At 42.5% G+C, this 72,089-nt stretch overlaps 1 protein-coding gene across 1 annotated transcript; it reads right to left on the bottom strand.

Moving 5' to 3' along the window:
• Positions 1–43,104: 43,104 nt before the first annotated feature.
• On the bottom strand, positions 43,105–69,843 carry LOC134965637 (nicotinamide N-methyltransferase-like). Its single transcript, XM_063941973.1, has 3 exons — positions 69,693–69,843; positions 64,835–65,042; positions 43,105–43,787 (listed from the first exon to the last, which is right to left on the bottom strand). The coding sequence occupies exons 1-3, from the start codon at positions 69,841–69,843 to the stop codon at positions 43,364–43,366; spliced, it is 783 nt and encodes a 260-aa protein (XP_063798043.1). The 3' UTR covers positions 43,105–43,363.
• Positions 69,844–72,089: the final 2,246 nt, after the last annotated feature.

Raw genomic sequence — 72,089 nt, 5'->3', positions numbered from 1 at the left:
CATTGGGCATCGGCCTTGGCAGACGACGTTGCTGGCATTTCATCGTCTCGGCCATGACTAGTGGCAGCAGCTTCAGCACGAGGTGGAAGTGGATCTTGATCTTTCCCTAATTTTGGAACCTCAACTTTTTTGTTCTCCATATTTTATAGGCAGAACTAAAAGGCACCTCAGGTAAACAATGGAGATGGATGGATTGGATAGTTTACTAGTATACAATTATGGACGGACTGCCACGGTTAGGTGGTATAAAAAAACCACGGTTAGGTGGTATATATTATAATAATAATACAATTATGGATGGACGGACTGCCTGCCGACTGCCGACACAGAGGTAGCCACAGCCGTGAACTACCGCACTGTACACTGGTTGATAAAGAGATAGTAGTATACTCGTAACAACTAGTATGACACTATGACGACGGTATAAAGAATGAAAAAAAAACCACGGTTAGGTGGTATATATTATAATAATAATACAATTATGGATGGACGGACTGCCTGCCAACTGCCGACACAGAGGTAGCCACAGCCGTGAACTACCGCACTGTACACTGGTTGATAAAGAGATAGTAGTATACTCGTAACAACTAGTATGACACTATGACGACGGTATAAAGAATGGAAAAAAAACCACGGTTAGGTGGTATATATTATAATAATAATACAATTATGGATGGACGGACTGCCTGCCGACTGCCGACACAGAGGTAGCCACAGCCGTGAACTACCGCACTGTACACTGGTTGATAAAGAGATAGTAGTATACTCGTAACAACTAGTATGACACTATGACGACGGTATAAAGAATGGAAAAAAAACCACGGTTAGGTGGTATATATTATAATAATAATACAATTATGGATGGACGGACTGCCTGCCGACTGCCGACACAGAGGTAGCCACAGCCGTGAACTACCGCACTGTACACTGGTTGATAAAGAGATAGTAGTATACTCGTAACAACTAGTATGACACTATGACGACGGTATAAAGAATGGAAAAAAAACCACGGTTAGGTGGTATATATTATAATAATAATACAATTATGGATGGACGGACTGCCTGCCGACTGCCGACACAGAGGTAGCCACAGCCGTGAACTACCGCACTGTACACTGGTTGATAAAGAGATAGTAGTATACTCGTAACAACTAGTATGACACTATGACGACGGTATAAAGAATGGGAAAAAAACCACGGTTAGGTGGTATATATTATAATAATAATACAATTATGGATGGACGGACTGCCTGCCGACTGCCGACACAGAGGTAGCCACAGCCGTGAACTACCGCACTGTACACTGGTTGATAAAGAGATAGTAGTATACTCGTAACAACTAGTATGACACTATGACGACGGTATAAAGAATGGAAAAAAAACCACGGTTAGGTGGTATATATTATAATAATAATACAATTATGGATGGACGGACTGCCTGCCGACTGCCGACACAGAGGTAGCCACAGCCGTGAACTACCGCACTGTACACTGGTTGATAAAGAGATAGTAGTATACTCGTAACAACTAGTATGACACTATGACGACGGTATAAAGAATGGAAAAAAAACCACGGTTAGGTGGTATATATTATAATAATAATACAATTATGGATGGACGGACTGCCTGCCGACTGCCGACACAGAGGTAGCCACAGCCGTGAACTACCGCACTGTACACTGGTTGATAAAGAGATAGTAGTATACTCGTAACAACTAGTATGACACTATGACGACGGTATAAAGAATGGAAAAAAAACCACGGTTAGGTGGTATATATTATAATAATAATACAATTATGGATGGACGGACTGCCTGCCGACTGCCGACACAGAGGTAGCCACAGCCGTGAACTACCGCACTGTACACTGGTTGATAAAGAGATAGTAGTATACTCGTAACAACTAGTATGACACTATGACGACGGTATAAAGAATGAAAAAAAAACCACGGTTAGGTGGTATATATTATAATAATAATACAATTATGGATGGACGGACTGCCTGCCGACTGCCGACACAGAGGTAGCCACAGCCGTGAACTACCGCACTGTACACTGGTTGATAAAGAGATAGTAGTATACTCGTAACAACTAGTATGACACTATGACGACGGTATAAAGAATGGAAAAAAAACCACGGTTAGGTGGTATATATTATAATAATAATACAATTATGGATGGACGGACTGCCTGCCGACTGCCGACACAGAGGTAGCCACAGCCGTGAACTACCGCACTGTACACTGGTTGATAAAGAGATAGTAGTATACTCGTAACAACTAGTATGACACTATGACGGTATAAAGAAAGAAAAAAAAATACCACGGTTAGGTGGTATATATTGTAATACAATTATGGATGGACGGACTGCCTGCCGAGTTCCGACTGCCGACACAGAGGTAGCCACAGCCGTGAACTACCGCACTGTACTGTGTCTGCTGCTAATATAGACTGGTTGATAAAGAGATAGTATACAATACATACAACAATATACTACTATACTGGTGGTCAGGCACTGGTCACCACTAGTCACACTGGCAGTGGCACTCCTGCAGCAAAAGTGTGCACTGTTTAATTTTAAATTAATATAATATTATGTACTCCTGGGGGCTCCTGCTATAACAACCTGCAGTGCTCCCCAGTCTCCCCCACAATTATTATAAGCTTTGCCTTTTATACATTGATGTGCAGCACACTGGGCTGAGCTGAGTGCACACAGACTGAGTCACACTGTGTGACTGGCTGCTGCTGTGTATCGTTTTTTTTCAGGCAGAGAACGGATATAGCAGAGAACGGATATATATTAAAATAAATAAAAGTTAACTAACAACAACTGCACTGGTCACTGTGGTAAACTCTGTCTGACTCTGCACAATCTCTCTCTCTCTTCTAATCTAATTTCTAATGGAGAGGACGCCAGCCACGTCCTCTCCCTATCAATCTCAATGCACGTGTGAAAATGGCGGCGACGCGCGGCTCCTTATATAGAATCCGAGTCTCGCGAGAATCCGACAGCGTCATGATGACGTTCGGGCGCGCTCGGGTTAACCGAGCAAGGCGGGAGGATCCGAGTCTGCTCGGACCCGTGAAAAAAACATGAAGTTCGTGCGGGTTCGGTTTCAGAGAAACCGAACCCGCTCATCTCTAATTATAATTACAGCATTTTGGGAATGTTGTGCAAAATGTCTTCAAAGAAGAAGTGTTGTAGCACACAGTGAGTGGGGAGTCCAATATGTATACCTGGGGGCAGTAATAACTCACACCAATCTATTGTTAAAAATGTCACATTAGACAGGAAGGGACAGTTAATTGTTCCAAATTAAAATCCAATTATTAGTGAATTTACGAACGTTATGGGCCACATGTAATAGCCTAAGGGTTGGGGAGTTTGTGATATCTCAGCGGTTTAAACAGTGGTGGGCTGAGCCGGGGGGGGGGGGGCACAGTGCCATTTGCCCACCGGGCTAGTACAGTTATGCAGCACAAGGGTCATTGCTTCATTGTGCCTTCTCATATTCCTGACAACCAGGAAGGATCTATCTCTGCCTTTCAGCTGTCAGTGTCAGGCTGCTGCACACTGCTGACTGCTGTGTCTGGACTTCTCACCGATGGCTCTCCCTAGAATGAAGGTAATTAATGAGGGGGTGGGGATTAGCAGGACTCAAATTGTGGGGGGCTGCCCAGTATGTGTTTTAGCACTGTCTGGCTGTATTGAGTGCAGGCAGCAACTTTGTGCATCTAACGTCCCCCTCCCTCCCACAGACATGACTCATACAAAAATAAGCTCCTTGCCCACCAGACAACGAGGAGCTGATGATAACAATGCTGCTGCTGCCCTTGTGAGAGGGGTGCTTTTAATAACAAGGAGTGCATATACCTGTCCTTTTTTGTAATTTGCTAGACAGCCTTTTTGCATTGGAGGGTTGCATGGGGGGGTGGGGGTGTAACGAGGTCTGAGACATGGGGGTGCCTAGCAAACAGCAGGGAACACTGCCTGTTTCATTTGTAATGGTCCTTACAAAAAGTCCTGGGGGCCATTCTGTCAGCCTTAAAATGGGTACACACTAGACAATACGTATGTCATCCAATCTGGGATTATGTGAACCCGCTACAATGTGTTGATGATGATGATTTGCACTACCATGTGGCATCAGCAACATCCTCCATCACCCCTACATGCAGGGCAAATGGAAGATATTGCTATAGAGAACCATGCTGCCAAATGCAGCATGGTCGACCCATCATTGCTGCCAGCATCAGCAAGTCTCTATGCACTTGCCGGTGCTGGCACCCCTGCCAGCTCACATTGATGCCGATGTCACTGGTTACACACATCGTGTAGTGTGTACCCAGCTTCTTTTCAAAGCTGGACCTGGCAGCTGCTGACACTACATCTGATTGTATAATAGTGGCATGCAAAGGATTCTAATGGCATAGTAGTGGCATGCAGAGGAGTCTGATGGCCTATTAGTAGCACTTGGAGGAGTATCCATGCTGTCCATGGAGGAGTTCAGGCTGCTGTCTTTTATGCCATCTATTTTATCACGGTGTCACTGTTGACATCATTTTTTTTTTGCCCTTTGTAATTTTCCTTTGTTGACCTGTGTTTCTTTTTATTCCTGAATTGTAGTATGTCAATCTATTACACTCCATCCCTATATTAAAGTACTCTTGTACTTAATCACTGCCTCCCTTTCTCCTGCAGTCTCTCCCACTGCCCCCTGCAGTGTCTCTCACTGTCTCCTTTTACCCTGCACAAGCGGTGATCAGATGTGCTGTAACCTGCACTATTTAACAGTGACTAGAGGTTATAGAAATGACTAAGTGTGCAATATCAGCAGCCAGTCAGTGTAAGAAACTCCTAAGAGGTTTCCTTCATCTCTCACCACAAGTGCAAAATATAGAAAATTTGAGCAAACACTTAGCCGGCGCTTGGTCAGGTTCTCTTGGTCTGATGTACTCTTTAGGCCTCTGCCATATATCAGATTACCATAGAAAACAATAAAAATATGTATATATAGTATGATACCGTTTAACACATGGACATAAAATGCCTAAAACTCCAAACAAAATGGATCAACTTCGACACAAATCCAAAGGCAGCATGCTAACCAGGTAATTACTGAAAATTATCAGAACTGTGGCCAAACAGTTCCTAAAAGTGCATGGGTTCAATTTAGGGATTCCAGATAGTCCCAAATAAACCTGGATTGAATCCGCCGATAATCGGTAATCCATTTTGCCCAACACCACTGCCATAGAAACATCGACATGTTTCTACCCCGGGCTGGGGTCTTTTTCAAGGTGTTGGTCAGAATGTTGATCAGTCTAAAATGCAAGATAATTAAATGTTCAAACCACCAATCACAGTCCACTGTGCGCAGCTGGACCCCATAAACAATGATGACTACATGTTCCATGGTCCTCTTCTGCATACGTGTACTCCTCCAATACACCCCTTTGTATATCCGGGATGTCATGGAAACCTGACGCCCAATAGTGACTCGACACGAAGCCACAATGTCACTTCCGGTCTCCAGTCATCATCCTGATGTTCTTTTAAAATATTACCCATGGAAACAGTAACAGCCTCTTGTATTTTCTCTTAGCTCCTATCTCACTTTTGTTATTGGAGCTCCTGGAGTCTTTTCATCAAAACAGGGCTGGAAGTGACGTTACACAAATTTTGATACTAAAGGGCAATGTGATTCAAAAAAGTTTGTGAATCACTGCCCTAGATGTTTCTGCATTACTAAAGTATCTATGTTGGGATTCAAGCAATGATGACAAAACAGATAGATTTCGGATTTTTTTTCAAAGATATGAGATTTGGCTATAAATGAAAGCATAAATCAGAGCCAAGGTAAATACTGAGCGTTTCACTCGCTATTGGCCCCAAAGTTTTTTGTATAGCTTTTAAAGTAACTGACATACAGACCTTGGTCTATGATAAGCATGAGGAAGTCATAGCAAGTGTTGAAAGTGTTTTCTTCAATTGCTTTAAAAGTTATAAGAAAAACTTTGGGGCCATAAGCTAGTGAAACACCCCTATATATTAGAGATGGGCTGTTTGGTTCTTAAGAAATCCGAAGCCACGTACATTTTGCAGATCCAAACCAATTCCTAGTTCGATGCTCCAGACGTTTTGGAATTTGGATTTTATATCCAAATTTCAGGTGTTGGATTGCAAAAAATACATTATTTTAGCTATTTTTAACCATTTTCAAGAAATGAAGAACCTAAGCTTCAGATATTTGGTGGGATATAATGCAGCCATGTAAATTTTGCTAATCCTAACCAATTCCTAGTTCAATGTTCCACAAGTTCAGAATTTGTATTCTATATCCAAATTACAGGTGTTGGATTGCAAAAAATTACTTGATTTTAGCTATTTTTATCCATTTTCAAGAAATTCGAAACCTAAGATTCAGATATTTGGCGGGATGTAATGCAGTCCGAGATCATGTCTGAGCATAACCACGCCCCCGCCCCCACTCTTTTAACATTATGGAAGACAAAAGAAGAGGTCAAACTGGTCATCGAACAGAAATACCTGTAGGGGAAGATGTTATTTGGCAAGAATCATCCAGAAGAATGTTTTAAAAAGTAGGGCAATGCATCAAATTGAAAAGAAAGGTTGGCTGAATCTTGACAATGCGTGACCATGAGAGATAAGATTCACGTAACACTGACTCAGGAAAAGCCCAATAGTCAATGTCCTCCAGTTTGTCTTCTACTCATGCCAAATCAATGTGCAGAGGAGATAGAACAGGACCATACCACAACTTCTGATTTGAGTTCTGTGATTGCTCTGCTGATTTTACACTGGAATGTCATTTTTTATTATATAGAATATTGTTTTTCTTTGTTGTGGGACATGATGGATTCGCTCTGTGTCTGGGCTTGGAAAAGAGATAAGAGTCTCACTTGCTTAAGATCAGTCTTTCTTTCTGAAGCATTTGGAGGAATTAAATAAGGGAATGTGTAGGAAAGTTCATAGGAAAAAAGGTAAGCCGAGTCAGAAAAATGGCAGTACAGATTACAAGACAGTAGAACTATCAGTTAGATATGAAGCATTGGTATCGGGCAGGTATTACAATTGTTTATAATATCTGAAACATTAGAACTAAAGTCAGGTACATTTTATCCTTTATAAAGTTTCTTCCATTAAATGATTTAACTGCTCAAAAGCAGAAAACAGGAAAGGGTATCAGTTGTTAACATAGGCAGTAGAAAACAAAAACTAATTGAAAAATTTCTATATAGTGTAGTTGACAGTTTTGACAAGACTGAGAGATGGCATGCTTCAAGGATGAAGAAGGTTAATATGGTGAGGTCAGAAGATTTGATTCTGGGATGGAATGCTTTTCCAGTACTTTGAAGCCACAAGTTATGTCCGAGACCAATCTCTGTGATGCACTACTGACTCAGGCCATGGGAGGACTCATTATACATGCACAGTGGAATCTCTGGTGGCTCTAAAGGCTTAGAGGCTGAACATAGATTTACTGCACATGAAGAGGCACTTCCGGGATCTTATTGTGCCACAGAGCCAGAGCACCCTTGAGAATACTGTTTTTGTTACTATATGCTTTAGACATACTCTTTAGGGCATCAGACGGAAATATATTATTAAATACAAAAATAAACAGGGAAACAGATATTTAATTTATGTTCTGTGCAGATTATATCCTTTTCTCATATACTGGTCCCACTAATGCAGAATGTTGCATCACACCTGAAAAAGTAGATGTCAGCCCTTTAATTGATCTGATTTAATAATATGCTCATTCATTGACCATAAGAGGTCAATAATGATCAGCCAACAGAATGGGTTCCAATGTTGCAGCCAGACTCACGCCCGGTTGGTTCTGTGCTACACGGCTCCTCTTGAAAAATTAATGGCCGTACTCCACAAGGAGCAAGTTCATGTCCCTCATTAAAGGGTTTTTATTATTTCTACCTATGGCTCTCCTTCATGGATTTAGTTGATGAATGAAATTGAATTTGGACAAGTTGTTAGAATCAAGCAGTAAGGGGTTTAGTAATATTTAGCAAAATCCGCTTTACTACATGTACCAAACCATGGTGTGTACTGTACAACAGAGAAAAAAAATATCCCAGACTAAATGACACCCAGTAATAACTGTATGTTTTAATTTTGGTTTGTAGAACATTTGGAATAGTTTTATTGTGTACTGACACTGGGATTACTCATGATAGATATTTTAGAAGATATATTACCTTTTTCCTTCTAGGCATTTAATATATTCCATTATGTGAGACCAATCAAAAGCTCCGGTACGTGTGTTAATCCATCTGTTCAGCTCCATAATACATTGCTCAGAGCACTTCAGCACAAGGATTTATTTAAAAATCCACTTGCTGTATAGAGATGATGAATGACTGATCCAATACTGATGTCAATCAGAAGATCTCCCTTAATGTGACCTGCAGGGAAAGATTACAGTCATTACAGAGTGTAATATGTTATGTAGCATCTATTCTATTTATCATTCTGTAATGTCCTGTTACAGGTAAGCAACTGCCTAACCACACACCTGGTGCTCCTTCAGTTTATTGTATGAGGAATGTACTGTAAGTACTTATTTGACCAGAATTTCCAGTATCTGGGGCCACCTATCCTGCCCACAGTAAATACACATTTGTAGACATAACAATTGTCCATACATTTTTCATACTGTAAACCCTTAGAAAACATGCACATATCGAGCCTAATTCACTAAGGATTGCAATTTCAAAGCTGTTAGCAGCAAATATGTGATTGCTATCCTTAACAATGCAAAATAAGGAGGAAGTGCATACTATCTCCTTCCTACATTTGCGATGCAATTGCATATGGGATGAATTTATTTATTATTTATTTAACAGTTTCTTATATAGCGCAGCAGATTCTGTTGCACTTGACAATTTGAAATAACAATAACAAGCTGGGTGATAACAAACAGTCATAGAGGTAGAAAGGACCTGCTCGCAAGCTTACAATCTATAGGGAAATAGGCATGTGTACACAAGGAAAGGTGCTATCGATTGCATAGAATGAGAAGATATGTGTGGACTATACAGAGTGGATGCAATTTGATAGGAAGGTTTATGAAAGTTATGTGGGCGGTTCTGGAATTTAATATGCTTGCCTAAAGAGGTGAGTTTTTTTTTTTTTCCAATTTATTTTTATTATAATCTCACACCATACAGAGTAGATATATAGCATTTCGAGACATCGAATGGAATATATAGTGAGCATTGTACAACATAATATGCACTATATATAAGCCTCTAGACAAAAGACAGATAGTTACAGATTATTCAGTCTCATATAAAACCTGGTAGAGATCAAAACATATTTTCAAACTTTTCTCTACATAAAACCTTTGTACCCTTCCAAGGAAGGTAACTTATGTATAACTAAGGATATCAGGGAATTGAGAGCGTGCTTTAGTTTTCCAAGCGTCGCAGACTATAGATGAAAAGAGGTGGTTTAAACATTGGTTCTCCGCCAATATGGACAGAGTATTTCGAATTCCCTAAACATATACATAATATCTAGAACATAAGAAAATAAACTAACATGTAATGCCTACTATGGGACACGGGCCGTTGATCCATCCACAGAGCAATCTTCCCATATCGAGGGTCTATATTTCTAGTCAACCCGGTAGACGATTGAAAATAGAACGGAGCGGAGGAGGGGTCCGGAAAATGGAGAGGAAAGAGGGCAAATCAGATATTCAAGGGGTTAGGTTGGGCTAATGTGTGGAGGAGGTACCATGAGGTAGATTGAAAGCATTTGTCAATGGCTTGTTTAGTGTGTAGGGGTAGTGTCAAAATGTATGTGTCCCAGCATTGGAACAGGGCAGGGGTGAGCCTCTCCTTATGGATAGAGGCCTCCAGCCAGTCCATAGTGAATAGAAAAAATAATCTAGAGGTCACCATCAAAAGATTAGGAGGTATGTTGTGGATCCATTGTTGTAGGATTGCCTTCCTGCCAGCCGCAGATAATATCATAAGTAGTTTTTTGTTAGACCTGGGGATGTCTGGCTGGTCGGTCAAACACCCAAACAATGCCCAAGAAATAGTGCAATTAAAGGATATGTCTAAGGAGGTGGTTCCATAATGATGTACCTCATGCCAAAACCGTGACACCAGAGCACAGTCCCAGAAACAATGGAAGAGGTCGGCCCCCTTCATTGAGCATTTAGTGCATTTGCTGTCTTCTGAGATGCCCATCAAAGATCGGCGTTTAGCTGAGATGTATGCCCTATGGAGCATTTTATAGGCCATCTCTTGATAGGAGCTTGCAGGGATAAGTTTTAGGGTGAGTTGAAAGTGATTTAGGAGGGATTCAGGGGTTACCGTTGAAATGTGGGAGGACCATTGGGACAGCTCTGGAAGGTCCGTGTCAGGGATGAGTTCATGACGAATACGTGTATAAATGGTTGATATAGAGTAGCATGTTGATTGGAGTAATGTATCTAGAGAGTTAAGAAAATCATTCCCTGTCAATTTCGAAAGTACATTTTTAAGATAATGTATTGCCTGGAAGTAGGCAAACTCGTGGTGAGGGGGCAGGCCATATTTTTCTCGTGCCTCCGCGAAAGACAGCGGGACCCGGGAGGGATTAAGCAAGTTGCGTAGGTTGCAGATACCAAGAGAGTGCCAGGCAATGAAGGGTTGTAGAGCCTCTCCTTCCTGAAACTCCAGGTTGCCTATAAGGGGCATCGAGAGTGAGTACAAGTGTTTAAGTTTGAGAGATTTCCTCGCCATTTGCCACGCCTGTATTATGGGGAGTAGTAATGAATTAGTGGTGATATGTAGCGCCAACTTGGAGGGTTTGGCATGAAGAAGATAACTAAGGGATAAGGGGGCGCAGAGTTGAGAGTCTAGGTTGGAGTCCGTGTAGTAATTATTGTCTCCAAGCCAGTCCATAGCAATGCGGAGGAGGCACGCAAGATTGTATTGTTTAACATCAGGTAGATTGATTCCTCCTCTAGGTACCGTCTGGGACAATTTTTTCATGCTAATCCTTGGACGTTTGCCAGCCCAGATGTATCTGGAGATAGAGGTATTCAGAGAAGATATATCCGACTTGGATAATAGAAGGGGGGTCATCTGTAAAACATAGAGGAGTTTTGGGAAGCTGGCCATCTTAAATAGGTTACATCTCCCTAGCATGTTAAGGGGGAGGGATTGCCAGAGACCGAGTTCGGTTCTAATCTTATGGAGGACCGGGGTGATATTAAGCCTATACAGGTGGCAGGGGTGGGTAGGGAGTGCAACGCCTAGATAGGTGATATGTGTATTCGCCCATTTAAAGGGAAAAGTGGTCCCCCAACCTAATCTCGCCTGTCCGTATATGGCTAGTGCCTCCGACTTGTTGTAATTAATGGAAAACCCTGCAAAAGAGGAGAAACGATCAATCACAGCAATCAGCTGTGGGATCGTACGGTGAGGGTCTGACATAAAAAGGAGGAGGTCATCCGCGAATGCCACCACTCGTAATTCCTGTGTACCCACCCCTATGCCCCCATAGTTTGGGTGTAGCAGAATGTGGCGTATAAGAGGTTCTAATGCTAGATCAAAAAGGAGGGGGGATAAGGGGCATCCTTGTCTAGTGCCTCTTTCCAACGTGAAGGGTGGAGATGTCACATTGTTGACTAAGACCTGTGCCACTGGATTATTGTACAAGGTCTGTACCAAGTTGCAAAACGCTGTGCCGAATCCCTGGTGGGCGAGTACTCGGGATAGGTGAGGCCAGGCAATTTTATCAAACGCCTTCTCTGCGTCCAAATTCACAATGATGTTGTTTTTGGCCTGATTGAAGCGAGTATGAGATATCGCAGTCAGGGCCGCCCGTACTCCTCGTGTGGATTGTCTACCCTTGACAAACCCCATCTGCGCGGGTGAGATAAGGCGGGGTAGGTAGGCTTGCAACCTATTAGCTATGATTTTGGTCAATATTTTAAAGTCCTGATTGAGGAGTGAAATGGGACGGTATGACCCTACTTGGGCAGGGTCTTTACCCGGTTTTGCGAGTACTATAAGCTTGGCTTCGTTAAAACGAAGGGGAGTTTCGCCTGTTGTTAGGATGTGGTTATATAATCGTGTTAATGTAGGGAGTATATCGGCATCTAGCATCTTATAAAATTCGGCACTGAAGCCATCAGGACCAGGGCTCTTTCCATTGGGTAAGGACTTAATGGTGGCCCGTACCTCATCATCGGTTATGGGAGCATCCAGCGAGTCCCTTTCCTCCACTTCTAGCCTTGGTAACTGCGCCTCAGCCAGGAATAGCTGACCATCAGTTGCGTTATCAGTGTCGGCAGTATATAAGGATTTATAAAACCTCATAAAGGCCGAGCAAATGTCAGTGGGATCAGAAAGAACACCTCCAGAGCTGTGCAATGAGTTAACCCATGTTTTGTTTCGGGGTCCCCTAACCAAGTTGGCCAATAGTCTGCCAGACTTGTTTCCCCACCTATGGAACCTGTTTCTGCCGTAATCATAGCTGATCTGGGCCTGTTCGGTGAGAAAGGTATCATAGATTTGTTTTGCCATGAGGTACGTTTCTCTATGAGTAGGATTGTCGCATTGTTTGTAAGTGCGATATGCGAGTGTGAGAGCTGCGCTAAGTTCCTGCAATTTGGTGTTGAATTTCTTACGCTTAGAATTAACATAGGAAATAATATGGCCTCGAAGGACTGCCTTAGAGGCCCCCCAAAAGAGTGGAGTGTTAGATACTTGATCTAAGTTGTCAGTCGTATAATTATGCCAGGAATGTTTGAGATGTAATAAGAAATCCTCCGAGTGTATGAGATATGCTGGGAATCTCCAACATTTAGAAATGTTCTGGGGTAGAGATAAATGTAGGGACAGGGTGATGGGAGCGTGGTCTGAAATAATGATGTCCTTGATTGAGGTGTGGGTGACTTTAAAGAAAAGGTGTTTAGACAGAAATAAATAGTCAATGCGAGAGTGGGTGGAGTGCGGGTGTGAATAGAAAGAATAATCCCGTTGGAGGGGATGGTGTGTACGCCAAGGGTCTAGTAAGGTAAGTTGAGAGCAAAGAGAGGAAAGCAGAGTAGAAGAGGATCCGGGTTTTTTGGTACTCACCCCCGACCTGTCCATGGATGGATCAACGACCGTGTTGAAATCTCCCCCTAGGATTAATTTTTTTCCGCCCCAGGACAGAACTCTCTGAAGGATATCTGCAAAGAAGAGATTGTTAGATCCAGTGGGTGCATATAAATTCAAAATGGTATATATCACATTGTCAATGGAGACATCTAGGAGGATAAATCTGCCCTCTGGGTCAATATATTTTTTAAGGATGGAGAATTGGAGATTTCTATGAAAGAGGATGGCAACCCCTCTGGTTTTATTGGTGTAAGGAGCAGATATACATTCCCCAATCCAGGGGGCTTTTAGTGACACAGGGGAAACATGCACCCAGTGTGTTTCTTGTAGGAACACGACTTGGGGGGATAAGCGAGAGAGGTGTGTAGTCACCTTCTTGCGTTTAATGGGGCTGTTGAGACCCTCTACATTCCAAGAAACTATATTAAAATCTAAAAGTGGGGTTGTCACCGGAGTTGAGGTCTGAGTGGTAGCATGGGTAGCTATGCTATCCTACCCCCGTAGATGGAACGTAGAATATCAAAATCGTATAGGTGAAATGGTGCCCCCCCCGTCCCAATGAGCAAGGAGGGGCCAACCTATGGAGGATCGAGACACATTATCCCAGCAGGCAGAACGAGCAAACAAACAAACAGACAAAGACATTAAACTTACAAATATGAAACAATGGGAGGTGGAGCCTCCGGCATGCGCAAATAGCATGCCTATATCATATCCCGAACACTGTGTGACCTGTTAATCAAGACAGGTATAAAGATATGCAAATGTTAAGTAATGGTGGACAGTCAAGTGTCAGGGTGTGCAAAATGGGCCTTTGCCGCCATCGGATCATCAAAAAAGCATGGTTTCCCATTGACAAAGACCCGAAGACGGGCAGGGTATAATAGTGAGAACTTGACGTTGTCTTCAAACAATCGCTTGCATATCGGAGCAAACTCTCTGCGCTTGTTGGCGACATGTGTGGAGAAGTCCTGGAAGATAAGCAGCCTTTCACCCTTATAGAGGAGACTCTCTGACTTGCGGTAATGGTCTAAGAGCTTGGCTTTATCCGCGTAGTTTAGAATCCGTAGGATAACAGGTCTAGGGCGTCCGGCTGAGTCTCTGCGTTCAGGGCCGATCCTATGTGCCCTTTCAATGGCTAATGATGAGCCCTGAAGATCCATACCTAATTTGTCAGGTAGCCAGTTGGCTAAAAGGTCCAGTAGTGCATGGCCCCTTATCGACTCAGGTATGCCCACCACCCTCAGGTTATTCCGACGGCTCCGATTCTCCAAGTCATCTAGTTTATCAGTAAGTCCTTTAATTTCTGTGGACTGGGACTGTATGGTGGATTGTGCGGCTTGTAGGTCGTCCTCCAATGTTGAGACCCTCTGTTCAACTTCATCAAGATGACCACTGTGTTGAGTTAGCTGGGCCAAGGAGGAGTCAATGGCTTCTTTGATGCCCGCCAGTTTTTCATCTAGGAGAGGTCCGAGAACCGCAGCAATGTCAGTGGGTTTCATCTTAGGCTGTTTAGTAGTCGTAGTATTAGTACGTTTTTTATTTGGGAACGGGATCGGGTGGTGGAGCAATCGGAGTCAGAAGAATTTCTGCGGGATGTGTCCTCGCGTGTGCCTGAGATAAGACTAGTTGAGGACATTGGAGTGGACACCAGGAACTTTTCCATATGAGGTTGTCAGAAATAGATATGTAAAATAGAAATAAAGTAGGGCGCAGAGAGTGATTCGATGGGGGTCACATCAGCGTAGGGAAGGCCTTGGAAAGTTACATTGCTATGAAGATAGCCGACATGTCAGGTCGTTACGGGGCAAATTCACAAGAAGTAACGTGTTAGCGGTGTCACCAGGTGACGCTCCGAAATGTCACAGCCGGGTGATGTATATGTCGAAAGGCTTGAGGTGACGCTCAGCAGATTACGACAGGGTTGTTGAGGTATCACATCGGGTATTTCAAGATGATATATAATGATGATTCCCCTCCGGTTATCAGATTGGAGACCTGTGGACAGGCAGGGTTATAGGAATAAATGTGTAGCAGCTGCAATTCCAGAAGCAACCACCAGAGGGAGCTCCTGTTACAGCCTATGTCCAGCTATGAAGCAGGATGGGTGCCATGCCAAACTCAAGATGGCCGCCACCAGTCGATGAGGCCAGGTCCCTCCGGAGCCCTCCTGGCCATTGTCTCCCGTCAGCGGAGTGGGGGAGCTGTAAAACGGGGGCAAGTGAGGCGGGGGGGCGGGTGTCAAGCGTCTGCAGAGGCCGGGGATCGGCGAGGCAGCGCAGGAGATGAGATTTTAGGCGGCGCCAACCACAAGATGGCCGCCGGCCGCCCGTTCTGTGTGTGTCCCGGCCGCTGTCTCCCACAGGCCGCCCGGTCTCCGGTCCTCAGTGGGGTGTCAGGGGCCCGCTGGGCAGGGTGTCCGACCCCCAGAGAGCTGGTTAGGTGGGGGGGAAAGTCCGTACAGCTGCCGCTCCGGGCCCGGCAGCTCCCCGGCCTCACCCCAAAATCGAGGCCCCGGCTTCAGGGACAGAGGTAGGCCGCAATCCGCAGGGGGCAGCGCAGGGCCCCCCCGATTCCGCAGCCTCGACCTCTGAATGCAGGGTGAGTCAGCAGGGCTTGGGGGTCTGTTTATGTGTATAGAAGCCCTCAAATCTGGGCCAGGGGGTCTTTTTTAAAAATTTGCTGGCTGGAGCTCTGCAGGATCCTGACCTCCCTTGATGCCAGCTCAAGAGGTGAGTTTTTAGGGAACCCTTGAAGGTTTGGAGACAAGAGGAGAGTCTTATTGTGCGTGGTAGGGCATTCCACAGAGTGGGTGCAGCCCGATGAAAGTCCAGCAATCATTAGTGGGAGCGAGTAATCAGTGTGGATGAGAGACGCAGGTCTTGTGAATAGCGACGAGGTCGAGTTGGGAGATATTTTGAGATAAGCAAAGTGATGTACATTGGTGTAGTTTGGTTAAAGGCCTTGTGTGTGAGTAAAAGTATTTTATATTGAATGTGGTAGAGTACAGGTAACCAATGAAGGGACTGACAGAGTGGATCTGCAGATGATGAATATCTAGCGAGAAAGATAAGCCTCGCCGCTGCATTCAGAATGGATTGTAGTGGTGAGAGTGTCATTTTGGGAATACCAGTTAGGAGACTATTGCAATAATCAATGCGGGAGATAATGAGAGCGTGGATTAGAGTTTTAGCAGTGTCTTTGTAAGGTATGGTCGTATTTTGGATATGTTTTTTAGATGCATGTAACATGATCTTGAGACAGATTGAATGTGGGGAACAAAGGACAGATCAGAGTGAAGGATGACACCTAGGTAGAAAGCTTGTGAGGCAGGGTAGATAGTCGAGTTTTCAACAGTGATCGAGAAATCAGGTTGGAAATATAAACTCTGTCTTTGAAATATTCAGTTTGAGGTGGCGAGATGTCATCCAGGATGAAATGGCAGAAAAGCATTCAGTGACACGGTACAGTACAGATAGGGACAAGTCAGGGGAGGATAGGTAGATTTGAGTATCATCTGCGTACAGATGATACTGAAAACCAAAAGAGCTGATTAGTTTACCAAGAGATGAGATATAGATAGAAAAAAGCAGAGGACCCAAGACTGAGCCTTGCGGTTCTCCAACTGAAAGGGGTAGCGAAGAGGAGGTAGATTCAGAGAAGCAAACACTGAAGGAGCGATTAGATAGGTAGGATAGGAACCAAGAAAGGGCTGTGTCTTTAAGACCTAGGGATTGTAGTGTCTGTATGAGAAGAGAGTGGTCTACAGTGTCAAATGCAGCAGATAGATCTAGAAGAATAAGTAGTAAGTAGTGGCCTTTAGACTTCGTAGTGACCAAATCATTAACCACTTTAGTCAGTGCAGTCTCTGTGGAATGTTGGTAACGGAAGCCTGAAGTCGATTGCGATGTTTATCTGCAACGACAGGCGGAGTAATACTGGGCTTGCTCAGGCATTCCGTCATAGAGCGGCTTATGAGAGCAAGGAAATTGCATCTCGCGATGCAGTCCTTGGCCCAGAAAATGAGGGTAATACACCCCCATTACAGGCAATGCCAGCAGCCCTTTACCACCTCCCTCCCTGTGAACGCCTCTGCCTGTCAATCAGTCAGAGAAATTTGCATCACTGCTTTGTGACCGCAGGACTCATTCTGCACATGTGCCAAATGGGGTGTGCTTCATAGGGTCAACAGTGTCTAGATCGACCATGTTTGGGTCAACTACTATTGGTCGATATTAACTAGATCGACAGGGATGCTTGGTCGATAGAGTCTCTAGGTCGACATGATTTAAGTCAACAGATCAAAAGGTCAGCATGATTTTTTTATGTTTTTTGGGTGTCGTTTTCTCCGTAGTGACCAGGAACCCCAATTAGTGCACTGTGTTTGCTTGCCATGTTTTGGGCAAGGTTCCTCGCTCCACTATCGCTGCACTTGGTACAGGTTACTATTCCCAATCGTAGTCCGTGTGGACCGTTAAGTATGACAAATTTAAAAAAAGAAAAAAATGTGAAAAACTAATTTCGACCTTTTGAACTGTTAACTTAGAACATGTTGAACTAGAGATCCTGTCGACCTTGATAACCGGTCTACCTAGTTACTGTTGACCAATAGTGGTCAGCCTAGACATTATAAACCTAGTTACTGTCGACCTAGAGACCATATCCCTGCCGAATGAGCAGTACCCCACCATAATAAGGCCCTTTGTGAGCTTTTATTCAGTACATATTTTACTGTTCCTGAGAAAAAAAATGAAATGTGGGGAGTAAAGGTGTCAGTTAGGATTAGGGGGTTTTATTATGATGGTAAAAGGCAGTGGCATATCTATAATGGGTGCATTGTGTGTGGTACACTTGGGGCCCTGGATAAAACAGAGCCAAAGCACACACCTTGTACCCATTTCTTTAACATTTACTTCTCCGGAATATTACACTGACAGCGGCAGCTCTGCATAAATCAATCATGCCAAATTTTCCATTAGGCAGGTGAGGCACATGCCTAGGGGCAGCACTTGTTTGTTGGAGGAAATTGGACGCTGGTGTTAGTAATGTCAGCCCAAAAAGTACTAGTACCTGCAAAATGTTTTCACTGAACTTTACCATATTCCATCTTAAATGGAAAGTAAACAGGCAGGACATGCACAGATTACCCCTGTAAGACACCTCATAGCTCCTCACAATACTGGTGAAACTCAGAAAATTTGAATATCGTGCAAAATTTTATTTATTTCAGTAATTCAACTTAAAAGGAGAAACTAATATATTATATAGACTCATTACATGCAAAGTGAGATATTTCAAGCCATTATTTGTTTCAATATTGATGATATAGAAGAATTTCTGATATACTGTATGTATATTTTACCTTGTATGGTTGGTCTTTATTGGTATATTGAGAGATAGATATCTATATACACATTGGAAGGATAGAAATATTTTAATTATTATTATTTATTTATTTTTACTAAATATCAGCTCTTTCAAAATTCTTTTTTTCTTTTTGGCTAATTTAAGGGAGACAAGTAACTCCCTCATCTGTGAGCTGCAAGAACTCAGTTTTAACAAATATTTGATCACGCCAGGTATATAAGAGTCTGGTCTCTTTTTTATTTTAAAAACGTGCAGTATTATTTGAACTGCATGAATCATAGGGCTTATTGATGCACGTGAACAAAGTGAAAGTACAAATAATAAATATATTGTCTGTTTTTTCTATTTTTAAACTTGCAGCTCTGTTCAAACTGTATGGATCACATGGCTTCTACATGCATGTGAACGAATCCACTAGGGTAATGCACACCAAACAGTTCAAACAATAAATATATATTTATTTTTTTACATTTTAAACTTGCTGTTTGGTTCAAACTGCATGGATCACAGGGCTTATAGATACATGTGACCAGGGCCGTTTCTAGCCAATTTGGCTCCCAGTACGAGATTTCAAAATGCGCCCCCCCCTTGCTATAAAAAAATAATGCGCCCCCCCATAGCTATAAAAAAAAAAAGCATGCGCACGCTCCCGACAAGGGTGTGTGGCCTGATTAAAATGGGCGTGGTCTCATCAAAGAGGGCGTGGCCTCATCTGATATCATCACGGCCACCACAGGGAAAAAAATAAAAATCAAAAGTCCCCATTTTACACATTACAGCAGGCAAGTGTCCCCATTTTACACAGTATGGCAAGCACATGTCCCCATTTTACACAGTACGGTAGGCAAGTGTCCCCATTTAACAAAGTGCAGCAGGCAGGTGTCCCCATTTTACACAGCGCGGCAGGCAGGTGTCTCCATTTTACACAGTACGCAGGCATGTGTCCCCATTTTACACAGTACGGTAGGCAAGTTCCCCATTTTACAAAGTGCAGCAGGCAGGTGTCCCCATTTTAAACAGCGCAGCAGGTAGGTGTCCCCATTTCACACAGCATGGCAGGCAGGTGTACCCATTTTACACAGTACGCAGGCAGGTGTCCCCATTTTAAACAGCGCGGCAGGCAGGTGTCCCCATTTTACACAGCACTGCAGGCAGGTGTCCCCATTTTACAAAGTGCAGCAGGCAGGTGTCCCCATTTTACACAGTACGCAGGCAGGTGTCCCCATTTTACAGAGTGCGGCAGGCAGGTGTCCCCATTTGAAACAGTGCGGCAGGCAGGTGTCAAGTGGGGGGAAGGAAGGGAGAGAGAGGAGAGAGAGAGACTACTTACACATAGAAGATCTTCCCGCTCTTCGCGTCGGGCCGCCTCACCTCCCTCGCGCCGGCCGCCTCCTCCAACGCTTGTCTGCTCCTCCTCCCTGGCTTGTCTGCTCCTTCTCCCTCTTGAGTACTCCTGCTGGGGGGGGCGGGGTTTCGCGGAATGACGCGATTGCGTCGTGACGTCACGGCGCAAACGCGTCATTCTGTGAAACCCCGCCCCCCGAGCAGGAGTGCTCGGGAAGAGGGAGACATAAGTACATGCAAAGTGCCGCGGCGGGCGCCCCGTGCGGTTGCACGGCTCGCCCGCCGCTAGAAACGGCACTGCATGTGACCAAAGTGCACTTGAGTAAAATGAACTAACCAATCAGCACAAAAACAAAAAATATATCTTTTATATTTTTATAGTTTTTAAACTTACAGCTCAGTTCAAACTGCACAGATCACAGGGCTAAAATAAAGCACAGCCAATACAGCGCAACACACACCAGCATGCAGCGTGCCCCTATATACAGTCACTATACTGCACAGCCACAATTAGTCTGGAGTTTCTGGATGGACACAGCAGAGTATAGTGCAGCATGCCCCTAAATAAAGTCATTATACTGCACAGCCACAATTAGTCTGGAGTCTCTGGATGGACACAGCAGAGTATAGTGCACTGTGCCCCTATATACAGTCACTATACTGCACAGCCACAATTAGTCTGGAGTCTCTGGATGGATACAGCAGAGTATAATGCAGTGTGTCTCTATATACAGTCACTATACTGCACAGCCACAATTAGTCTGGAGTCTCTGGATGGACACAGCAGAGTATAGCAGTGTGCCCCTATATACAGTCACTATACTGCACAGCCACAATTAGTCTGGAGTCTCTGGATGGATACAGCAGAGTATAATGCAGTGTGCCTCTAAATACAGTCACTATACTGCACAGCCACAATTAGTCTGGAGTCTCTGGATGGACACAGCAGAGTATAGTGCAGCATGCTCCTATATACAGTCACTATACTGCACAGCCACAATTAGTCTGGAGTCTCTGGATGGATACAGCAGAGTATAGTGCAGTGTGCCCCTATATACAGTCACTATACTGCACAGACACAATTAGTCTGGAGTCTCTGGATGGACACAGCAGAGTATAGTGCAGCATGCTCCTATATACAGTCACTATACTGCACAGCCACAATTAGTCTGGAGTCTCTGGATGGATACAGCAGAGTATAGTGCAGTGTGCCCCTATATACAGTCATTTTACTGCACAGCCACAATTAGTCTGGAGTCTCTGGATGGACACAGCAGAGTATAGTGCAGCATTCCCCTATATACAGTCACTATACTGCACAGCCAAAATTAGTCTGGAGTCTCTGGATGGACACAGCAGAGTATAGTGCAGTGTGTCCCTATATACAGTCTCTATACTGCACAGCCACAATTAGTCTGGAGTCTCTGGATGGACACAGCAGAGTATAGTGCAGCATGCGCCTATATATAGTCATTTCACTGTGCAGTCATAATTAGTCTATGGTCTTATTGGCTGGTATTTTTCCCTCTCCATATTATCAATCTCCAAGCAGTGATGCTTCCAGCCATTAATATATTTACTGATTTAGTTATTAATACTATTTTAAACTTCAAAATATAAAAAATATCCATTAACTTTTATATACATATATATGCAAATTTCCAGTGGCTTCACAAGGTGGGTACATCCCGCCCCCAGGTGTCACCTGCCGAGGGGTGACACCAAAGTGCCGGCTAATGCTCAGTGACAGGAGCCGGGTGCTACACTGTAATATTATATGCAGCAACCTGGCACCTGTCATCATGAAGAAGTAACCACTGAAGAAATGCCAGTTTCCGGGGCCAGGCTACATCTCCAGGACACCTGAGTTGACAAAAACAGGGTCGGGATGATTAGCCACACCCCTCTCCTGAGAAGCCATGCCCCGTCTCACACAGCCACACCCATATTATGAAGCTGTGCCACTTTTGCGACCGGCCGCACCAGGTGTTTTAGAGGTGAGTGATGCATCTGCCAGTATCCCTGAAGAGTTTCACAAATGCATTTAAAAATACAAATATATAATCTAAGTTCCATCATAAGTTATCATTATTATTATTATTTATTTATATAGTCTGAGTATTTTATGCATCGCCGTGCCGAGAATATATTTGTCATGTGCAGTATATACGTCCCTATCCCATTGGAGAATAGAGTCTAACACAACTGCACACATGCATGCACCTACCCTTAGTGTAGCTTTGTTACTGTACATACCCTCACTGAAAGCACGGTGTAAACATTCCATTGGAAATTTCAATAAATCTTCTCCAAATACCATGTCTGGTCTGTTAGAAAAATATGTTTCCAGATGTTCTCTAGAATCAAAGCCGTGTTCAGGATAGAATTTATGTGAGCTGGAATCCATCTTGTATTACTGTGTTACAGACTGGCTGACTCTCACGTCTTCCCTCTTACTGTATATGTGACTGGCTCAGGATATCTGTATACAGTATATTCACCAGGACCCAGTTATTTATATTCATCAGGAACCAGGATATCAGTGTTATCACATGATGGGGTATCAGCCTCAGGAGCTGTCATGGGAATGCAGGTGACAGTGTGATCATCTCCTGAAACAGAATAAATGATCATAACATTCTTTTTTTAATTACATATTTAAATTGTGCACAATATTTCAGTGATTCAATTAAAAGTAATTAAATATGATAATTAAAAATGTAAAAAGATTAAAATATTTCTGGTGCAAACATATATACAAATATTGGCCCTGATTCAGATGCAGACGCAATGCCAATATTAACACAGTGGAGTGATTATTATTACACCAGGGTACTTTTGCATGGACGCTCACAGTGAGGACTCAATCTCAAATGACTGACAGCAGGAGAGTTTTTTGCGGGAGGCAGTGCCATTCCAGTGGTGGAAGAGTAATGCGACTGCACAGGGCTCCCACCGCAGTACTTTTCCCTGTCCATAGATTGCTTCCACTTCTCCCTGTCATAGTACCCCGATCAGGGGTGGAGTTTCGCAGAATGACGTGTTTCCTTCGTGATGTCACGGCGCAATGATTAATTTCATGAAATGCCAACACCCGAGTGGAGTACTATGGTGAGGAGAAGGGGAAGCTAGCATACAGGCACTGGTGCCGGCTCTACACACCCCTGACAACGAGCATTGCACACCCCTGGCAATGACATTACCCCTGAAAATGAGCATTACCCCTGGCAATGAGCATTACACACCCCTGACAACAACATTAAACCTGACAATGAACTGAGTACACATTCTGTCACAGCATCTAAACAATAACAAGGAACATCTACTCCTAAAATGAGTTTTTGATCACACAGACTGTGGCAGTAGTGATGCTGGTGCCAGGTTCCTCCACATCAGGGGTGGGGAACATCCAGCCTGTGGGAATTATATGGCCTTGAAATACATTTGGTCTGGTCCAGGGCCCTGCCAAGGCAGTTGCAGACTGTGTTCAGAGCCAGTCACTGTGCACTGTATACAGTGTGAGAAAACAACATCTCCCATGATGCAGTGCATGGCAGATGGCTCCAGCTGGTGATGTGAGGCAGCTTTGGAGAGTGATCTCAGTGGAGGTCTGCTCTGCTGGCTGCATGTGGGTGGGAGGAATGGCTTTGCTGCAGTGCGGAGTGGACCCAGGACCTGGACCGGTGGTGAGCAGGACTCAGGGTAGGACCTGTCCTGCAGTGGTGGTTAGTGCCCTGCTAGCACTATACAGGTGACATTATGTATAGCTGTCAATACCGTTGGCATTACTATGGACATCATGTGTTAGGAGCACTAATGTTGCCGTTATGTGTAAGGCCATGTTGGCTTTCAAAGGAGCATGCACAACTTGGTGAGTGAATTGGGGGGGGGGGGGGGGGGGGCACTTCAAAAATGGACTGCACATGATGTAATAAAAATAAAAATGGCCCTCAGCAGAAAAAAAAGCCCTGGACCCAAGGGCTGCTACCTCTGCAGATTTCCTAATTGGAGCCTCCCTACCTGTTTTGATGGCCCTGAGCACTTTCAGTCCAGCTATTCACACATGCTGGCACAAGCTCTACAGGACTCCAATTGGCTACATCAGCCTCACCTCTGTAACTTTCTGTGGGTACCCATTCTTCACTGCCTCAATCAGGTCACATGTCCAACAGCGCTGTGTAAGTCGGCCATTCTCCTCCTACCCACAACAGCTCCACTGCTCCCCAGTTCCATTCCTTTCCCTACCAGCTGTACTTGTCCCCCAGCTTGTCCTCCAGACTGCTTATGCATATTACATGGGTGCAGCTACTGGGCTCCTGCCATTTTTCTGTACACTTCTCAATTCTAACCAGCCCCATACCTACAAGGTACTCCTCTCCACACAGCAGCTATCACTGTTTTATTCTCCACAGCCCACTGGCTGCATATATGGCTTACATCCTCTTGTACATGGCAGTAGAGAGCCTGTCTGGACCCAGGTACTTTTCTGGGGGCATGGCCTAATCATGGAATGCATGGCCCTGCACGCTTAGAAAAAATACAGAAAAAGTAGTGCCTCCCTGGCCACACTGCAGCCCAGCACACAGCAGTCTATGCTGGACTGTGGAGAAGAGCTGCTGCTGCCAGGTAAGTCAGGGATTTAAGCCACCTCTGGGCCCCTCCATCAGGCCTGGGTAAATAGTACCTGCCCCACCCCCAGGTACCACTGCTTTTGCATACTATATAACTTGACAATCATCATGTTCCTAAAACTTTTTCTCTACCAAATCTGCAGGACTGTCTCACAAACTGACCTCTCAACTGGGGTTCTCCTTTTTCAGTAGATAGGGCATATTATGCTGTTCACTTTAAGTCCACTGACCCGCCATCCAGAGACATAACAGTCTACCTCCACTATGTCAGTGCAAAGAAAAAAATGTGGCTGTTGGCCTGATTCTGATTTGCAAGTAAAGAAAAAAAAGAAAGTTACTTTATATCATGAACAAACCATGTTGCAGTGCAAAATTAGCAAATACCTTTTCATTTGTATATTTTTCTGTGCACCCCAACTGAATCTTAATCTGTTTGTGCATGTTACAGCTGCCCCACGTGCAGTGCAACATGGTTTGGCCAAGTATACAGTTAATTAATATTTTCTGCTATACTTCCAAATCAGAATTTGTAGTGTATTCAATGGATCCGACAAGGGCTATTCAATGGACGGCCAAACCCAAATTTTGGATTTGAGCCAAATCTGGTAGTTGGATTTGGCTTGACTTGGTTTCCTGTCCTGCTACTGCTGTCAGTGGCTGCTGGGTACACTGACAGTGGCAGCAGGGGGAGCAGACGGCGGTAGCCGGCGGGAGGAGGTGACGGCAGAGGGGGGGGAGCTGGACAGAAGCAGGCGGCAGGGGAAGCTGGGCAGTGGCGGCCGGTGGAGGGAAAATTCTGCGGCAGCGGGGGTGATTTCTGTGGTGGCAGAGGGAGGGGCTGCCAGGTGTAAGGAGCTTAGCCAGGATGACGCCTTGCTCATTCAACACTTTATTAAAAGTCGGATTGAGATTGTCGGAAAGGGGGCCAAAACCTTTCAGATTTGGCCCCATTTACGACAAAAGCATGAGGATCAGCGCCTATTTCGCCGAACAATCTGTTTTCTGCTCATGAGGACAGACCTCCACCTTCACTACTCAAACTTTTTTTTTTCTACCCGCCATGCTTCTTTCTTCTGTTCTTTCTTTTTCTCTCTATCAATTTTTAAAAAACAGGTATGTACTTAAAAATAAAAAATAAGTGACATTATGTTTATTTCTTGGTCAATCACAGAGGTGCTTAACAGAGGAGGGGGGGCATGTGCACTCTCCAATTATGCCCCCTTCTCCCTGGTAATGCAGTAGACACTGGCATTGTGCCAGAGTCTACTGCGCCTGCACAGGTCTCCAGGAACATGGCACCCACATCACATTCTGTGGACATTTGCAACTCTGCAGCAAATGCTGGGTTGGCAGAGAGTTGAGTATTATTAAATGGGTGCAGGGTGTGCAGTGTCTGGGCCCCACTGGAACCAGGGGGCCCATTTACCCATTATACCTATGCCAGTAGTCTAAAAAATTATATTAATCTTTGATCTGTTTTGCTGTTCTTGATATGTATGTCTTGATTGTCATGTACAGTACCTGCTTGTTGTGTTACATGTTCTAATTATGAATAAAGTCTCTGAATAAAATAATCTGCAAAGCTATTTTTGTGATTACTGGATCTTGCTGTATTTGCACATCTGTGTGTAACTAAGTCACAAATCTGTGTGAGAAAGGTTCCATTATGAATGGCCACAGTTAATTCCCCCATGTTCCCTTATGCTGAATCTATGGCTTTTTACATTAGTTGTACTAATTCCTTTGAGTCAAAAGTCACTGCTTAGCATCTCCAGTACACTGTGAGCAGCATTGTATGATGTGACTAAGGCTCTGTAATTAATGTCTTTATTGCCTTGCTGTCTACAGCTGAAGAGAATAGAGGCAGCCTGGCAGGGACAGGAAAGTGTGATTGTCTTAATGACAATTGGAAGAAGGTTAGGTGGAGATTATTTAAGGTGGAGATACAACAGGGACTGAGTTGCCAGAAAAGTTGGACTTTTGGTGAGAATTCCCATATTTTTAAAGCGGCAACCATTTACAAGGAGTAGAGAGAGAACACTTTTCCATCAAGTAAAAAGTGACAGTTACTCTGCCCACACCATGCCTAGAACCCCAACCCCAGCAAATGTAATATGCATTTTTTCATCAGTCATGTCTGCTATAACAAAAGCCTCTTATAAGACATGTGTTGTGACATATAAGACTTACATTACCACACCTTTGTGTTTGATATAAAATGATACTTGTTTTGGTATTAAGAAACTAATAACCTAAGAAGTGCAGCAGTTTGAAATGTCCCAGTATGATACACTATAAGAGTATTAAAAAAAAGGATGAAAAAAAGATATTACACATTGTTAAACCCCAGCAGATATTGCTGTATTGGTAAATATTATAAGGCTAATAAAGGTGTTTTTAAACTAATAAGGTGAATAAATGATAATTTAAGAGGTCTGCACAGTCAATTTGATTTAACCATCTGTGCAAAGCAATGTGTCTAAAACCTGGGTGTCTTAAGGACCAAACTTGATTTAACCATATGTGTATTGAAATGGATTTACCTAAAACCTGGGTGTCCTGAGGACCACATTTGAGAATCACTGGTCAAAAGTCTACTACAAAAGATAGCTCAAGATACAATATGCAGCAACTTCTAAATAGCTCACAGAAACCGCATTGTTGGTCATGTGTGTAAAACCACCAACATATAAAGTGTCTTAAGACCTTTAGTGTTCACGCCATGTATTAAAAAAATTTCCTCCAAAAACTTCTGTTCATATCATTTCTGAAATATATCCTTATGTTTGTAAATATGTACATGATCACCAATAGCTAAGCACGCCATAGTTTTCTTAATTCTAAAGTAATTGACGTATGTCATCTTGAGAACTCTCAAAGAGTGAGAGGGGCTCACGTCGCACAGTGTACACTTAATCATTCTATGATAAGTGTTATTATTACTGTATATGAAATTCTGTAAAACATCTATATATCTGTATGTTTTGTAAGTATATGTGCGTAAGTGGAGCTGTGAAATAGCTCAACATACGCACATACTTGTCTTTAAAGTCCTATTGGAGTGTTCTATAACAGCCGCTTTAACATAATTATTGGTTCTGAAATGTTCTATACCTTTTTTTTCTAATACTTTTTTAGGACCATGTTTAGAAACTCTTTACCGTGATCGGTTTGCAACTTCTTTGGCACGCAGTTCTGTTGGAATATTTTTTCTAAAGCATTAGCCACTATTGTAGTGTTCGTGGCTTTTAGACTGACCACCCACACTCTCTTACTGAATATGGCGATAATGGTTAATATGTATTTAAAACCATTTTTGTACTTTGCGAGGTCTATGAGTTAGACCAGATTGCATTGCCATTGCTAATTTATAGCCGATACACAAATCTTGTTCCTTTTATTAACAGCATATCCTGTCATTTGTTTTGCATGTGTGACCAACAATGCGGTTTGTGTGAGCTAGTAAGAATTTGCTACAGATTACATATTCAGCCATCTTTTGTAGTAGACTTTTGAACAGTGATTCTCTTGTGGGCCTCATTGCACCCAGATTATAGGTAAATCCATTACTTTGCACAGATGGTTAAATAAAGAAAACTGTGCAGACCTTTTAAATTACCATTTATATATCTTATAAGTTTAAAAAACCCTTTATTGGCTTTATAATATTTATCAACACCTCAATAATTGCCAGGGTTTAACAATATGTAATACCTTTTTTTATCTGTTTTTTTTAAACTCTTGTGTATCGTACTGGGACTTTTCAAACAGCTACACTGTCTAAGGTTATTCATTTTTTAAAACAAAAACAAGTATCATATGATAGAAAACACAAAGTTGTGGTGATGTCTTATCTGCCGCAACACATAAGAGACTTTTGTTAGAGCAAACATGACTGCTGAAAATATTTATATTAAGTTTATATTACATTTATATAAAATTGATTAAAAAAATCAGTGAAAGTTATGAGATTGGATTACCAATAACATACAACACATTGGTATCTGAAATTAGGACAAACTTTATACATTTATAAGAAAAGACATAGAGATATGACGATTTGTCATTATTAAGTTTATTTACTATTTGACATACCCTGGAAGAGTATGCATAGAAATACCAGAGGTCATAGTACCCTGAGGTATACAATTGGTAAATAAGTACATTGCTAACACATACAAGTGCAGTGTGTGTTTTTAATATTACATATAATTAGAGATGTGCACGGGAAATTTTTCAGGTTTTGTGTTTTGCTTTTGGATTCGGTTCCACGGCCGTATTTTGGATTCGGACGCATTTTGGCAAAACCTCCCTGAAATTTTTTTGTCAGATTCGGGTGTGTTTTGGATTCAGGTGTCTTTTTCAAAAACCCCTCAAAAACAGCCTAAATCATAGAATTTGGGGGTCATTTTGATCCTATAGTATTATTAACCTCAAAAACCATTATTTCCACTCATTTCCAGTTTATACTGAACACCTCAAACTTCACAATATTATTTTTAGTCCTAAAATTTGCACCAAGGTCACTGGATGACTAAGCTAAGCGACCCAAGTGGGCGGCATAAACACCTGGCCAATCTAGGAGTGGCACTGCAGTGTCAGACAGGATGGCATTTAAAAAAAATGGCCCCAAACATCACATGATGCAAAGATAAATAAAAAAGAGGTGCAAGATAGAATTGTCCTTGGGCCCTCCCACCCACCCTTATGTTGTATAAATAGGACATGCACACTTTAACAAACCGATAATTTCAGCCACAGGGTCTGCCACACGACTGTGGCTGAAATGACTGGTTGGTTTGGGCCCCCACCAAAAAAAGAAGCAATCAATCTCTCCTTGCTCAAACTGGCTCTACAGAGGCAAGATGTCCACCTCCTCATCATCCTCCGATTCCTCACCCCTTTCACTGTGTACATCCCCCTCCTCACAGAGTATTAATTAATCCTCACTGGAATCCACCATCTCAGGTCCCTGTGTACTTTCTGGAGGCAATTGATGGTGAATGTCTCCACATAGGAATTAATTATAATTAATTTTGATGAACATCATCTTCTCCATATTTTGTGGAAGTAACCTCCTATGCCGATTGCTAACAAGGTGACTGGCTGCACTAAATACTCTTTCAGAGTACACACTGGAGAAGGGGCAACTTAGGTAAAATAAAGCCAGTTTGGGCGAGGGCCTCCAAATTGCCTCTTTTTCCTGCCAGTATACATACGGACTGTCTGACGTGCCTACTTGGATGCTGTCATTCATATAATCCTCCACCATTCTTTCAATGGTGACAGAATCATATGCAGTGACAGTAGCTGACATGTCAGTAATTGTTGGCAGGTCCTTCAGTCCAGACCAGATGTCAGCACTCGCTCCTACTGCCCTGCATCACCGCCAGTGGTGGGCTCAGAGAATTCTTAGCCATATCCTCGCAGCCCCAGTTGCGGGAGAATGTGAAGGAGGAGCTGTTGACGGGTCATGTTCCGCTTGAGTTGACAAGTGTCTCACCAGCAGGTCTTTGAACATCTGCAGACTTGTGTCTGCCGGAAAGAGAGATACAATGTAGGCTTTAAACCTAGGATCGAGCACTGTGGCCAAAAAAGTAGTGCTCTGATTTCAACAGATTGACCACCCATGAATCCTGGTTAAGCAAATGAAGGGCTCCATCCACAAGTCCCACATGCCTAGCGGAATTGCTCCATTTTAGCTCCTCCTTCAATCTCTCCAGCTGCTTCTGCAAAAGCCTGATGAGGGGAATGACCTGACTCAGGCTGTCAGTGTCTGGACTGACTTCACGTGTGGCAAGTTCAAAGAGTACAGATTTTTTAGGACAAACACTGAAGGGGACCAAAGATTATACAAGAATGGAAGATCTAAGATCAGGAGGGGGAAATGGAGGAGAAGAAAATGAAATACAAGTGACTGGCAGTAGGAACCCAGAGAGCAAAGAAGAAGGTGGTGAATGATGATACTTTGAGAATAATTAACCTTACAGATATAACACTTACTGAAGATCAAACATGTTTATTAAGCAAGGGGTTATAATTTTCCCCAGGTCATCAACCTGATAGGTTTGAGTGCAAAAAAGACTTACAGCTCTTTATGTGAAAGATACTCTTAAAAAATGATTCTGTACTCAACAACAAATACGTGCAGAAAGCACTATTATAGAAGCGGGCTCCTCCTCTATTATACTGACTCCCTATCTAACGATGGAAGATCAGACCATTTTAGGTATGTTAGAGGATCTGGAATCAGGAAATGAGAACTATACTGATCCGTTCCCCCATGAACCCAATATAATTAAAAATAAATCTACTTTCTTACCGGATTTTAAAATCTCTTCTTCAGCTAAAGTATACTATGGTTTGGTATCGAGGCATTTAGATCTCATGTTCAAAAAAGAACAACAAATACTGTTTCACACTGATAACCTAACAGAGGGCGAAAGAGTGTTGCTGCAGGAGATTTTGAAATGGCAGGACATCATTATAAACCCTCAGATAAGGGGGTAATGTAGTGTTGTGGCCTAAATCTGTGAACTTGACAGAGCTGAGAAAGCAATTGGGAGACCAGAATTGCTATAAACCTCTAATATTCAATACTACAAATAACTTCCTCTGTCAGTACAACTCCTTCATTTTAAGAGCCTATAGGAATGGTACTTTAAAGAAAAAAGACTATGAGTACCTCCATAAGGAGAACCCAAAAAAATGCAACATTGTACTTACTCCCGAAAGTGCACAAAGATGACAAGACTTCTCTTGGAAGACCAAATGTCTCTGGTGTAGGGAGCCTAACTGAAAGGGCTAGTACAAATGTTAATAAAAAAATTATAGGATATGGTTGTAAACCAAGGTACATGGTTAGCCACCTATGATATTGAGAGTTTATATACCAGTATCGATCACAAAAAAGGTGTTGCAGCTATTAAATATTTATTAAACATGGGAATACATCAAGACTTTGATGATTTCTTAATCGCCCTTTTGGAATTTTTACTGACCAAAAATTACTATATTAGCGAGGAGAAATTGTAACTCCAGGGTAGAACGCTGGCAATGGGGATGGCCTATGCCCCATCGTACACCAACCTCTGCCTGGGATGGTGGGAGAAAGAACATGTGTTTAACGAGACCTTGTAAAAATATACAAAACACACCCTGTTGTACCTCCATTACATATATGATGTATTGAATATCTGGGGAGCAGGAATTTATTACCATCCTAAATCAAAATGATCTTAATTTAAAACTGACAGGAGAAAGAAGCCAACAGGAATTCAATTTCCTGGATCTAACATCAGAATAGAGATGGATGGGCGAATCAGTACAAATGACTTTAGGAAAAAAACAGCCACAAATAGTATACTACACTCCACCAGTTCTCATTTACCGGTGACTGACAGAGCAATTCCTAAAGTAGAATTTCTCTGGACAAAGAGGAATTGCTCAGATTATCACACATATCAAGTACGAAAAGGACAAGTGTGTGAACGCTTAAGAAAAACAGGGTACAGCAATAAAATTTAAATTTGCTGTACATTATGTCAAATCCCAATCAAGAGATTCTCTTTTAACCCCCATAAGTAGACCATCAAGAGAAGAACCCATAAGATTCTTTAGTACCTTTAACCCAAAATGGAAAAGCATCAATGGTATCCTACAGAAACATTGGTCGTATTTTTTAGACAGATGAAATCCTTAGAGAAGTTTTACCAACAAGGATACAGATTAGTTGGAGGAGATCCAAAAATGTACAAAATTTACTTGTCAGAAGCCACCTTGCGGTCCCTACAAGAAAACTGTACAATAGAAAAGGCTCTTACTAATGTAAGGCCAATGTAAAGCCTGTAAATACATGGTATTGAAAAAACCATATATGGACAAATTTCTTAAAAGCTGGTCAATTCAGAATTTCAGCATGTCTCCAACTCCTTAAACATTTTGGTAGCTCACCTCTGAACCTGTACAAGTTCTAATATGTCTCTTTTATAGTGTGGTGTCAAGAACTGTACACAATACACAAGATGTGGTTGTACCAACGATTTGTACAGTGGCAGAATTATGCTCTCATCCCTTGTCTCAATTCCCCTTTTAATGCATGCTAACACTGTATTTGCCTTTGTTGCTACACTTTGACATTGTGTGACCAGAATTGTGTATTGCTACTAAATCTATTATCAATGAACATCCCCAAATCCTTTTCTAATACAGTTTCCCATAAATTTCCCCCCCATTTACTTGGTAGGTTGCATGTTTTTCTAGTCCCAAAGTGCATAACTTTCCATTTTTCCACATTAAACCTCATACACCATTTTGTTGCCCAAACTTCCAGTTCAAATAAATCACTCTAAAGAGACTCCCCATCCACATCTGACTTGATTACCTTACATATTTTAGTATCGTTTGCAAAACAGACCCTGCGGTATTCCACTGATTACTTTAGCCCAGGTGGAAAACATCAGATTAATCAACACTCACTGTTCCCTGTTATCAAGCCAATTACTCACCCATGTACAAATAGTGTCTCCTATATTGTGCTTTCCTAATTTGAAAATCAGCCTCCTGTGAGGTACTGTGTCAAATGCTGTTGCAAAATCCAGAAAAAAACACATCTACTGCGTTTACCTGGTCGAGATTGTCGCTTACTTTCTCATAGAAGCTAATCATATTAGTTTGACATGACCTATTTCTCACAAAACCATGCTGGTTCTTATTAATGGCATGGGAGAACTCCAAGTAATCCTGTATGCTGTCCCTTAGTATTCTTTCCAATAGTTTCCCCACTATTGAGGTCAGACTAACCAGTCTATAGTTACCAGGATGAAGTTTATTACCCTTTTTAAATATTGGAACTACATCTGCTAGACTCCAGTCCTTAAGTACCATGCCTGATCTACTGTAAGTGAATTAGTGAAAATCAGATACAGTGGCCTTGCTATTTCAGCATTTCTCTCCATCAGAACCCTTGGATGTAGGCCATCTGGACCAGGATATTTATTAGTCTTGATTTTTTTTAATCATTCACATACTACTTCCTCTGCCATATAAGATTTAAGCAATGAGCATTTATCATTACTATTATTATTGTTACTCACTAATCCCATCATCTGGACCTCTCTAGTTAATACTGATGAAAAAAATGTGTTCAGTATTTTAGCTTTTTTTTGTTGACATTTATCAGGTATTCCAGTTCACTTTTTAATTGTCCAATATTCTCTTTTTTTTAGCCTCTTATCATTTATGTACTCAAATAATTTTTAAAGGTTAGTTTTACTCTCCTTAGTGATTTGATTTTCATTTTCTATTTTATTTTTTCTTATTTCCTTTTTGCATTTTTTTTTTACATTTCATTTAGTACTGGAAGGACTCTGCCTTTCCGTCTGATTTGAAAGCTTTGACTGCTCGCCTCATTTTATCCATTTTTTACTTTACCTTTTTGTTTATCCACATTTATTTGAATTTAATACTCTAATTTTTACTGCCCAAGGTGATGAACTTATGGGTATATTTGTCAAGCATCAGTTTAAAGACATCCCACATTTCAGCAGTGTTCTTTCTCTGAAACAAAGTTCCCCAATCTATGTGCTTTAGTGAGTGTTTCAGCATGTTAATATTAGCTTTTTAAAGTTAAGAGTCTTAAGGGGGTACACATGGAGAGATGAGTTATTTAATTCTAAGTGACTGACTAGATTGCTCAGATTTTAAGCACTGATCTCTCCTTGTATACCCCCCACAGCGATAGCCAATCTAGAACATAACTAATTTCACCCACTGGGTGAAATGAGCGACTCCCATATCCCACCCTCGCACAGCTCACATTACACTCTGCTGGGTGGAGAGAGAGATGTGTGCTGAGCGGTCTGTGTTAAGATCGCTCAGCACACATCTCTTCCATCAGTACTGGCTTTTATTAGTACCATTAGAGTTCTGCTTTTGACTGCTAATGTCAAATGTGATCATATTATGATCACTGTTACCCAACGTATCACCTACTGTGGTATTCACTATTATCTTCACGATGTTAGTTTGTACTAGCTCCAGTATAGTCCCTACTCTGGTTGGTTCTTCAACTATTTGTGACAAGTAGTTACCCTTTAGCACATTTAAGAAACTTTCACCCCTAGCTGTATAACATGACTTGCTGGCCCAATTTATGTCTGGATAATGAAAGTCCCCAATGATTAGGACCTCCCCCAGTCCACTAATACAGTATCATATATAGTGCTTCCTCAGTCACACTAATACAGTATCAGACAGTATATAACATATACCTATTTAAAGATTTTTTGTAAATTTATTTCCCATAGAAATAGCAACCCATAATGTCTCCACAATATCTCCTTTTCCCTCGTGTCAGTGTGAGACGATCTGGACATGGTCTTGTGTTAGTGTGTGATAATTGGGAGACACTCTTGTGTCACTCAGAGATGCTCAATAGTTGGTTTTAGATGATCAGGTGATGGTCTTTTGTCATTGCAAGATGATTAAGAAGTGGTCTTGTGTCAGAGGGAGTTGATCAGGAGATGTTCTTTTGTGTATGCGTGAGATAATCAGAAGATGGAGCTGAGTCAGTGTGAGATGATTGTCAGATGGCCTTGTGTCAGTGTGAGATGATCAGGAGATGGATGTGTCAGTGTGAGAGGATATAGAGATTGTCTTGTGTCTGTGTAAGATCATGAGGTACCATGTCATAAACTTATATACGGAGTGCGATAACACAAATGTTATTATGTGTTTAAACTTGTTCTGTGCAACTTCTAGGCTTTCTTTTATTTAAATCTGGGTTAAAAAAGAAAAAAAACACATAACCCGCTCCCCTTTTCCAAATGGCGGACCTCTATGTAACATCTGTCACTTGGAGACCCGCCAGTCATTTAGTGATTGCCACATTATAGTTCTCTCCTTATTGGCTGTGTGCTCCTCACCTGTCACTTCAGCACAGCCCATAGAGTCCAATGGGGAAAAAACTCTTATTGAAATTCTATGGTTGTGAACTGGCGGTCTACCGCAGATTACAAAGTTAATTGGGGTCACACACAAAGGTGAACTCAGTTAAACTTGTAGTATGCTGTAGACCTATACTGCATTGCACTACCTGATTGGCTGGAGGATTGCCAAGTTACAGATGTCACGTGGAGGCCCACCATTAAGGAAAAGGTGTAAAGGTATACACATGGATCCCCTCACATCCGGTTGGATTGGTTAACATGGGGTGTTTGTTTTTAACCAGTGGAAAGAAGAGGACTGATCTACACCGGATTTAGGTGAATATTATTTTTTTAACAGGTACCCTATGGATGTCTCCTTGGACTATGGGACCAAAGGGCTCTGTGTGATGATAGGTATGTATATGTAAGTTTGAGTGTGTATGTGTGCAAGAATGCTTTAATGAAGTGATACTTTCACGGTGTGTGTGGGTGATGTCTTTATTATTAGATTTCTATTACAATATAACTACAGATACTGGTACTTGTGGTTCTCCAAGTGCCAGCATATGGGGGAATCTTGCTTGGACTTATATTTCCACTGTAAAAGACAATATTAATTCTTCATTTTATATCTTTGATTATGAAGTTACCACCTACAGCCATTGGGTTGTGGCCATAGCCCTGGGCTTCAGCTTTGGCCCTTGGTTGTGTGCCTGGACAGGGGAATCCATTTATTGGTGCATCCCCACTCCCCCTGGGTACCTCAGCCAGGGCTGACTAGTTTAAGGTTTACTGCTATGGCTGCAAGGACTTATATAAATGTGTTCCCTGCCTGTGGCATTATCTCCTTAACTAATGAAGCCAGGTGTTGGTTTCCAAAGTACATCATCTTCCCCCCCCATATTTTTGGAACCATGAGCTGGTTGTTAAAATACAGGGGGACCCCTACTAAATTTTTTCCCTGTATTTTAGCAACCAGAACCAGCTCAAAAAGCCCTGAGCTGGTTATGGTTTGGATTTTTTTTAATAAACTTTTTTTTATCTGTTTCAGCACTTTTCCTGACAGATGCAGGAACAGATCTCACAGATCTCTGAATGCTTCTGACAAACGTGCACAGTGTAATGAAACAGACATTACAATGTGTAAGTTTTCATTTGAGAAAACTCATACACACTCACACAGTGTAATAGCCTCACACTTATAATCTGCAGTTTAATAATTTGGGCTAGTTTTGTGACAAACTTCAACCTTCTAATGTGCGAGTAGGTGCGCTTTTGTGTGCAAATATGCAGGTTTGTAAAAATAATTATGCTGAATAAGGGTAAAAAAAAGCTGTAATTTACATAATTTGATCACTTAAAAAAATAACGATAGATAGATAGATAGATAGATAGATAGATAGATAGATAGATAGATAGATAGATAGATAGACCAAATGTATTTTATAAGGGTTTAGTATGGGATCCTGGCTGGCGGGTTACCGGCAGTCACATGATGGACATCGGAATCCCAACATTTAGAGTACTGACAGGAGATGAGGTAATTAATTTACCCCTCCCTTGTCCTCTACCCTAATCGTAACCCACCTGTGATGGCGGCTAAGGCTAAGACCCTGGGGGTGCTGGCAAGGGCTAAGATTTTTTGGGGGGGCTATGGTTAAACCCCCCTCTATTCTACTGCTTCATTCACAGAAAAATTATTAAATTAAAATCTATTGTGTCATGTATACCTGCTTGCCTTTTCATAAATAAAGCAAACTATGAAAACTGAACAATTATTGCTTATTAGCCAAGGATATTCTGAAATGGCCTGGACAGATCTGTTGATATCCCATTGAAAAGATAATAAAGAATTGGATTATAGTCATATTTAAAATGTATTGCTATCTTGAATTAGCATCACTAATGTTTTTAAACTTCAAATCAGTCATTCAAACATTGTAACTGTAAAAAGTAATCACTCTGCAGTTTGGTATCATCTTGTGCTCCACAATGAACATGGCCCAGGGAAAGCAAAGGAGAGTTATCTGTGATCAGAAAGAACATTATAGACATGCACAATAAAGGTTAAGGCTGTAAGACCTTGTCTAATATTCCTGTGACTACAGTTGCAAATATTATTATGAACTTTAAGTCCATGTGAATGTAAGCAACCTCTCTGGATGTGGTCACAAGAGGAAAATCAACCCCAGATTAAACTGAAGGATAGTGATATTGGTAAAAAATAACCAAGGAAATCTTCTAAAGAGATACAAGCTGAACTCTAAGGTCAAGGTATATTAGTCTCTGATCACACAGTCCAACACTTTTTGAGTGACAGTGGACTCCATTGAAGATGACCCAAGAGAAATCCACTTTAAAAAACAAAACACATAAAAAGCCCAGGCTTGAATTTTCTAAATTGCATACTGACAATATGCTTCTGGGAGAATGTACTATTCACTGATGAGTCAAAAACTGGAGCTGTTTGGCATGTCACTTTAGCTCTGTGTACACAGATGGAAAAATTAATCTTTAAAAGAAAAAAACCCTATACCTACTGTGACACATGCAGGAAGCTTGGTTATGTTTGGGGGCAACTTCTTTGTGTCTGGATGTATCTGTGTATCTTGAATCTGTGCAGGGTACAAATAAATATCAAGACTATGAAGGCATTTTGGAGTGAAAAATACTGCCCAGTGTCAGAAAGCTCAGTCGCAGGTCATAAGTCCTCTAACAGGATAATGACCCAAATTAAATAACTAGGTGTATCCAAGAATGGGTAAGAAAAGATCATTAATCTGTTCTGAAGTGGCTTCTATGAGCCCTGTACTGAATCCTATCCAACAAGAAAGAGAAGAAACATCCAGCCTGGAGAAGGCACCTATCACACCTGACACAGTTGTAGCAGATTGCTCAGAAAGAGTGGCCCAAACTACCTGCTGACGAGTGAATAATTCTCACTGAGAGCTACCGATATTGCATGATTGCAGTGATTGCCTATACAAGATGAGCAACAAAATATATGGTTCAGAGTCCCATCATATCATATCATTTTTATTTGTTAATTTTTTATTGATTTCATTTGTTTAATAATTTCAAATATTCTGTTTATTTAAAAATCTAATGCAAAGTCTGATATCTATTAAATATGCCAATCATTTTATCACTTTCAAGTTATTTCAGTAAAAAACATGGGTTCTATTTTTTTCATGGAAAGTGTGACTGGATGCAGGGCCAAAGAGAGCTTGGCTGGGCGCTGGTAAGAAGGGGGTATGGCCTAATAGCAGAGGTGTGGTCAAACCCCCTTTATTAGAATAACATTACAAACCTCTGTTCATGCACCACAAATTGGCACCAACTTGCCCAGTAGATCAGACCGGGGGGAAGCTCAGTTCAATTGCACACACCCCTCAGGCAGAGGAGACTGCTGCATTCAATGGCAGCAGCTTCCCTGCACCCACAGCAGCCCAACACACAGCAGTGTGTGCTTGGCTTTAGAAAGTGGCTGCTGCTGGCTGACATATAAGAGAGGAGGGAGGTGTGTTGGGCCAGTCCTGAGTCTGTCTACTGTGTAGTGGGTGGGTAACTTTGCTGCCACCACCAAGCTCCTAAACTGGCATCTGGAACCACTTCTCCCAGGCTCCTACTATCAGCACTTGGAACTCCCTGCTTCTTGGTATGTGTAGATATGTAATGAGTTAGACACACCAAGTCTGACTAAGGGAGTGAGCTCGCTCTGGTGAGTCTGACTAGGGTAGAGAGCTACTGATGCTATACTGAGTCTGACTAAGGTAATGAGCTCACTATGCCGAGCCTGACTAGGGTAGAGAGCTAGTGTTACTATGCCAAAACTGACTAGGACAGTGAGCTAGCTATGCTGAGTCTAACTAGGATAGTGAGCTAGGTATGCCGAGTCTGATTAGGGTAGTGAGCTATTTTAGCAATGCCGTGTTTGATTAAGGTAGTGAGCTAGCTCTGTTGAGTCTGACTAGGGTAGTTAGCTAGCTATGCTGAGTCTCACCAGGGTGAGACTCGGCTAGGGTAGTGAGCTAGCTATGTGAGTCTAACTAGGGTAGTAAGCAAGTCATGTTGAGTCTGACTAGAGTAGTGAACTAGCTATGCCAGAAGTCTCAATGGTAAACTATGTCATGGGGCTTAGAGACCAGAATGTAAAATGTAACAATGTATATTTATGTTTTAATTGCTTCTGACACTTAGGGGCTGATCTGAGTCACATGCTGCAATTGCTTTATTTGCCGTACTTGCATCTGGGAAAAATTCAAGATGCCAGTAAAAGTCCTTCCCATGGTGTAAACGTGTTTTAGGACTGAGACGCTGACTTCCAACATCTTTAGAAGCTTTAATACCATTTGGTTCATCTTTACACACTATCATCGGTTGCACCATAGAAATGTGCCCTAGCTAGCAGATACAGTTTCTCCATCTAAATATGTCCTCCAATGTGAGCGACTAAACATCTGTGTATGCAACCACTTAGTAGTCTGCAACACTCCCATAAAACTCTCATACAGTAAGAAGGATAATCTCTTCAGGTTCCTGCATTTCAAATCACACATTTATAAGGGCACTATTGGAAGGTAAGACCTTGATAAATGTACAGTATATAACATGATATTATTAGGGATGTTATATACCCATGTGAGGAAGTCACCTGCTCACAGTACATGGGCCCGCACATTTGCACAAATCTGTGCTAAGAACTTCACTTATACTCCATGTTATTTTTGAGGGTTTATTTAAATTATTCTTATTATCTGTGTTCTTAGTGCTAGGAGTGTGCATCTGTATTTCTCTTCCTTCAGCATAGTCGACCAAGTGACCAAGCTCTTGTAGCGAAACGTACGTCTTCTTCCGGTTTCTGGTTGAGCCGGGTCCGACTTCCGGTAGCGGACTCCGGGCGCCGGTGACCTCTCTGCGCTCTTCCAAGCCACCAGATGCCGTGACTGTAGCTGCACCAGGATCATTACTAATATGATGAGTATACCTTCGTTTTTGCATTGTATTCATTAAGCCAGCAGCATTTTTCATTAGTGTGCCAGTTCTGCTACTTACATGTATCAGCACATAGGACTTGGGCTTTGCATAGTTTCATTTATGTCATTAAGTATTGTTTCATTCTAACCATTGTGCAAATATGTATGAATTATAAAGCCAGTCATTTTTGGTTAAGTAAATAGGACTTGGCACATAACTATCACTGCAAACAGACTGTGTATATTACAGCAGCTGAACGTTATCCACTGAGATAGCAATGTTTCCAACCAGTGTGCAAGATTGGTTTAAAAGTGTATTATACAAGTACAAGTTGATAGGGCATTAGTTAGCAGTGTTTATTCCATATAACTTTGCGTGCAGGATTTTGCAATTAGACAGCCACTTATGGTTAAGCACAAAGGGTTTTGCATATTTGTTATTTTCCCTGCACAGCTTTGTATCATTTAATTTTCCTACAGGTTACTCACTCTCTCATTCCAGCAGCCGGGCTACTCTGCAATGCTTTTCAGCAACAGAGAGCTCTGAGCAGCATTATTGGAAAAGCAGAAGTGGGCACCTCTACTTTTCTTGATCCTTACCGGGGCAAAGGGGACAGACCTCTCTCATCCCAATATTCGATGCATTAGGCAGATATGGGACAGCAGAAGGTTTGCACCCTTTAACACCCCGGTAAAATCCTTTTTCTCTATCAAGTGTGCTCACACAATTATGAGACCATGTGTTTTGTTTAAACTTTCAGTGGATCTCCCAAGTGTTGTGGTTTAAAATATAATTATATGACACCAAAAATAGTACACAATACTTTGTTAATGATATAGGTGTAGAGGAGAAAATGATGACTGCTTAAATATTACCATTACAGTGAAACTTGCATAGATCCGTATGGTGCGTACAGCACAAGGCATATCAAATCAGTGTATTACAGCAAAGGTTTAATGATATGTGACTTAATCTTCATTAGTATGGAAAGGAATGTAGCTCCCTTCATAGAAGGGACCTATCGGTCCATTAATCTCTAATTTTGGCTGGAAGCACATATAAACCCTACACAGATATTTATGAATTAAATGTTTTGGTGAATTGGAAATTAGGAGCAGTGAAGCCTATTTTCCCTATAATATTGTCAATAAGGTTATACACCTTGGGGAGATTTCTTCATGTGTTATCTTTTATTAGTTCATGGGGTGACTTATTATACTTGAGATGTTATTGTTGTCTTGATGTTATGAATTTTTTCACCACATGAAAGTGTTTAGCACTTACTGCCGTTTAATATTTTTGCTGTTGCTCGATTATGTAGGTGTTAGTGTAACATCTGCAGTTCTAATTTATGCATAAGCATAATTGCTTTATATAATAATAGCAATATTGTTCTGCTCCAAACATCAAAGCAGATAATGGTCTGCCATATTAATTAGAAAGTATTTACTGTTGTTATTTTTTGAACATTAGCCACGCGGCATTGTGTATTTGTCCAACATTTGCCTCGCGACTTTGTGTATTTCTCTAGTGATTTTGTTTACATTTTTACAAGCATTAATAAAAGTTACATTTTAAATTTATCATTATAATTAAGCATGCCCCGGGTCGAACCTTTAGTCCTTTTTTGCCCTACTTACTTGTAGATCTACCCATTCTAGTATTAGAAGCCTCAGCATGAAAGCACCTCTTAATATCTTTAGTAATATAGGGTGTGCAGTCCGGGCCCCACATTTTTTCTTTAGATTTGTGTTTAAAAAATGTCAGTTAGGAGCTAATTGGTAGGTACTTTATCTCTCCACAATGCATCCCTCTCCAAGTTGTAGTACATCTGCCCCTGACAGTGTCCCCAATACAAATTACACAACATTACAGTGACCCAGTTCATCTTATGTCATACTATAGCTCCTCCACTTCATATTGTGCCACATGAAAATGCCCAGTGTGCGCACTGCTGGAGTTACCAACAGTCTTTACCAACGTGCACATTTCGCATGGGAGGTTTGTTCATGGTCAGTATGTCTGACACATTGACCATGACCAAGTCTCCCAGGTGAAACGTGCATGTTGGCAACAGACTGTTGGTAATTCCGGCAGTGCACAAACTGGAGTCCCTGCATGAGAGAAGTTAGCAGCACAGACAGGGGTTAAGGTATCTTCTTTCAAAAATATTTTCTCACATGTCCGGTCTCTCAGAACGGGTAGTGAGGCTGTCCTCACTGTGGGAATTATTCTTAAATTAATGATTATAGTATTCTGACACAAGGTTTAAACTGTGGATACTAATATTAACTCAGAGATGTTTTGATATACAGTTTCATTGGCATAGATAAACCTGAAATAGGTTTGATACAAGAGAATGTGAGACCTGACATTCTCAATTCAAATCACAGAGATTGACTCAAGTACCAATGTAATATGACACCTGCACATGACATACTGTACAATACTTTGGGATTTATTGAGTGTGATAATCTTTGGCAAAGAGTTTAAAGTCTGGAGATGTCATGTCATTTTTTGCTTTCAATAATCTCACACTTCTGTGCTGTTACTTGTATTACCTTTATAACTAGGACACACAGAGTATCTAGTCAAGTGTTTAATAATAGATTCAGGGTAAACCACCTAAAATTGATCCCTGTTGCAATGAAAAAAGAGGGGAATATACTTCCAATGATTTAAGTTTTATTTATTGAGTGTGCTTTATGACAAAAAAACAGGATTAACATACAGTAGTTTCATGAGATATACAATAAAAGTTAAGTTTTATGTATATTTACTGTACATACACAAGAGTGCCCCCAAACGAGAGTCTTATCTCTCTCCTTATCCAAATCAGTATGAACATGATCAGGATTCATGTGTAGTGTGATTTATATGCATGTGCAGTAAAATTAAAATGCTGACCTGCGCTCAACAACAACAACAACATCAACAGAGCATGCTTCCCTGAATCAGACCTTAACACTCTCTGTGAGCTGTAATAAACAAAATTGCCTCATAGTTACAAAGGTCACTCACTGATGTTCTTTTGTGCACTGCACAGTGGTCAATAATAAACCCTTCACTAGTGAGAACTTTTCTTACAAAGTTCTCATCATATTTGCATATATGTACATTGTCCTGCCCAACCATCCCATAAGTTGCATTTAAACACCCCACCAATATCAGGTATCCTTCAGGTTTCAGTAGCTTTATGAAGTTCCTGATATTCTTTATAAAATCAGCTTGGTCTTTGCTGATGGCATCCAGCATCCATGCACTGATGACACAGTCTGCTGGTGGGAGCACCTCTGGGTCTGTGAGATTTTCTTTGTCAGTGTCACATTTCATGATCTTTGTTATTGCCGTTTTCAATGTAATGTCTTTGTCCTGACACTGGTCACTGAAATATACAAACACAAAAGGTTCATTTGAATCTAGGACTAGTCATGCAACCATATGAGAAATAAGATATATTATTATATGGAGATGCATTGGATGGGAAGGTATAATTTAGAGAGGCATTGTTTGTTTCTGGAAGGGTCCCTTGAAGGTGGAAGAGATTGGGCATTATTCTATACTTTCAATGAGGAACCTCTTTCATCTTTCAGGTGCATTTAATATGGTAGTGGTGGGGAAAATGTGTCCATTAGGTACCCCTATCTGAAACAATCAGCGCAATACAGCTTTTTTCCATTATTCAGACTTAGGGGACTATTAAGAGATGACCACAGATCGCTGAATACATAGCCAGAGCTGCGTTCATCTCTGCACATGCTGAAGGCCACCCAGCACAGGGCAAGGTCACCCAGCATGTGTGAGGCCGCCTTCCAATACATCTGCAATTTGCAGAGGCATCGGGTCTTATGTTGAACCCTTGCAGCACAGCCTGGCTGCACAGTCAGGTGGTTAGTGGCCTTTTTTTAATCGGAGTGGTTGCATGTGTCTTCACGCAGCTGCCTCGAAAAAACTGCTGATCCTGCCCTATTTTCTTAGCTTAGCCCCTATAATGAAGTAAATACACCCCAGCAATGCTCACCGCGGTCAATCACATTGCAGTCGCATCTATTGGGGATGCAACCACAATGTGTATGGCTGCGCAGCTGCGGCTGCGGCTGGGTCTCAGTGACTACCTTAGTGGGAATAGGGTGAGGCACACATGCTGCTTCCTGCCTGCTGTACCCAACTGATAACACTGATGACCAGAGGAGCAGAGTGCAGCAGGTATAAATAATAGCTGGTCACAAGCATTAAGCATAATAATGATGTCAGAGACATCCTTCATTTTTCTCACAGGAAGCCTCAGCAGGTTGTGTCCTCAGGTCCTGGCACCCTTAGGCAGCTGCCTAAGGGGGTAATTCTGAGTTGATTGCAGCAGGATCTTTGTGTGCACTACAGAGGAGGCAGATATGACATGTGCAGAGAGAGTTAGATTTGGGTGTGGTGTGTTTAATCTGCAATCTAAATTGCAGTGTAAAAATAAAGCAGCCAGTATTTACCCTTCGCAGAAATAAAATAACCCACCCAAATCTAACTCTCTCTGCACGTTATATCTGCCTCCCCTGCAGTGCACATGGTTTTGCCCAACTGCTAACAAAGTTCCTGCTGTGATCAACACAGAATTCCCCCTAAATCTGCTTAATGGATATGCCAGCCATGCACGTGGGGACATTTGTGACCAATGGTGATTTGAGGGCATGTGGGGTATGTTTAGGATCAGTGAAGAGTCAAGTGCAGAGTTGCATATGGAAGATATGAGTAGTTGTATATGGGCCATCATTCCGAATTGTTCGCTCGCTAGCTGCTTTTAGCAGCCGTGCAAACGCTAAGCCGCCCCGATCTGGGAGTATATCTTAGCTTAGCAGAAGTGCGAACGAAAGGTTCGCAGCATTGCTACAAAAAAAGATTGTGCAGTTTCAGAGTAGCTCGAGACCTACTCCTAGCTTGTGATCACTTCAGATTGTTTAGTTCCTGTTTTAACGTCACAAACATGCCCTGCATTCGGCAAGCCACAACTAAATTTTTTCAGCCACTCCTGCGTTTTTATCTGGCACGCCTGCGTTTTTTCACTCACTCCCAGAAAACGGTCAGTTACCACCTAGAAACACCGACTTTCTGTCAATCACTCTGCGGCCAGCAGTGCGACTGAAAAGCATCGCTAGAGCTTGTGTAAAACTGCATCGTTTTTTTGAAAGTATGACGCGCGTGCTCATTGCGCCATATACGCATATTCAGATTTGCAGATTTTTTGCCTAATCGCTGCCTTGCTAATGAAAACAGCTAGGGATCAACTCGGAATGAGGGCCATGGTTGCTATGGTTGCATTTTGAAATGCAAGCGGCTGATGTGGGGGTGTGGAAATCATCTGGGAAGTTTGTTTTTAAAATTCTGTTTCTGTGATTAATTGCAATAACTGCAACAAGAGCTGCACATGCACAGTGTAGAGGGCGCCCGTTCCATTTTTACAAAAATGCATCATTTTAGAGTAAATGAATCTAATGATGTCAAAGTTTTCAACTGAGAAATAGATTAAGTGAGTTATACTGCCAAATTATAATGACAGCATTGTGGGAATGTTGTGCACAACGTCTTCAAAGAAGAAGGGTCGTAGCACACAGTAAGTGGGGAGTCCTATATGTATACCTGGGAGCTGTAATAACCCACACCAATCTATTTTTACAAATGTCACTATTAGACAGGAAGGGACAGTTAATTGTTCCAAATTAAAATCCAATTATTGGTGAATTTACGAACATTATGGGCCACATGTAATAGCCTAAGGGTTGGGGAGTTTGTGATATCTCAGCAGTTTAACCAGTGGTGGGCTAAGCTGGGGGGAGGGCAGAGTGCCATTTGACCACTGGGCTAGAACAATTATGCAGCACAAGGGCCGTTGCTGCATTGTGCCTACTCATATTCATGACAACAAGGAAGGATCAATCTCTGCCTTCCAGCTGTCAGTGTCAGGCTGCTGCTGCTGCATACTGCTGACTGCTGTGTCCAGACTTCTCACCCATGGCTATCCCTAGAATGAAGGGGCTCCATGAGGTGGAGGGGATTAGCAGGACTCAAATGGCGGTGGGCTGCCCAGTATGTGTTTTAGCACTGTCTGGCTGTGTTGAGTGCAGGCAGCAACATTCATGCAGCTCACTTCCCCCTCCCTCCCACAGGCATGACTCATACAAAGATTAGCTCCATGTCCACCAGACAGTGAGGAGCTGTTGATAGCAATGCCTCTGCTGCTGCTCTGGACAGAGGGGGTCTTTCAATGACAAGGAGTGCATGCAGCTGTACCACTTTTGTAATTTATTAGAAACGCCTTTTTGGATTGGAGTGTTCACACAGAGATAGTATCTGCACACTCAATATAATGCTAATATATTGAGGGTGTATGTTTTTCGTTGCCATAAACCCACTTGGTGGAGACCCCTTTTCCTAAATAATGAACAATATTCTATATACGAGGGGGTGCAGTCAACTACATTAATTATGAACTAGAATTGGGGAGGGAAAAAAACAGGAAGAATTCTGTACTGTTGACGCACTTGAGACAGTCAGTTGTATCATAAAAAATAACCTTTATTAGATATATATTAAAATGAGATGTACATTTGTATGTTTATCCCAAACTCGCAGTGAAATAAAGAAGAATAAAGAAATGTGAATGAAAGATTAAAAGGCGTGTCCACGTGTGGTTATTTTTCTTTTTCAGTTCCACCTTCACAAAATTGTTCCTGTATATACCCATATTGTTAGTATTAAACAATTTTGTGATATAGTATTACTGATGAGACTTGTTGTTCATACACCATTTGCTGGAAAGGGATTGATACTCAAAAAGGTCGTCCCCAAAAACAAAACTGTGGGGATGAATGAGTATGGTAAAATTGACCAACCTCCAATTATGAAGATAATCAATTGTCAGGGATCATTGTATCTCTATGTTCCTTAAGGCCATATTCCCAATCATACTTTCATAGACGGATAATCTCAGTATAAGCAGTATGAAGTGATAAATCCCCAAGCTCAGGATATTTTATACTTATTGTTATCCTGAGAGAAGAAGAAATGCTCCAATTCAGTCATAGAGTCTGTTTGTCTAATAAAATATTAACGGGTAAGGTTGCTTTCAGAGATATAGCAATTCTGATTGTCCTATATAGCACTTTTCCTTTTGTAATAGCGATCAGAACCTTTTTGGTCTGGTTTTAGTATAAGCAATATTGCTTTCCTTAGAGATATAGCAATCTCAGATCTACTGGAAAGCGAGAATAATTGATAGGACGGCTTAATTTGTCTAATTTCGTATAAGCTAATGTTAACGGGAAAGGTTGCTTAAAGGAATGTAGCAATTCCAATTATCTTATATAGCACTCTTCCTTTATGATGACAGTCAGGACTTGCATAGCTTGATTTTGATATAAGCAATATTGCTTTCTTAAGAGATGTAGCAATCTCTAATATACTAGAAAGCAGGAATAACTATTCCGACGGTATGATTAGTCTATTCCGATGTCAGTGGTTATTAACCACTACTATCTTGAATGTAATATGAACTTCTCGTTGCCCTGTTAAAGGGGTATTCCTTATTATTTTACAGTGCAACTATATCTGTGTACAGTATAGATATCTTAATATACACTGAATAGACCCTAGTTGAATATCTTTAATCAATTTATAACATAAATTTTACCATCTTTAGAAAAGACTCTATCATTAATTCATCCAATGTTCACATTTGTTATAAAATATATGCTTGAATGTGTTGATGTATCTGGGAATATGGCAATAATTTACTTCAAAATAATTATACCATAGCTGTTTCCTAAATAGGATTAATTCATTTCAACACTGTGTCAAGGGCCAGCAGGGTATACTGCTGCTTCTTGGTTCATTGTCTGGTATTCATAAATTGTTGCAAAATATGGATATATTGCTATATCTCTAAGGAAAGCAATATTGCTTATACTAAAACCAGACCAAAAAGGTTCTGATCGCTATTACAAAAGGAAAAGTGCTATATAGGACAATCAGAATTGCTATATCTCTTAAAGCAACCTTACCCGTTAATATTTTATTAGACAAACAGACTCTATGACTGAATTGGAGCATTTCTTCTTCTCTCAGGATAACAATAAGTATAAAATATCCTGAGCTTGGGGATTTATCACTTCATACTGCTTATACTGAGATTATCTGTCTATGAAAGTATGATTGGGAATATGGCCTTAAGGAACATAGAGATACAATGATCCCTGACAATTGATTATCTTCATAATTGGAGGTTGGTCAATTTTACCATACTCATTCATCCCCACAGTATTGTTTTTGGGGACGACCTTTTTGAGTATCAATCCCTTTCCAGCAAATGGTGTATGAACAACAAGTCTCATCAGTAATACTATATCACAAAATTGTTTAATACTAACAATTTGGGTATATACAGGAACAATTTTGTGAAGGTGGAACTGAAAAAGAAAAATAACCACACGTGGACACGCCTTTTAATCTTTCATTCACATTTCTTTATTCTTCTTTATTCACATATATGTTTGTTGTGTGATTTTAAACCTTATGTTTCACTGCGAGTTTGGGATAAACATACAAATGTACATCTCATTTTAATATATATCTAATAAAGGTTATTTTTTATGATACAACTGACTCTGTCTCAAGTGCGTCAACAGTACAGACTTCTTCCTGCTTCCCCCCCCCCAATTCTGGATTGGAGTGTTGCATGGAGGGGTTGGGGTGTAACGAGGTCTGAGCCATGGGGGTGCCTAGCAAACAGCAGGGAATACTGCCTGTTTCATTTGTAATGGTCCTTACAAAATCTATAGATGTCCCGGGGGCCATTCTCTCAGCCTTAAGATAAGTACACACTAGACAATATGTATGTCATCCGATCTGGGATTGTGTGAACCTGCTATGTCACTGACGATGTGCACTACCATGTGGCATTCTCAACATCCTCCATCTCCCCTACATGCAGGACCAATGGAAGACATTGCTATTTAGAACCATGCTGCCAAATGCAGCACAGCCGCCCCATCATTGCTGCCAGCATCAGCAAGTCTTTATGCACTTGCCGGTGCCTGCACCCCTGCCAGCTCACATTGCTGCCGATGTCACTGGTTACACACATCGTGTAGAGTGTACCCAGCTTATCTTCAAAGCTGGACCTGGCAGCTGCTGACACTACATCTGATTGCATAATAGTGGCATGCAGAGGAGTCTGATGGCATAATAGTGGTATGCAGAGGAAGCAAATGGCATAATAGTGACATGCAGAGGAGTCTGATGGCATTATAGTGGCATGAGGAGGAGTCTGGTGGCATAACAGTGGCATGCGGTGGAGCCTGATGGCATAATAGTGGCATGCAGAGGAGTCTGATGGCATAATTGTGGCATGCGGAGGAGTCTTACGGCCTAATAGTAGCACTTGGAGGAGTCTCTATACTGTCCTTGGAGGAGATCAGTCTGCTGTCTTTTATGCCATCTCTTTTATCATGGTGTCAGTGTCAACATCATTTCTTTTTGCCCTTTGTAATTTTCCTTTGTTGACCTGTGTCTCTGTTTATTCCTGAATTGTAGTATGTCAATCTTTTATGCTTCATCACTTAATTAAAGTTCTCTTGTACTTAATCACTGCTTCCCTTGCTCCTGCAGTCTCTCCCACTGCCCCCTGCAGTGTCTCTCACTGTCTCCTTTTTCCCTGCACAAACGATGATCAAATGTGCTATAACCTGCACTATTTAACAGTGAATAGATGTTATAGAAATGACTCAGTGCGCAATATCAGCAGCCAGTCAGTGTAAGAAACTCTTAAGAGGTTTCCTTCATATCTCACCACAAGTGCAAAATATAGAAAATTGGAGCAAACACTTAGCCGGCGCTTGGTCAGGTTCTCTTGGTCTGATGTACTTTTTATGCCTCCACCATATATCAGATTACCGTAGAAAACAATAAAAATAAATATATATAGTGTGATACCGTTTAATACCTAGACATAAAATACATAAAACTCCAAACAAAATGGATCAACTTCGACACAAATCCTAAGGCAGCATGCTAAGCAGGTAATTACTGAATATTATCAGAACGGTGGCCAAACAGTTCCTAAAAGTGCATAGGTTCAATTTAGGGATTCCGAATGGTCCGAAAAAAAACTGGATTGAATCCGCTGATAATCAGTCATCCACTCCGCCCAACTCCACTACCACAGGAACACCGACGTGTTTCTACCCCAGGCTGGGGTCTTTTTCAAGGTGCTGCTCAGAATTTTGATCAGTCTAAAATGCAAGTTATTTAAATTTTCAAGGCACCAATCACAGTCCACTGTGTGCAATTGGACCCTATACACAATGATGACTCCATGTCCCATGGTCCTCTGCTGCATACGTATACTCCCCCGATACACCCCTTTGTATATCTGGGATGTCATGGTAATCTGATGCCCAATAGTGACTCGGCACGGAGCTGCGACGTCACTTCGGTCTCCGGGCATCATCCTGATGTTATTTTAAAATATTCCCCATGGAAACAGTAATGGCCTCTTGTATTTTCTCTTAGCTCCTGCCTCACATTTGTTAATGGAGCTCCTGGAGTCTTTTCATCCGAACAGGACTGGAAGTGACGTTACACAAATTCTGATACTAAAGGGAGCTGTGATTCAAAAAAGTTTGTGAATCACTGCCCTAGATGTTTCTGCATTACTACAGTATCTATGGTGGAATTAAAGCAAAGATAACAAAACCTTTTGACAAAAAGGATAGATTTCAGATTTTTCTTTTAAAGATTTCAGATTTTGCTATAAATGAAAGCAGAAATCAGAGCCAATGTAAAGACTGAGCGTTTTACTCGCTATTGGCCCCAAAGTTCTTTGTATAACTTTTAAAGTAATTGACATACAGAACTTGGTCTATGATAAGCATGAGGAAGTCATAGCAAGTGTTGAAAGTGTTTACTTCAATTGCTTTAAAAGTTCTAAGAAAACTTTGGGGCCATCAGCTAGTGAAACACCCCTGTATATTAGAGATGTGCTGTTTGGGTCTTAAGAAATCCGAAGCCACATAAATTTTGCTGATCCAAACCAATTCCATATTTGATGCTTCAGATGTTTGGAATTTGGATTTTAAATCCAAATTTCAGGTGTTGGATTGCAAAAATTAATTGATTTTAGCTATTTTCATCCATTTTCAAGAAATTCAAAACCTAAGATTCTGATATTTGGCGGGATGTAATGCAGTTCAATATCACAGTTGAGCATAACCATGCCCCCGTCCCCACTCTTTTAACATTATGGAAGATGAAAGAAGAGGTCAAACTGGTCATCGGACAGAAATACTGTAGGGGAAGATGTTAATTGGCGAGAATTATCCAGATGAATGTTATAAAAAGTAGGGCGATGCAACAAATTGAAAAGAAAGGTTGGCTGAATCTTGACAATGCACTACCATGAGAGATAACATTCAAGTAACACTGACTCAGGTATAGCCCAATAGTCACTGTCCTCCAGTTTGTCTTCTACTTATGCCAAATCAATGTGCAGAGGAGACAGAACAGGACCATACCACGGTTTCTGATTTGAGTTCTGTGATTGCTCTGCTGATTTTATACTGGAAAGTTATTTATTTATTCTATAGAAAATTGTTTTTCTTTGTTATGGGACATGATGGATTCGCTCTGTGTCTGGGCTTGGAGGAGAGCTAAGAATCTTACTTGCTTAAGATCAGTCTATCTTTCTGAAGCATTGGGAGGAATCAAATAAGGGAATGTGGAGGAATGTACTAAGGTCATGGCAGGGCCGGTGCAAGGTTTCTCTGCACCCTAGGCAAATAGTCAGCAGCAGCCCCCCCCCCCCACCTCCCCACCCAGGTAACCGCCTCACAATTTATCGGTTTGGGTTAGGATATCGGGGTTACGGTATTAGGGATAGGAAATAAGGGTTGATTTATCAGTGTGGGTTAAGGTTAGGTGTTATTATTAGGGAGATATATATATATATATATATATATATATATATGTTACATACGATATCCTGGTGCTCGGGATGCCGGCTGTCAGAATACGGACAGCGACATCCCGAAGATTAAAATCCCAACACTTGCTAATTATGTAAACTAACCCTGATCCCTAATCTTTCACCCCCCCCCCCCTTCCTAATCCTAACCCTCCCCAGTGGTGCCTAACCTTAACTCCCCCTTCCCCCAGCCTAACCCTAACCCTTCCTCCCCCAAAGCCTAATCCTAACCCTCCCCAGGGCTGCCTAATCCCCACTACCCACAGCAAAACCCTCCCACCCCTGCAGACCAACCCTAACCCACCCAACCCCGCAGCCTAACCTCTCCCCCAAAATAGTAATTTGGACCCATCCTACAATGCTACACTGGTTCCCCAAGCCCAGCTGTTCATACTGGAAACGCACAGACTATATAGCATTAACGTATATCTATATCTATATATCTATATTCCCTCCAATGGCGGCACTCAGGTCTCGTAAATAATGACAACAGGACACGGCTCTGATCGGCAACGTTTCAGCGCTTTTATCAAGCCACATAAAAGCACTGTGAGCACACTGAATGAGCCGAAACTCACATTGTAGCACACTAAATGAGCCGAAACTCACATTGTAGCACACTGAATGAGCCGAAACTCACATTGTAGCATACTGAATGAGCCGAAACTCACATTGTAGCATACTGAATGAGCCGAAACTCACATTGTAGCACACTGAATGAGCCGAAACTCACATTGTAGCACACTGAATGAGCCGAAACTCACATTGTAGCACACTGAATGAGCTGAAATTCACATTGTAGCACACTGAATGAGCCGAAACTCACATTGTAGCACACTGAATGAGCTGACATTCACATTGTAGCACACTGAATGAGCCGAAATTCATATTGTAGCACAATGAATGAGCCGAAACTCACATTGTAGCACACTGAATGAGCCGACATTCACATTGTAGCACACTGAATGAGCCGAAACTCACATTGTAGCACACTGAATGAGCCGACATTCACATTGTAGCACACTGAATGAGCCGACATTCACATTGTAGCACACTGAATGAGCCGAAACTCACATTGTAGCACACTGAATGAGCTGACATTCACATTGTAGCACACTGAATGAGCCGAAACTCACATTGTAGCACACTGAATGAGCGGACATTCACATTGTAGCACACTGAATGAGCCGAAATTCACATTGTAGCACAATGAATGAGCCGAAACTCACATTGTAGCACACTGAATGAGCCGACATTCACATTGTAGCACACTGAATGAGCCGACATTCACATTGTAGCACACTGAATGAGCCGACATTCACATTGTAGCACACTGAATGAGCCGACATTCACATTGTAGCACACTGAATGAGCCGACATTCACATTGTAGCACACTGAATGAGCCGAAACTCACATTGTAGCACACTGAATGAGCCGACATTCACATTGTAGCACACTGAATGAGCCGACATTCACATTGTAGCACACTGAATGAGCCGAAACTCACATTGTAGCACACTGAATGAGCTGACATTCACATTGTAGCACACTGAATGAGCCGAAACTCACATTGTAGCACACTGAATGAGCGGACATTCACATTGTAGCACACTGAATGAGCCGAAATTCACATTGTAGCACAATGAATGAGCCGAAACTCACATTGTAGCACACTGAATGAGCCGACATTCACATTGTAGCACACTGAATGAGCCGACATTCACATTGTAGCACACTGAATGAGCCGACATTCACATTGTAGCACACTGAATGAGCCGACATTCACATTGTAGCACACTGAATGAGCCGACATTCACATTGTAGCACACTGAATGAGCCGAAACTCACATTGTAGCACAGTGAATGAGCCGACATTCACATTGTAGCACACTGAATGAGCCGACATTCACATTGTAGTACACTGAATGAGCCGACAGTCATATTGTAGCACACTGAATGAGCCGACATTCACATTGTAGCACACTGAATGAGCCGACATTCACATTGTAGCACACTGAATGAGCCGAAATTCACATTATAGCACACTGAATGAGCCGACATTCACATTACAGCACACTGAATGAGACGAAATTCACATAATAGCATGCTGAATGAGCCAAAATTCACATTATAGCACACTGAATGAGACGAAATTCACATAATAGCATGCTGAATGAGCCAAAATTCACATTATAGCACACGGAATGAGCCGAAATTCACATTGTAGTACACTGAATGAGCCGACAGTCACATTGTAGCACACTGAATGAGCCGACATTCACATTGTAGCACACTGAATGAGCCGACAGTCACATTGTAGCACACTGAATGAGCCGAAACTCACATTGTAGCACACTGAATGAGCCGACATTCACATTGTAGCACACTGAATGAGCCGACAGTCATATTGTAGCACACTGAATGAGCCGACATTCACATTGTAGCACACTGAATGAGCCGACAGTCATATTGTAGCACACTGAATGAGCCGACATTCACATTGTAGCACACTGAATGAGCCGACATTCACATTGTAGCACACTGAATGAGCCGAAATTCACATTATAGCACACTGAATGAGCCGACATTCACATTACAGCACACTGAATGAGACGAAATTCACATAATAGCATGCTGAATGAGCCAAAATTCACATTATAGCACACGGAATGAGCCGAAATTCACATTGTAGCACACTGAATGAGCCGACATTCACATTGTAGCACGCAGAATGAGCTGAAATTGTGACAGCAGGGACAGCCAGAGTGACGAAAGGGACAGCCAGAGAGAAGACAGGGACAGCCAGAGAGACGACAGGGACAGCCAGAGAGACGACAGGGAGGCATTCTGGCGGGCGGGATGCTGCTGTCGGGATTGTGACAGCTGGCATCCCACCCAAACAGTAAACCATACGGAACCTATATATATATATATATATATATATATATATATATATATATATATAGTACAATTTTGTGTACCCCTTATATGTTTTTGTTAACCATACCCCCACCCCTTATATGCGTTGTGCTTATCCCCCCCCCCCTCTCCCTTTCCTTTATATAAATTATACCTAACAACCATAATTTAGTTTAATGTCATGGTGCCATACACGATTTTCACTTACATAAATTTGATGACTGTGGCAGGGGGGACTTTTTGTCCTAGAAGTGCGGTTCCAATGCAGCACTCCATCGCTCCTCTCTGCACACAGAGCTTGCAGGGGCAGGAGGTGGTGCTGGCCGGGGTCAGGCAGATACAAGGGAGCCTGGAGCAGGTGGGCAGCCGCCAGCAGCTTGTGGAAAACGATGGGCGACTGAGAGAGCATGCAACGCTCGGGGCAGTGACCGGACCTCCCTGCCTGCGGCTTTGAGAGGGGGCGCTGCAGGACGGGAAGGGAGAAAACGATGCTTCTGCTGGTTGTCCGGCCAGAAGAGAGACACAGCAGCATCGCGCAGCAGGCCGACTGTCAGCCTCTGACAGTCAATAAGGGTGGCCCGGCCGCAAGTGCTTTAACTGTACGTAGCCTTGCTGACTTCTTTCATTGCGGAGGTGAGCGGGAGCCGCAGCTGTTGACTGGCGGTTGTGTCCAGTCTGGGGTCCGTCACCAGAGGGTGGCAAACGCAATTCACCCTGGCCGGTGAGGAGGGTGACTGACAGTGGTGGCTGCGGCTGGCCAGACCCGCGCAGCGGCAGTCACTAGAATAATTTTTAAAACTGGTTCAGCAGGAGCTTGCCGCCCTCTAGTGGCCGGCGCCCATAGGCAGCTGCCTAAAGCTGCCTAATGGTAGCGCCGGCCCTGGGTCATGGGAGGACTCAATATACATGCACAGTGGAATCTCTGGTGGCTCCAAAGGCTTAGGGACTGAACATACTGTAGATTTACTGCACATGAAGAATACTGTTTTTATTACTATATGCTTTAGACATACTTTTTAGGGGACCTGCCAGAAAGTATATTATTAAATACAAAAATAAATAGGGAAACAGACATTTCATTTATGTTCTGTGCAGATTATATCCTTTCCTCATATACTGGTCCCACTAATGCAGAATATTGCATCCCACCTGTAACAGTAGATTTCAGCCCTTTAATAGAGATGAGCGGGTTCGGTTTCTCTGAATCCGAACCCGCACGAACTTCATGTTTTTTTTCACGGGTCCGAGCGACTCGGATCTTCCCGCCTTGCTCGGTTAACCCGAGCGCGCCCGAACGTCATCATGACGCTGTCGGATTCTCGCGAGGCTCGGATTCTATCGCGAGACTCGGATTCTATATAAGGAGCCGCGCGTCGCCGCCATTTTCACACGTGCATTGAGATTGATAGGGAGAGGACGTGGCTGGCGTCCTCTCCATTTAGATTAGGAGAGAGAGAGAGAGAGATTGACCTGAGGCTGATACTGTAGAAGAGAGTGCAGAGTTTAGTGACTGACCACAGTGACCACCAGCAGTGCAGTTGTTTTATTTAATATATCCGTTCTCTGCCTGAAAAAAACGGTACACACAGTGACTCAGTCACATACCATATCTGTGTGCACTGCTCAGCCCAGTGTGCTGCATGCCTGCATCATCTATGTATATATTATATATCTGACTGTGCTCAGCTCACACAGCTTATAATTGTGGGGGAGACTGGGGAGCACTGCAGTGCCAGTTATAGGTTATAGCAGGAGCCAGGAGTACAAGACAGTCACATACCACATCTGTGTGCACTGCTCAGCCCAGTGTGCTGCATCATCTATGTATATATTATATATCTGACTGTGCTCAGCTCACACAGCTTATAATTGTGGGGGAGACTGGGGAGCACTGCAGTGCCAGTTATAGGTTATAGCAGGAGCCAGGAGTACAAATTATATTAAAATTAAACAGTGCACACTTTTGCTGCAGGAGTGCCACTGCCAGTGTGACTGACCAGTGACCTGACCACACTGACCACCAGTATAGTTAGTAGTATACTATATTGTGATTGCCTGAAAAAGTTAAACACTCGTCGTGTGACTTCACTTGTGTGGTGTTTTTTTTTTTATTCTATAAAAAACTCATTCTGCTGACAGACAGTGTCCAGCAGGTCCGTCATTATATAATATATATACCTGTCCGGCTGCAGTAGTGATATATATATATTTTTTATATCATTATTTATCATCCAGTCGCAGCAGACACAGTACGGTAGTTCACGGCTGTAGCTACCTCTGTGTCGGCACTCGGCAGTCCATCCATAATTGTATACCACCTACCCGTGGTTTTTTTTCTTTCTTCTTTATACATACATACTACTACATCTCTTTATCAACCAGTCTATATTAGCAGCAGACACAGTACAGTACGGTAGTTCACGGCTGTGGCTACCTCTGTGTCGGCACTCGGCAGTCCGTCCATAATTGTATACCACCTAACCGTGGTTTTTTTTTCTTTCTTCTTTATACATACATACTACGACATCTCTTTATCAACCAGTCTATATTAGCAGCAGACACAGTACAGTACGGTAGTTCACGGCTGTGGCTACCTCTGTGTCGGCACTCGGCAGTCCGTCCATAATTGTATACCACCTAACCGTGGTTTTTTTTTCTTTCTTCTTCATACATACATACTACGACATCTCTTTATCAACCAGTCTATATTAGCAGCAGACACAGTACAGTACGGTAGTTCACGGCTGTGGCTACCTCTGTGTCGGCACTCGGCAGTCCGTCCATAATTGTATACCACCTAACCGTGGTTTTTTTTTCTTTCTTCTTTATACATACATACTACGACATCTCTTTATCAACCAGTCTATATTAGCAGCAGACACAGTACAGTACGGTAGTTCACGGCTGTGGCTACCTCTGTGTCGGCACTCGGCAGTCCGTCCATAATTGTATACCACCTAACCGTGTTTTTTTTTTCTTCTTCATACATACATACTACGACATCTCTTTATCAACCAGTCTATATTAGCAGCAGACACAGTACAGTACGGTAGTTCACGGCTGTGGCTACCTCTGTGTCGGCACTCGGCAGTCCGTCCATAATTGTATACCACCTACCCGTGGTTTTTTTTTCTTTCTTCTTTATACATACATACTACTACATCTCTTTATCAACCAGTCTATATTAGCAGCAGACACAGTACAGTACGGTAGTTCACGGCTGTAGCTACCTCTGTGTCGGCACTCGGCAGTCCGTCCATAATTGTATACCACCTACCCGTGGTTTTTTTTTCTTTCTTCTTCATACATACATACTACGACATCTCTTTATCAACCAGTCTATATTAGCAGCAGACACAGTACAGTACGGTAGTTCACGGCTGTGGCTACCTCTGTGTCGGCACTCGGCAGTCCGTCCATAATTGTATACCACCTAACCGTGGGTTTTTTTTTCTTTCTTCTTCATACATACATACTACGACATCTCTTTATCAACCAGTCTATATTAGCAGCAGACACAGTACGGTAGTTCACGGCTGTAGCTACCTCTGTGTCGGCACTCGGCAGTCCGTCCATAATTGTATACTAGTATCCATCCATCTCCATTGTTTACCTGAGGTGCCTTTTAGTTGTGCCTATTAAAATATGGAGAACAAAAATGTTGAGGTTCCAAAATTAGGGAAAGATCAAGATCCACTTCCACCTCGTGCTGAAGCTGCTGCCACTAGTCATGGCCGAGACGATGAAATGCCAGCAACGTCGTCTGCCAAGGCCGATGCCCAATGTCATAGTACAGAGCATGTCAAATCCAAAACACCAAATATCAGTAAAAAAAGGACTCCAAAACCTAAAATAAAATTGTCGGAGGAGAAGCGTAAACTTGCCAATATGCAATTTACCACACGGAGTGGCAAGGAACGGCTGAGGCCCTGGCCTATGTTCATGGCTAGTGGTTCAGCTTCACATGAGGATGGAGGCACTCAGCCTCTCGCTAGAAAAATGAAAAGACTCAAGCTGGCAAAAGCAGTAGCACCGCAAAGAACTGTGCGTTCTTCGAAATCCCAAATCCACAAGGAGAGTCCAATTGTGTCGGTTGCGATGCCTGACCTTCCCAACACTGGACGTGAAGAGCATGCGCCTTCCACCATTTGCACGCCCCCTGCAAGTGCTGGAAGGAGCACCCGCAGTCCAGTTCCTGATAGTCAGATTGAAGATGTCAGTGTTGAAGTACACCAGGATGAGGAGGATATGGGTGTTGCTGGCGCTGGGGAGGAAATTGACCAGGAGGATTCTGATGGTGAGGTGGTTTGTTTAAGTCAGGCACCCGGGGAGACACCTGTTGTCCGTGGGAGGAATATGGCCGTTGACATGCCTGGTGAAAATACCAAAAAAATCAGCTCTTCGGTGTGGAACTATTTCAACAGAAATGCGGACAACAGGTGTCAAGCCGTGTGTTCCCTTTGTCAAGCTGTAATAAGTAGGGGTAAGGACGTTAACCACCTCGGAACATCCTCCCTTATACGTCACCTGCAGCGCATTCATAATAAGTCAGTGACAAGTTCAAAAACTTTGGGTGACAGCGGAAGTAGTCCACTGACCAGTAAATCCCTTCCTCTTGTAACCAAGCTCACGCAAACCACCCCACCAACTCCCTCAGTGTCAATTTCCTCCTTCCCCAGGAATGCCAATAGTCCTGCAGGCAATGTCACTGGCAATTCTGACGAGTCCTCTCCTGCCTGGGATTCCTCCGATGCATCCTTGCGTGTAACGCCTACTGCTGCTGGCGCTGCTGTTGTTGCTGCTGGGAGTCGATGGTCATCCCAGAGGGGAAGTCGTAAGCCCACTTGTACTACTTCCAGTAAGCAATTGACTGTTCAACAGTCCTTTGCGAGGAAGATGAAATATCACAGCAGTCATCCTGCTGCAAAGCGGATAACTGAGGCCTTGACAACTATGTTGGTGTTAGACGTGCGTACGGTATCCGCCGTTAGTTCACAGGGAACTAGACAATTTATTGAGGCAGTGTGCCCCCGTTACCAAATACCATCTAGGTTCCACTTCTCTAGGCAGGCGATACCGAGAATATACACGGACGTCAGAAAAAGACTCACCAGTGTCCTAAAAAATGCAGTTGTACCCAATGTCCACTTAACCACGGACATGTGGACAAGTGGAGCAGGGCAGGGTCAGGACTATATGACTGTGACAGCCCACTGGGTAGATGTATGGACTCCCGCCGCAAGAACAGCAGCGGCGGCACCAGTAGCAGCATCTCGCAAACGCCAACTCTTTCCTAGGCAGGCTACGCTTTGTATCACCGGTTTCCAGAATACGCACACAGCTGAAAACCTCTTACGGCAACTGAGGAAGATCATCGCGGAATGGCTTACCCCAATTGGACTCTCCTGTGGATTTGTGGCATCGGACAACGCCAGCAATATTGTGTGTGCATTAAATATGGGCAAATTCCAGCACGTCCCATGTTTTGCACATACCTTGAATTTGGTGGTGCAGAATTATTTAAAAAACGACAGGGGCGTGCAAGAGATGCTGTCGGTGGCCAGAAAAATTGCGGGACACTTTCGGCGTACAGGCACCACGTACAGAAGACTGGAGCACCACCAAAAACTACTGAACCTGCCCTGCCATCATCTGAAGCAAGAAGTGGTAACGAGGTGGAATTCAACCCTCTATATGCTTCAGAGGTTGGAGGAGCAGCAAAAGGCCATTCAAGCCTATACAATTGAGCACGATATAGGAGGTGGAATGCACCTGTCTCAAGCGCAGTGGAGAATGATTTCAACGTTGTGCAAGGTTCTGATGCCCTTTGAACTTGCCACACGTGAAGTCAGTTCAGACACTGCCAGCCTGAGTCAGGTCATTCCCCTCATCAGGCTTTTGCAGAAGAAGCTGGAGACATTGAAGGAGGAGCTAAAACGGAGCGATTCCGCTAGGCATGTGGGACTTGTGGATGGAGCCCTTAATTCGCTTAACAAGGATTCACGGGTGGTCAATCTGTTGAAATCAGAGCACTACATTTTGGCCACCGTGCTCGATCCTAGATTTAAAGCCTACCTTGGATCTCTCTTTCCGGCAGACACAAGTCTGCTGGGGTTGAAAGACCTGCTGGTGAGAAAATTGTCAAGTCAAGCGGAACGCGACCTGTCAACATCTCCTCCTTCACATTCTCCCGCAACTGGGGGTGCGAGGAAAAGGCTCAGAATTCCGAGCCCACCCGCTGGCGGTGATGCAGGGCAGTCTGGAGCGACTGCTGATGCTGACATCTGGTCCGGACTGAAGGACCTGACAACGATTACGGACATGTTGTCTACTGTCACTGCATATGATTCTCTCACCATTGAAAGAATGGTGGAGGATTATATGAGTGACCGCATCCAAGTAGGCACGTCACACAGTCCATACTTATACTGGCAGGAAAAAGAGGCAATTTGGAGGCCATTGCACAAACTGGCTTTATTCTACCTAAGTTGCCCTCCCACAAGTGTGTACTCCGAAAGAGTGTTTAGTGCCGCCGCTCACCTTGTCAGCAATCGGCGTACGAGGTTACATCCAGAAAATGTGGAGAAGATGATGTTCATTAAAATGAATTATAATCAATTCCTCCGCGGAGACATTGACCAGCAGCAATTGCCTCCACAAAGTACACAGGGAGCTGAGATGGTGGATTCCAGTGGGGACGAATTGATATTCTGTGAGGAGGGGGATGTACACGGTGATATATCGGAGGGTGATGATGAGGTGGACATCTTGCCTCTGTAGAGCCAGTTTGTGCAAGGAGAGATTAATTGCTTCTTTTTTGGGGGGGGTCCAAACCAACCCGTCATATCAGTCACAGTCGTGTGGCAGACCCTGTCACTGAAATGATGGGTTGGTTAAAGTGTGCATGTCCTGTTTTGTTTATACAACATAAGGGTGGGTGGGAGGGCCCAAGGACAATTCCATCTTGCACCTCTTTTTTCTTTTATTTTTCTTTGCGTCATGTGCTGTTTGGGGAGGGTTTTTTGGAAGGGACATCCTGCGTGACACTGCAGTGCCACTCCTAAATGGGCCCGGTGTTTGTGTCGGCCACTAGGGTCGCTAATCTTACTCACACAGTCAGCTACCTCATTGCGCCTCTTTTTTTCTTTGCGTCATGTGCTGATTGGGGAGGGTTTTTTGGAAGGGACATCCTGCGTGACACTGCAGTGCCACTCCTAAATGGGCCCGGTGTTTGTGTCGGCCACTAGGGTCGCTAATCTTACTCACACAGTCAGCTACCTCATTGCGCCTCTTTTTTTCTTTGCGTCATGTGCTGATTGGGGAGGGTTTTTTGGAACGGACATCCTGCGTGACACTGCAGTGCCACTCCTAAATGGGCCCGGTGTTTGTGTCGGCCACTAGGGTCGCTAATCTTACTCACACAGTCAGCTACCTCATTGCGCCTCTTTTTTTCTTTGCGTCATGTGCTGATTGGGGAGGGTTTTTTGGAAGGGACATCCTGCGTGACACTGCAGTGCCACTCCTAAATGGGCCCGGTGTTTGTGTCGGCCACTAGGGTCGCTAATCTTACTCACACAGTCAGCTACCTCATTGCGCCTCTTTTTTTCTTTGCGTCATGTGCTGATTGGGGAGGGTTTTTTGGAAGGGACATCCTGCGTGACACTGCAGTGCCACTCCTAAATGGGCCCGGTGTTTGTGTCGGCCACTAGGGTCGCTAATCTTACTCACACAGTCAGCTACCTCATTGCGCCTCTTTTTTTCTTTGCGTCATGTGCTGATTGGGGAGGGTTTTTTGGAAGGGACATCCTGCGTGACACTGCAGTGCCACTCCTAAATGGGCCCGGTGTTTGTGTCGGCCACTAGGGTTGCTAATCTTACTCACACAGTCAGCTACCTCATTGCGCCTCTTTTTTTCTTTGCGTCATGTGCTGATTGGGGAGGGTTTTTTGGAAGGGACATCCTGCGTGACACTGCAGTGCCACTCCTAAATGGGCCCGGTGTTTGTGTCGGCCACTAGGGTCGCTAATCTTACTCACACAGTCAGCTACCTCATTGCGCCTCTTTTTTTCTTTGCGTCATGTGCTGATTGGGGAGGGTTTTTTAGAAGGGACATCCTGCGTGACACTGCAGTGCCACTCCTAAATGGGCCCGGTGTTTGTGTCGGCCACTAGGGTCGCTAATCTTACTCACACAGTCAGCTACCTCATTGCGCCTCTTTTTTTCTTTGCGTCATGTGCTGATTGGGGAGGGTTTTTTGGAAGGGACATCCTGCGTGACACTGCAGTGCCACTCCTAAATGGGCCCGGTGTTTGTGTCGGCCACTAGGGTCGCTAATCTTACTCACACAGTCAGCTACCTCATTGCGCCTCTTTTTTTCTTTGCGTCATGTGCTGATTGGGGAGGGTTTTTTGGAAGGGACATCCTGCGTGACACTGCAGTGCCACTCCTAAATGGGCCCGGTGTTTGTGTCGGCCACTAGGGTCGCTTATCTTACTCACACAGTCAGCTACCTCATTGCGCCTCTTTTTTTCTTTGCGTCATGTGCTGATTGGGGAGGGTTTTTTGGAAGGGACATCCTGCGTGACACTGCAGTGCCACTCCTAGATGGGCCAGGTGTTTGTGTCGGCCACTAGTGTCGCTTAGCTTAGTCATCCAGCGACCTTGGTGCAAATTTTAGGACTAAAAATAATATTGTGAGGTGTGAGGTATTCAGAATAGACTGAAAATGAGTGGAAATTATGGTTTTTGAGGTTAATAATAATATGGGATCAAAATGACCCCCAAATTCTATGATTTAAGCTGTTTTTTAGTGTTTTTTTAAAAAAACACCCGAATCCAAAACACACCCGAATCCGACAAAAAAAATTCGGTGAGGTTTTGCCAAAACGCGGTCGAACCCAAAACACGGCCGCGGAACCGAACCCAAAACCAAAACACAAAACCCGAAAAATTTCAGGCGCTCATCTCTACCCTTTAATTGATCTGACTTAATAATATGCTTATTCATCGACCAAAAGAGGTCAATAATGATCAGCCAATAGAATGGTTTCCCATGTTGCAGCCAGACTAACGGCCGGTTGGATATGTGCTACACGGCTCCTCTTGAAAAATTCATGGCTGTACTCCACGAGGAGCAAGTTCATGTCCCTCATTAAAGGGTTTTTATTATTTCTACCTATGGCTCTACTTCAGGAGAGAAGAGAACAAGAATCCATATGGATTTAGTTGATGAATGAAATTGAATCCCAGGGATTTGGGCAAGATGTTTATTTCAATGAGAGAATCAAGCAGTAAGGGGATTAGTAATATTTTGCAAACACTGCTTTACTACATGTACCAAACCATGGTGTGTACTGTACAACAGAGAAAAAACAAAAATCCATCCAAGACTAAATGACACCCAGTAAGAACTCTATGTTTTATTTTTGGTGAGAGGAACATATGGAATAGTTTTATTGTGTACTGACACTAGCATAGCTCATGATAGATGTTTTGGAAGACATGTTACCTGTTTCCTTCTAGGTATTTCATATATGTCATCATGTGAGACCAATCAAAAGCTCCGGTACGTGTGTTAATCCATCTGTTCAGCTCCATAATACATTGCTCAGAGCACTTCAGCACAAGGATCTGTTTGAAAAATCCACTGGCTGTATATAGATGATGAATGAGGGATCCAACACTGATGTCAATCAGAAGATCTCCCTTAATGTGACCTGCAGGTAAAGATTACAGTGATTACAGAGTGTAATATAATATGTTATGTAGCATCTATTCTATTTATCATTCTGTAATGTCCTGTTACAGGTAAGCAACTGCCTCACCACACACCATTTTCTCCTTCAGTTTACTATATGAGAAATGTACTGTATGTACTTATTTGAGCAGAATTTCCAGTATCTGGGGCCACCTATCCTGCATACCGTAAATACACAGACATTTGTAGACATCAGAATTGTCAATGATGTTTCATAATGTAAACCCTTAGAAAACATGCACACCTAGAGACTGATCCACTAAGGATTGCAATTGCAAAGCTATTTGCAGCAAGTTTGTGATTACTATCCTTAATAATGCAAAATAAGGAGGAGGTGCATACTATCTCCTTCCTACAATTGTGATGCAATTGCATATTGGACGAACATCACAACCATTGATAGCGATGTTTATCTGCGATGCGATGACTGCCTGAGTAATCCTGGGCTTGCTCAGGATTTCCGTCATAGAGCGGTTAGTGAGAGCAAGGAAATTGCATCTCGTGATGCAGTGCTTGCCCTCGCCACTACCAGAAAATGAGGGCAATACACCCCCATTACTGGCAACGTCAGCCGCCCCCACCCCCTCCCTCTCTGTAAATGCCTCTGCCTATCAATGAGGCAGAGGCATTCGCATCACTGCTTTGTGATTGCAGGACCCGTTCTGCACATGTCCCAAATGGGGTGTGGTTCATAGGGTCGACAGTGTCTAGGTCGACCATGTTTGGGTCAACTACTATTGGTCGTCATTAACTAGGTCGTCAGGGATGCTTGGTCGACAAAGTCTCTAAGTCGACATGGTCTAAATCAACAGGTCAAAAGGTCGATATGAGTTGGTAATGTTTTTTGGGTGTCCTTTTCTCCGTACAGTTACTGGGAACCCCAATTAGTGCACCGTGTTCACTCGCCATGCTTTGGGCAAGGTATCTCGCTCCACTACCACTGTGCTTGGCACAGGTCACTATTCCCAATCGTAGTCTGCGTTAAGTATGAAAAAGTTCAAAAAAAGAAAAAAAATAGAAAAACTCAAAAAAAACTTTTGACCTGTTAACTTAGAACATGTCGAACTAGAGACCCTGTCGACCTTGACACCTGGTCAACTTAGTTACTGTTGACCAATAGTGGTCAGCCTAAACATTTTCGTTACTGTTGACCTAGAGACCAGATCCCTGCCGAATGAGCAGTACCCCACCATAATAATGCCCTTTGTGAGCTTTTATTCAGTACATACTTTACTGTTACTGAGAAAACAAACGAAATGTGGGGAGTAAAGGTGTCGGTTAGAATTAGGGGTTCTTATTACGTGCAGCAACCTTGCACCTGTCACCATGCAGAAACAGTAACTGAAGAAATGCCAGTCTCCAGGGCCAGGCTGCATCTCCCAGACACCTGTGGTGACAAAAACAGGGGTTGGGATGCTTAGCCACACCCTTATCCCGTGAAGCCACACCCAATCTCTCAAAGCCACACCCATCCCATGAAGCTGTGCCCCTTTTTGCGACCGGCTGCACCGGGTGTTTTAGAGGTGAGTGACGCCTTTGCCAGTATTCATGAAGAGGTTCTCAAATGCTTCTAAAAATATAAATATATAATCTTAGTTCCATCATAAAGTATCATTATTATTATTTATTTATATAGTCTGAGTAATTTATGCATCACCGTACGGTGCTCTTTGTTACCTGTATTTTTTGTTATTTATTTACTGTAATGCTAAGTTTTGTCTCCCTGTACTGTCCTTTGTATGGTGGTGCAAAACACTTGTGGCACCTTATAAATAAAATGTAATAATAATAATAATAATAATAAGTATCTGTTTACTTTAGGGTTTTGGCCCAGGTGGTTAGGTTTAGTCACTAGGGGGGTGGTTAGCCCTAGTCAACCCCCCAAGGGTAGGCCCTAGCCACCAACCCCAGAGGGTTAGTGTAGGACATGTGGATGATAAAAAAATTATGACCCCCTCCAATGTCAGAATCTTCAATGTGATAATCTTGACCAGGGAAACGCAGTGGATGAGGTCTATTTAGATTTTGCTAAAGCCTCCGACACAGTTCCTCACAGGAGACTGATTTTCAAACTAAGTGAGCTTAGTTAGGAAACACTATTTGAACTTGGGTAAGTAACTGTCTGGATAACAAGGAACAGCAAGTGGTGGTTAATGGGATGTTTTCCAAATGGGCCACTGTATTCAGTGGAATACCACAAGGGTCAGTACTCTGGCCACTACTGTTCAATATATTTAATAATGACCTAAGAGAAGGTGTGGAAACACAGTGTCAATTTTTGCAGATGATACTAAACTGTGTAGGGTAATTAATTCTGATGTGGATGTTAAGTCTCTTCAGAACTACTTATTTCAACTAGAAGTTTGGGCTGCTAAATGGAGAATGAGGTTCAATATAGAAAAATGTAAAGTTATGCACTTTGGGAATAAAAATAAACATCCTACCTACAAATTAAATAGGGAAAATGTAGACAAAACTATAATAGAAAAAGATTTGGGGGTGTTCATTGATAATAGACTTAACAACTGCACCCAATATCAAACTTCAGCAACAAAGATAAATATGTTGTTAGCATGCATAAAACGGGGAATTGAGACCAGGGATGAGAATCCTGCCACTGTATAAATCATTGGTACGGCCACACCTTGAATACTGTGTACAGTTCTGGGCACCTCACTATAAAAAATATATCTTAGAGCTTGAAAGGGTTCAGAGGCGAGCTACAAAATTAATAAAGGGGTTAGAGGCACTGGATTATGAGGAAATGCTTACTAGGTGATATATGTTTACACTTGAAAAGAGACGTCTAAGAGGAGCCATTATTAATATTTACAAATATATAAGGGGACAATAAATGGCGCTATCAGGTGCTTTGTTTAATCAGAGATATCTTCACAGGACACGTGGACACTCTCTGAGGTTGGAGGAGAGAAAATTCCATACCCTATAAAGGAGTGGGTTCTTCACTGTAAGGGCAGTAAATATTTGGAAATCTCTGCCAGAGAAGGTAATACAGGTGGACTCAATCAATATGTTTAAATATGGATTAGATACATTTCTAACTGAAAAAGATATCAAGGATATAGCATTTTAAATGAATGTACTTAGTAAAATCTGCATTATAGTTGTCAACACTTGAGTCAGTATGGTTAAACCAATGGTTACATCCAGAATAGTGTAGGGTAATTTGCATAGGTTGAACTCGATGGACAACTTGTATTTTTTCAACCTCATTAACTATGTTACTATGTTACTATGTAAGGATGCCGCTGTCAGTCATGTGACAGCTGACATCCCGACAGCTGGGATGTCATGCACCAGTTATAAAGACCTTATTAAACCTGTTGATTAAACCATCTTGATGCAGTGTTACATGTTCTTTACTCAACTGCTTTATTGAGTTTAAATTTGTTACTGGGCAAAGTGGTATTTAAAAGGGTAAAGTAACGTAAATGTTTATTGTGATTCAGTGACTAGTCACTATACTTGGAATGTGGAAATAACCACCTTTAATAGAAAAATGTTTACATAACTAAGCAAGGTTGGTAATATTAATCCTTTTTACAGGCGTTTCAAGAAGCAGAGAAAATGACAAGTTCCCAGTTTAATAAAATTGCATCTTTTGTTTAGTATTGTATTACTGCTATATGATTAGAGTGTCATTCTGTGTATACAACAGAACATCAATTAGCTTTAGTCTTCTGAGAACATGTGGTGAGTTAGAAACATTGGTATCCCCCCAGCACACTGGAAGACATCAGCAATAGGATTTGATAATTACAATACATGGTGGTAGACATTTTGGAGATCTTAGTTGCATACATTTGCAAAGGTATGGGAAGACTACAGGGCAGCTTCAAGGTGTCTCCGAGTACTGGGGGTACTTAATATTAAGTCTAAGTCTGGGGCGTGAAACCGCAAAAAACGGAAAGGACCAGACACCCCAAGGCAGCACACCAGTGTGAGGTTAAAGTGTAAGTGAATAGTAGGAAGCAGAGGCTATATTAATCTCACAATGGTGTTCTGCCCTGGGGTGTCTGGCCATTGCTGGTGTGTGGGGTGTCGTGCCCCAGACTTAGACTTAATATTAAGTCTCCCAGTACTCAGAGACACCTTGAAGCTGCCCGGGGGCTTCCCATACCTTTGCAAATGTATGCAACTGAGTTCTGTAAAATTTCCACCACCAACAATAAATATAAATATAAATAAAATGAAAGTTCAAAATGATTGCCGTTCATTTTCAAATATATATGTGTGTATGTATATATATATATATATATATATATGTTATTGTATATATTGATTATTAAGTTATAAATATATATTCAAACTTCAAAATGTTTTGGAATGAAGAATAACCATTACCTTTATATAAACATAAAAATATATATAATACTTGCATCATAACATATCTTTATTATTTATTTATATAGCTCGAGCATTTTAGGCAGCATTGTGCCAAGAATATGTGTGTCATGTACAGTACATAAGTCCCTCTCCCATTGGAGAATAAAGTCTAAATCCTCTAAAACAACTACACACATGCATGCACCTACACTAGAGTAAGCTGGTGAGTACAGTATACATACTGTCAGTATAATATACATACCATCACTGAAAGCACGGTGTAAACATTCCATTGGAAATTTCATTGTATCATCTAAAAAGCCCATTTCTTGTTTGTTAGAAAAGTATGTTTCCAGATGGTCTCTAGAATCAAAGCCGTGAACAGGATAGAATTTATGGGCACTGGAATCCATCTTGTATTCCTGTATCACAGACTGGCTGACTCTCACATCTTCCCTCTTACTGTATATGTGACTGGCTCAGGAAAATCTGTGTACAGTATACTCACCAGGATCCAGTTATTAATATTCATCAGTAACCAGGATATCAGTGTTATCAAATGATGGATTATCAGCCTCAGGAGCTGTCATGGGAACGCAGAAGACAGTGTTATCATCTCCTGAAATAAAAATAAGTTACAATATTGATTTTTCAATTTTATATTTGAACTAGCCGTGCCTGCTTGCCATTGCTGAGTGATCATTAACTTTTTTCAATGATACATTTATTTTTTTTCACTTTTCATTTTTTTACTTAGTTCACTTGTCTGTCTCACTATCTTCTAGTTATTTATTTGCAGGGCTGCCATCAGAAATTCTGGGGCCCGGGACTCACAAAATAGGCACCCCCCCAAAAAAAAGAAATAAATACATAAAAAAATAATTTTATAAATATATATATATATTATTATATATATATATATAACATACAAAATAAATATATATATACACATACACACACACACACACACACACACACACACACACACACACACACACTCTCTCTACCTCAACTTACCTATTACAGGCTGGCCGGAGCTGTAGCAGCCTGGTCCTGTATTGCTCTGCCCCCTCTGTTCGTGTAGCTCAGCCCCCTTTTCATGACAAGATTTGGCACTGTCACAGGAGGGGGGAGAGTATGCTGACGCTTCTATTGAAAAGTCTCTGCCAAAATGGCCACCGCCTCAGAGGAGACAGTTGTTAAAGATACAAGAGGAGCCTCCTTTAGTATCTTTAACAACTGTCTCCTCTGAAGCGGTGAACATTTTTGGAGGGATGTTTTCAGTAGAAGCTTGCAGCGTCCTCTCCCCCTCCTTTGACAATGCCAGAACTCAGGAATGAAAAGTGGACGGAGCATTGTGGTGGGCGGATGGCGGCATGAGTGGCCGAGTCCTCTCCTCTCTATTAAAGAGGCTGGGCCCAGGACATCTGCGCCCGCAGCACCCCCCTGATGGCGGGCCTGTTTATTTGAGTTATACTACCACACCGTGAAGAGGAGGGGGCCCACCAAACATGGCACATGGGACCCCTCCTCTGTTAAAATGCTCCTATGTAGAGGAGCTCTATATATCAATGCAAGCCTAGCTCAGCTGTCATCTATTGTATTTCCTTCTGAACCCTTACTTTTCATCTGCGAACCTTTGAAATATCCGGTAGATCAGAGGTTCCCAAACACGGTCATCAAGGCACCCCAACAGTCCAGGTTTTAGGTATATCCATGGCTCAGCACAGATGGTTAAATCAAATTGACTAAGGTGCTATTAAGTCACCTGTGGCCAAGCATGGATACATTTAAAACCAGGACCGTTGGGGAGCCTTGAGGACCGTGTTTGGGAACCTCTGCTGTAGACAATAAACACCTGAATAAGCTAATCAGACATGCCTGCAATTACATGTGAAATTGCCTTTGCTTGGTGTCAGCCATTCCCCTATCTGTACTTGCAATCACAATAGAATTACTCACACATATGCCAAATGGAGTATTTGACAAGCATTTTACATAGTTCATTTTGGTCCTCGAACCCATTTTCTTTTTATCTTTCAACTTTCTGTGTGTGAGGACAGTGCTCCACCCCTACTACCCAAACTTTTACTTTTCTTTTGTTGGCAGTTAGCTGCAGTGGCGTAAGTTTGCCTCAGTTGCCCGGTGGCATGATAAATATTGGTCCCCCCTACATATACACATACACACCATATGTAGCTATCTGGCACTCAGGGTGAATAGTAGCAGCGTGCTCAGGTGCCTTTACCAATAGTAATATTGGCCCTCATTTCGAGTTGTTCGCTCGTTATTTTTTTCTCGCAATGGAGCGATTAGTCGCTAATGCGCATGCGCAATGTTCGCAGTGCGTCTGCGCCAAGTAAATTTGCTAATAAGTTTGGTATTTTACTCACTGCTTTATGAAGAAATTTCTTCGTTCTGGTGATCGGAGTGTGATTGACAGGAAGTGGGTGTTTCTGGGCGGAAACTGGCCGTTTTATGGGTGTGTGCGAAAAAACGCAGCCGTTTCTGGTAAAAACGTGGGAGTGTCTGGAGAAATGGGGGAGAGTCTGGGTGAACGCTGGGTGTGTTTGTGACGTCAAACCAGGAACGAAACTGACTGAACTGATCGCAGTGGCAGAGTAAGTCTCGAGCTACTCAGAAACTGCAAAGAAATTTC

The sequence above is a fragment of the Pseudophryne corroboree genome, chromosome 10 (genome assembly GCF_028390025.1).
Source record: "Pseudophryne corroboree isolate aPseCor3 chromosome 10, aPseCor3.hap2, whole genome shotgun sequence".
In the NCBI taxonomy this organism is placed as follows: Eukaryota; Metazoa; Chordata; class Amphibia; order Anura; family Myobatrachidae; genus Pseudophryne; species Pseudophryne corroboree.
The sequence above is the reverse complement of the archived record's forward strand: the minus strand, read 5'-3'. Positions and strand labels throughout refer to the sequence as shown.

Coding starts and splice junctions, on each gene's coding strand:
- LOC134965637 (XM_063941973.1), bottom strand. CDS start 69,843: ATGGATTCCAGTGCCCATAAATTCTATCCTGTTCACGGCTTTGATTCT. Junction 65,043..69,692: donor ACACCGTGCTTTCAGTGATG/GTATGTATATTA, acceptor CTTTACCTGCAG/GTCACATTAAGGGAGATCTT. Junction 43,788..64,834: donor AAATACCTAGAAGGAAACAG/GTAACATGTCTT, acceptor TGTATATTTCAG/TGACCAGTGTCAGGACAAAG.